The 72,089-nt window shown below is 34.9% G+C and overlaps 3 protein-coding genes across 3 annotated transcripts in view; all 3 read left to right on the plus strand.

Moving 5' to 3' along the window:
• The first annotated feature begins 10,564 nt into the window (after nucleotides 1–10,564).
• LOC123547765 (pancreatic triacylglycerol lipase-like) lies at nucleotides 10,565–22,039 on the plus strand. Its single transcript, XM_053539779.1, has 6 exons — nucleotides 10,565–10,673; nucleotides 16,484–16,758; nucleotides 18,093–18,324; nucleotides 18,713–18,820; nucleotides 20,403–20,531; nucleotides 20,995–22,039. Exons 1-6 carry the CDS (start codon nucleotides 10,565–10,567, stop codon nucleotides 21,228–21,230), a joined length of 1,089 nt encoding a protein of 362 aa, XP_053395754.1. The 3' UTR covers nucleotides 21,231–22,039.
• On the plus strand, nucleotides 21,977–57,409 carry LOC123545978 (pancreatic lipase-related protein 3-like). The gene is given in 7 exon segments (XM_053539780.1): nucleotides 21,977–22,055; nucleotides 37,024–37,184; nucleotides 40,253–40,420; nucleotides 40,422–40,488; nucleotides 50,842–50,949; nucleotides 52,163–52,282; nucleotides 56,676–57,409. Coding segments are annotated over 7 exon segments (924 nt in total). The 3' UTR covers nucleotides 56,897–57,409.
• Nucleotides 57,410–69,066: 11,657 nt separating this feature from the next.
• LOC123546524 (uncharacterized) overlaps nucleotides 69,067–72,089 on the plus strand; it is a 3,506-nt gene continuing 483 nt past the window's right edge. Inside the window, exons 1-2 of the mRNA XM_045332878.2 lie at nucleotides 69,067–69,526; nucleotides 70,903–72,089. The exon at nucleotides 70,903–72,089 is cut by the window's right edge and continues 483 nt beyond it. Coding sequence (XP_045188813.2) covers nucleotides 69,202–69,526; nucleotides 70,903–71,900 — 1,323 coding nt within the window. The 5' untranslated portion in view covers nucleotides 69,067–69,201 and the 3' untranslated portion in view covers nucleotides 71,901–72,089. The remainder of the gene's footprint in view (nucleotides 69,527–70,902) is intronic.

Genomic DNA, 72,089 nt, shown 5'->3' on the forward strand with positions numbered 1-72,089 from the left:
ATTTAAAAGTTACAATCTGAAAAGAATTTAGAAGGGTACCAGTGATATTGGTATCCAGCTACATAGAAATTTTAACAATTTAAAAGAAGGAACCAGAAATATCGGTTCCCTTTTAAGACAGAGGGCGCTTCAATGGGCTATTCCAGAAAATATCCGCACCCCTCTCCCACTATGGAAGGCATTTCAACCCCCAAATAACCCCGTGGACACACCGCTAAAACACCCCCTTGGACAAGCATAAGTAGGGGAATAACCCCCCTGGACAAAGTAATTTGACACAGTGTACTCCTGGACAACCTATGGAAGGCATTTTTCCAGAAAAATACACCCCTGGACAAGCTATCGTGAAAGACCTCTCTGGACAAACATCCCCTGGAAAACCTATGAAAGGCATTTTTCTGAAAAACACCCCCCTTCTAAAAAGATCCACCTGGACAACTTATGGAAGGCATTTTTCCGACAAAACACCCCCTGTACAAGCTGTCTCCAGAGAGAGACCTACCCCGCCCCCCCCCCCCCCCCTCCCCACCCCCTCTCCCCACTGGACAGACCCCCACCCCCATCCTTCGGACAACCTATCGAAGGCATTTTTTCTGGAAAATATCCCCCTGGACAAAGCCGTCTCAAAAGACCCCCCAGAGCAACTTACGGAAGGCATTTTTTTTCTTAGCTTATATTATAAAGTCCTACGTTTTCCATAAAAAGGAATAAGAAATTTGTACACGGAATACAGAAAGTTAAAACAATCACATACGAGTTATTTCAAAATAAGAAAGTAAGAATTTTAATGTCCAATTGTTATAATTTACGCAACAAGAGTGATTTTCATAAGAACAATTTACAAATGGGAACATATAGTTAAGAAATTGGGACATAGAATAATTAATGACGGACATTTTCAGTATACTTTACATAATAAGTGTGATTTTCCATACAAACAAATTAGAAAATGGGACAAAGAAATAAGAAGTTGGGGCAAAGAATATTAGAATATTAATTTACCATTGTATCAGTGTAATTTACATGCAAGAATAAGTCATTTACATGAATGGATTTTTTACTTAAATGCCCTTCCATAGACAAAGGCGACGCATACAAAGTTAAAGGCACCACATAAATAGTTCAAACGATCGCATACAAAGTTAAATATACCGCACAATCAGATAAAACCATTGCATATACATCTGAAAGGACCGCACATAAAGTTAAAAACACCGCACATACTGATGAAAGCACCCCATATACAGTGTTAAACGCATCATATACATGTATAAGCACTGCACATACAAGTAGAGGCACTTCATATACTGATTTATGTACAGCATAAAGTGCTATATCAACATCAGAAGACAGCTATGGCTTTCCATACAAACATGTTATTACTTTTTGTCTGGCTTTAACTACGCGATTCATTTGATTACTTGCTGTCAGAGAAGTTGTTTGAGAAAGTGTAAGGTAAAATTTTGATTTGATTTTATTATATATTATGTTTTCAGAATTTATATTTTACAATAATCTTATTTTATGGAATTTTACTTTAAGTGTTAGATATTCTACGCCGAATGAGAAAGGTTAACTATATTTATAATATTACTTTCAAATTCATTTCGGCAAAAAATGTTGCTTATTTTTTTAGTTTAACAGGGAAATATGTTAAACATTAAGAAAGTTTTTTTCTTTCTATCTCTATAAAGTTTATCGATAGTTAATCATTAGTTCTCTTTTTTTTTTTCTTTTTTTATATATCTTTTTATTTTTTATTTTTTTTTATTTTGGGCATAAAACTGACACGGCACGTGTACAACTTTAAAATAAATTATTTACATTTTGCAACAGAAATTGAACCTGCACACAGTTTTAGCATTATCTGAATAAATCTACTTATCACAAAGGTCGGTTTTATTAAAGAAAACGTGTTGTTGTTGTTGTTTTTTTAATCACAATTTAATTTGCAAATTTAGTACAAACGCATTGAAAACTGACAAAAGCTTTGCTAAAGATTCAATCCATACCGAGATTATACAATTGAGTTGAGACATGTGTAAGAATGCTTGTCGAAAAATGACTCGGAAATATTCAGACAGATGTTGCTTTGTTTTATAACTAGTCCAAGAGATAGGACAAGCAAGATTTGTATTTCATTTGATAGTCAATAATATGAAGTTTCAGGAAATCAATTTCTTAGTTGTCAAAGCGGGTGGAATTACCAAATTTTCAAGATGGCTACCAATATGGCCGCCATATTTTTTTCAAAGGAGGGGATATGATAAGGGCCATAAATGGCCCCCACTAAACATGAATGTAAAACAACACCATTCCATTGGGAATTAACTATATTTTTCAAAATCCACCAAGATATAATGACCAGACGTCGGTAATGAACCAAAAATAATTGATTAGTACATCTATCTATGACTTACGCTATTTACAAAAGGACGCCTTGCTTTATTAAAATTAATAAAATTTGTCATGAGAATGGTTTTATTGTATAAAAAACAACATTTTCTAAATATTTTTGCCCTTTGATTTCTATTGCATGTGTTTATTGTAAAAAGTAGGCGGGAATTTGACAGACAGAATGGTACCGAGTCCCGGGAAATAGACTTTGGCCGAATTTTAGATCCCGGGAGGGATGGAAATTTGACACCGCTGAAATGATAGGGGATACAACTTTTAACTGCGATCGCTGAAAGACGACAGCGATCCGATTCCGTTTGTTAAAGAAACAAGAGAAATGGCAGACGCGTGTAAGCATGAAGGTAGTAATTCGCCGGATATGCCTCCGTGATCCACTCAAATGTAGTACATATCAATATATAGTGCAATTTTCCCGCCTAGTGGTGGTCATTTTCATGCCAGATAAAACTTTTATTGATGCTTGATTGTGGAGATGGATGTCTGCGGATGATTTTAAGCTACGTATATGCTTAAAAAGTTGAGTCGAAACTGTTTTTTTTAAATGAAAGTGAAAGCAGGTATTTCCTGATGTCTCCATACGCAATATTGACGTTTTCATCACGTGTCTCTCAGACACGTGACCATGGTTTCACTACATTATAGTCAACCCCATACTTTTTGGTAATAGAAAGATCGAGAAAGGATAGTCTCGCAGGAAGTGAAAGGTTAGAAATGCTGTTTTGTTTTAAATTGTTTACATGGAAAATAGTAGCGGAGGCATTGGACACCTTCAAACCTAGATTATGTTCTGTGCCATTTTTCACTGTCAAAACACGAAGATAAGCCCAGAATTGGGCAAAATATTCAAAGGTATACACGGATGGTCTTTTATATTTTTAGGCCCGATACCAATTTATGTCTTATGGTTTTATATTTTGTCATGTATTTTCACTCTCTTTCGAGAAAAAAGTTACGAGTTCAGGCCCTATTTTATACATACTAACCTAGTGAACATGTCAAATGATGTTTTTTTCTTCGGATTAGAGTTCTTTTAAGGATTAGGCAAGACTAAATACATTATTAGATTTTCATTCCCTAAGAATCCCCCACCCCCTAAATTTGGTTTCCAGAAGGAAGTTGCTAGCCTAGGGGTCCGGTAACCGATCCTCTAGATCTGGAGTCTAGAGGTCCCAGGGCCTGGCCAAGGGGGCTTGTGTTCTCCTGCCCCCTCCCTCAGCTGGCTAAAAAGTGACCTATACTCATCAAAGATACACCCTACTACTTTGGCAAAGGAATATTATTTTCTCAAAATTAGACCCAGAAACGCACCAGAGCTTACCAAAACTTACTTGTACTTCAAAAATTTCCAGTTATGCACCTTGTGTCACATGATGTGGGTGATGAGGTGGAACATCTATTTTATAGTTTGAATCAAATCTATTTTGTAATAACTGAGATATAGTGAAAATACATCAAAATCAACCTTAAATTTAAAGTAAAAGGGGACATAATTCATAACAAGAAATATCTTTAAAAATGATAGTCGGCGAATTGTAATAAGGAAAGAAGTTTATGAATTTTTCATCTAACATTCATCTTTCATCTAACATTTTTCAAATTGCAAAACTAAACACCGCACTTTAACAATTTAAATGGTTCTCTTTAAATTTTTCGCAATGGTTTCGTAGGGTTGCAATTTTGTTTCGTTTATCCTTAGACGAATAATTACAGCAGTAGTTTGATGAAGATTCATGAAGCGGTTCGTGAGAAGAGGTCATTAAACATGTTTATATTTTTAGCTAAATTGGTCCCTATCCCCATTTGTAACAAAATAGCAGGAGACCTTACGATATTGTTACACATCGAGTTTGATAAAAATCCATTACATTTTAGTGGTTAATGCGAAGAAAGGCATATCTACTTTTAGCTATAGTGGTTCCTAATAGGGCCCAAGTTCCTATATAAATAAATTTGGAAGAGGACCTTATAATGATGCTCCAGACCAAGTATGACAAAGATCCACCAAGCTGTTCATGAGACGCTGTATAAATAAAATACATGAGAAAAAATCAATTAAAGGATTTGTTTATTTATTATTTTTATTTATTTCTAAAATAGGCCAACTGATCCCGCTTTAACAAATGCATATTCGCTATTCATGAATCTTTGGACAATGATGTCACACCTATAAAAAAGTGAAGGTCAAGCAAAACATACAATTGTAATTATTTCAATATTTCTGTTTCATAAGCAAAGTTTGACCGTAGTCATATCACATAGATAAACTGTATGCAGCGTACCTTCGTTTCAGTGTAATGAGATTCAGTCATTATATAGCATATATATAATGAAACAGATTTCAACTGAGTTCAATATTTGCATACCATACTAAAGAAAAATATTCATATATAATAAATCAGTTAAATAATTTATAACAAATATATCAAAGCAAACAAGTACTCATTTTAATATGCAATCTGAATAAGTCACAAAAGCAAGAAACCGTTTCATATACAGACGACAATTGTAACAAGGAAAATCTTTTAAAAAGCACTTCTCTACATAAAAGACTCTTATCACACCCCCATTCATGTGATACGCAGACCGTATTCAGCTCTTTCTTTAATTTGATATATGTTGGTATTTGAACAGGTTTTTATCATATTTATTAAACTTACTTATCATTTTGAGATATATTAATATTCTTGCTAAATATACTGATCCAAAGTTAGCTTTAAAACTGTGAACAGCGTCCTTTAGGATAAACGCTTTGTCTACATTTCACTCAGCGTAGCACAATCAACAGAGTGAAAGAAATTGACACTCTCGTCCAATCAGGCAGAGTGTTGCATAAATCTTCCATTTTGATTAATTATCTATAATGCGTTATCAAGCAGTTTGATTTGCAAACTGAAGTCACGTGGCATAGGTAACGAAAACGAATTTAGACGGCGTCGCCGAAAAAAATGATGTCAGAGTTAAGCACCTTATGTCACATGATGTGGGTGAGGAGGTGGAACAACTATTTTAAGTTTGAATCAAATCCATTTAGTAATAACTGAGATATAGTGGAAATACAACAAAATTAACCTTAAATTCTAAGTAAAAGGGGACATAATTCATGAAAACTTGGTGTTAGAGTTATGCACCTTGTGTCACATGATGTGGTGGAACATCTATTTTAAGTTTGAATCAAATCCATTTAGTAATAACTGAGATAATAGATCTCGCGACGCAACGCGACGCGACGGGACGCGACAAAACTGACTCCTATATAGCCCTCCCCATGTTTGGTGGGAGTATAATTATGAAATGTACAAAAATCGAACCATGGAGAGAGCTATTGTTATAAACAACGGCGGTTACCTAGTATTTACCGTTTTCCCATTTTATATCTCAAATACCCCACCCACTTCATTTATCATAAGCTCATCCGTAAAACTTGTTACTTTACCGCTTCCGACCCAGCACTTCAAGGAGAGAAGTCGCCAGAACAAGTGAAACAATTGTCATTACATGCCTTTTACCGTTTAAACGTTAACATCTTTTCCTTTTGAAAGTTAAACACATAAATATAATATTAAGAACTCGAGTGAAAAAAATAGTATAGGAGCCTGTGATGGACGAACAGACGCGATATAAACTCAAGCTCTTAAGCATGCATTTTCATTTGGTTGTAGAGCATCTTGTTTATAATTACACATACAGTTTCAACACAGTAACGTTTCTGGTGACGCGAACGTATAACGAATAAAACAGAAGCAATGTTTTTTACTTTACAACAAAATATCAACAAACCATTTTTGACATTTGATAACGTACCTGTTAGATTTGTTGAACGACATAAACACTTAGGTTTAACACTAAGTTCAAATGGAAAATGGCATGACCACATTGACCAAATAACTACATCAGCTTCAAAATTGTTAGGATTGATGAGAAAATTAAATTATACTCTTAATAGACAGACTCTTTATCAAATATATATATCTTTCTTAAGACCTGTTTTAGAATATGCTTCTGTAGTGTGGGACGTCTGTACTCAGTACGAAAAAGAAACACTAGAAAAAATTCAACATGAAGCAGCCCGTATTGTTACTGGACTTACCCGGTCTGTCTCAATTCAAAATTTATATCAGGAAATTAACTGGCTCTCACTATCTGACAGACGATTATATCAAAAACTTTTAATCACATTTAGAATTCGCAACGGTGATGCGCCCGAGTATTTGAATAATATTTTTCCAAACATTGTCAACAATTCTACACATTACAACTTAAGAAACGCTGAAAATTTTATAATCCTCAGTCGAAGAACTCAAATATTTTCTAATTCCTTTGTGCCTTCTGCTATTGATATTTGGAACAATTTGAGTCCTGAAATAAGAGCCACAAACACCTTATCAAATTTTAAAAGATTGTTAAAAAATACCGTTTTTCCAACTACAGAAACTCCGAAATGGTATCTTGTAGGAGAAAGAAAATTTTCTATAATTCATGCAAGGCTTAGAAACGCGTGCAGTAATTTGAATTTTCATTTATTTTGCAACCATCTGTCTCAGGACTCAATCTGTTCTTGTGGAGAAGATATTGAAGACGTTAAACATTTTCTTTTCACTTGTACGAAATATACAAATCAAAGGATTAAACTTTTCCACGATCTAAGGCAATTTCATCCTTTAAATACCCAACTTCTTTTAGTTGGTAATTCCGAATTGTCATATGAAGACAACTGCAAAATATTCTGCTCAGTCCAACATTACATAAAATCAACCAAACGCTTTTGAGACTCACCGTATTTAGCAGGCAATATTATTCAATTTATTCATATATAATTATATAAGTTTATTATTGACAAGACCCCAGTTGTTTCTTTTTTATGTTCTTTTTCCCCAAATGTAGTACATGTTAATGCAATTGAATTGCATCTTCTTTTTTTGTACTCTTACATCTTTTTGTACACTGACTAGTCACAAATATGTTTGTCTATATAAGTCACATGTACTCGTTTCTCCTTTTTAAAGTTTTTTTTCCCTAATGTAGTACATGGTAATGCAAATTAATTGCATCATTTTTACTCTTACATCTATCTATACATTGCCACTAGTCACAAATGTGATTGCTTTTATAAGTACACATGTACTTGTACCTCATACTTATTTCAACTCTTTTTTTTTTCTTTCCATTTTTTTTGTAGCTATTATATTGTAAATTTATTATTTACCACACATGTACCTGATTAGTTGTCATTGTTGTAAATTAAATATGTAAATATTTGCATTAGGGAAGACCCGTTACTAATGTTGCGAGAACTTGTGGGTCGACCCTTTTGCCTATTATATGTACAATTGACGTAGTTATCTGTTTATATATGTATATATTGGCAATAAAATATGTTTAAACTAAACTAACGTATAACGCCGATACGTAATTTTCTATAAGTACGCGGTCATGGAAGGCACGGGCAGTTTTCCCGCCAAAATACAAAGAAGAAACGTCTGCTTGCGTATCCATCAAGATGGCCCGATATTTAAGCATATCTAAGTCGGATTTTCATTCGTTTTATTATTCACGTTTCCATCGTTTACGTCTGTAGGTGCTTGTTCAACCAATTGCGAACAGTGTACGAAAATGTATATATCGATCAAGCACAGTTTCTACTGAAATATGGTTTCGGAAGAATCATGTTGAATCATTAAAGGATACATGTATCATGCCCTGACGCCGACAAGACTCGTGATTTCTTTGGACATGATTTATAGAAGTTTAGTCATCCGTTTTCAGAATACTGATTTCAAGCAGTACATGTTTTTGTAAACTTGTTTTAAAGACACTGACCTCCGGATCGTACGACAACAGAAAAGGAAAAACAAAATAGATATCAGAAAATTATTACTATATTTCTTAAGGTTTTAAAACTTACTGACAGATTATTTTATAGAAACATCTAAGAATTACTATAGTTGATTTTGCGATTTTTCCATTCCAAATATCGGGATAGTGTGTAAGTAAACTGCTTTAATCATAAAGCTTTTTATCATATTTTTTAACGGCCGTTACGCGCAGATTCCTCCGTGGCGTATTGGTCCAGACCGCAGATATTTTCTATTGCAGTTCCGGTTTGATTCCCGACTTGAGCTTTTTTTTTTTTTTTTTTTTTTTTTTTTATTATTATTATTATGGCATTTTAAGACAGATTAAAAACTCATGTTCTAATGTTCAAAACATGAAAAAATCTTCGACCTTTTTGTCCACATTCTTTTCAACGTAATGGAAATATTTTTAAGATGTAGAATATTTAGGAAAAGATATGAAATATTTCGCAAGTCACATTATTTACTTCAACGTAAAAAAGTTTTGAAAAAGTTTTCTTTTTACGATGCTGGCTTTGTCATTAGTACTTTAAGGACGTATGCTAGAATTTGGTGCGAAAATTTTCCCAATAACAGAATTTCTTCAAACTTTGGATATTGAAGGACAATCATCTAAGACACAAAAAATGCAATAAAAATCATAGGTCACTGGTATCGAAAAAGAGTTATCTGCCCTTGAAAACCGCATTTCTCCCAAAAAAGCTATATTGCACTCGCCCCGGGGTCGGCGTCGCAGTTGGTTAAAGTTTTTGATAAAGCCAAATATCTCTGTAATTGTCAAAGCTTTTGACTTGAAACTTAAAGAGAATTCCTATAGTTTTTTTTCCTTTCATAGATTTTTTTTTAATTCACATATATGATAGGAAAATTTGTGCTGAAAACAGTGAACAAATAAAAACAATAGGTCACCAGGCTTGTTTTTGTGAAAAATTGTTTTGAACACACCCACTGTTGCTGAAACTGCTAGCGATTTTTCAACATTTTCATAATTTTCTGCTTCTTTATAAATACAAACCAAAATATACATCAAGAGAGCACAATAAGTTTTTTTTCTTCTTACAGATTTTATCATGTACTTATTTTATATCATAGTCATATTTGTAATACTCTATCCTTACAATAATGGGTACAAATGAAAAAAAAAATTGTTTCATATTTAATTTTGTGAACTTTTTTCAGTGAAAAATACCCATAGTGAAGAATATTTTTTTTAATTTTGAAAAAAAACTCTTTCATAGAATTTTTTCCTGTTTTTCTTGTGTATAGATAATTGTATCGTGAGCATAAAAATGGCTAAAAAAGTATGGGTCACCAGGTTAAATTTTATGTTAAGACCGCTAGAATACAACACCTGTTCAGACGGAAAATGACGCAAACCTGGCCAAATTGATTACATGTATGTCTGCTAGAAGTTAAAAAAAGTTTTAAGAATTCTGAATTCTTTCTATAATTGAATACTAAATAATCTAAAAGGTGGTACTGTCTTATCAGTACTAAGTCAATTATCTTACATTATATGAACAACACTGTCTTTGTACTTAAATGATATGTGAAAACGCAACCACAAAAATAACAAGATACCTGTCAGGCATGATACTTGTCAATACAACATAAACCAGTATCAAGATTTGATTACTAATAAAACTTATCAAATATGTTATTTCATTCAAGATTCCTCATATTTAAGACTGTCTTTAACATGCTTCGACAAATGTTGACTTCAGTTCAGTTTTCCATAGAAAGTGTCGGCTGCGCAGAAAGATGCGCATAAAAAACTATCGGAATTCCCTTTAAAATAGCTATTTACTATTAAGGTCTACACCAGGAGAAACAACCCAATTACTCTGGTTTGAATTTTGACAGAGCTATGCCTCTTTTTAACAAAGAATTATTTAAGTTTCATAAAGTTTTTACTGGCAAAGCTTTAATTCAGAGTCAAGCACTGAGAAAATTTGAGCGCACTGCCTCACGGAGAGCTCTTGTTTACAGTTTAACTTTGCCTTGATGCATAAGCGATTTAACTGAACAATTCGACAGAAAAATAGATAAACCGCGTGTGCAAACAGTTTGAATAGTTCAAATACATGTTAGGCCACGTATTAGCAAAGAAAACATTTGCGTAATACTGCAGCAAATATGACTGTGTGCGACATTAGTGACTTCCAATAATTATAAACGAGAACGACTGTTCGGAATATTATGCTGTTGATTTTCTCAGCGACATACAAATTTTCTTGTAATCGGCTGGTGCTTTACAAATATATTGAAATATCTGAAGCAGATATGTCCTTAATATGGACGATGACGCTATGTTATCTACGTCGGCATTGGATAATGAAATCGGTACCATTGATTTATTAACATACGATTACATCATTTTGTGTGATATTGCACAGGAGTTCTGTATGCCTCTTTAAAGTATTTGTGCAGCAAGGATAAACTCGACTAATATTAGTGAAAAGAGATCTACATCCAAAGAACCTTTACTCAGTTTACACATGTTTTCGTTTCGGCCTGTCTCGATTTCAAACATTTCTTTATACACGTCACGTGCCAGATAGAATACACGAGCGCAAATAAAAGGAGGTAAAATCACTGGCACCAGATCAGAAAGAAAATGCCTCCGTACGTGTTATACCCTACCCCTAGGTATTCTATAAGAACCATGGTCTTGAACGGGAAAATATACTAACCCGTTTCAATCACGCTTTTCAAACCTAAAACACGCAGTTCGGTAAATGTGTACTATGGATATCAAACAAGTGGTAATTTATCTTCCATTGTGTACCGGTCACATTTCTCCAATGTATACATCTTATCTTAGAAAAACAACGCGTAGTTCATAGTATTTCAACGTTACACAAAAAACTTACTTGAACTTCCCTGGTGAAGTTCCGTTCTAGATTACAAAACTATTCTGATTGGCTGTTGTGAAAATGTATGTCAATCGACATTTTACTACACGTGTTCGCTAAAATGTGAAAATGCAACATAAATGTGCAAAATGAATAAAATAAACAGAACATATGCAGACCAATGTACAATTTCAAATTAAAGATCATATACAAGATGAATTTCATTAATCATTTCGAGTTTTAGTGTAAAATTGTGATTTTTTTAGATTCTGTTTTTGTTTGTTTACATTTCGCCAAACATGTGCACACTGCCGTGACCTCTAGACCGGATGTTCATTAGGGAAGGTCAAGCAAGTTTTTTCTGTAACGTTGACGAAAGCATAAAATATGTTGATAATCTCAGCAATATGAAATATTGAGACAATGTGACTGGTACACGATGGAAGATAAATTATCGCTTGTTCAATATACTAGGTACCCATTCACCGAACTGCGCGTTTAAGTTAAGAAATGTACGATTGAAACGGGTTAGTATATTTTCCCGTTCATCACCATGGTTCTTATAGAATACCTAGGGGTAGGGTATAACACGTACGGAGGCATTTTCTCTCTGATCTGGTGCCAGTGGGTAAAAGGAAGTATCAATAGGTCTTCATGGACTTTATTGACTTCTACACAAGTGCGAGATAGTACATAATCGGTGACACGATTCTATTACGTAAAGAAATGTCAATTGACATACTTAAGGGCGCTGACTGCAAATTCAACTGGAACGAGACAGAAAAATGAAATATTTAATAAACAGAAAAAAGTTATATTTCTTAGATCGGTGATGTCAAAATTGCGTTCGGTGTATCGCGGTCAGTAAAGTAACGACTTGTAGTTAAAAGAAAGGAAATTGTCAGTAACTACTTAAGAGAGGTGATCAAACACCAACGCACCCATCCACCTGTATTTTTATATTTTTACAATCAGTCCAACATCCATAAAGACAATTATTGTGAGGACAACCACCCATTATAATGATTTTCTGATGGACCCCACCACCCTTAATAATAATTTTCCGATGGACCTTCAAAATTTCGTTGCCGTCCGACCCCCACCCCACCCCGACCCCCATATAGTTAATTCTGGAATCGCCCAGATGTACTGTATTACCAGTATATAAGGTTATAGCTGGTAAAAGTTATGATTAGTTGTCATTGTGTTGCCGTTTTGAAGTGCTTTTTTTTGTAAATATTTTATTTAGATTCTATAATAACCTCTCACTGAGGTTTGAGGCATATTGAATATAAAATTTAAAGATCTGAATGATATTTGGACACAATAACCCTTGGGGAAAGGCCTTCACATGGATCTACTTAAACTTGACCCCTTTATGGGCAAACACTGTCGAGTGTTAGCATCTGCCCTCATTAGGCAATGCTCTTATTTATTATTAGGGCGATTCAAGAATTAACGATATGGGGGTCGGTGTATCAAGATTTGGATGGCAGAGGAGGCAGAGGCAATTTCAATTTCTATACAGGCAGAGTGAAATTTTTAATACACAAATGTAATGAAATTGAATTGAAACTGGCTGACTTATTGCCTGTTAATGATTGTATGTGAAAAGGCAATAACCTTATATAAGTTCATGGATATTAATTATAGTCAATCCCCACCCCCGTGGTCACTTGATATGTAAAACATCTCCAACAGTGGGGATTTTGACAAATTGCCGTTGCTCCAGGGTGGGGATTTAGACTCCGAAAAAGGAAAAATGTCAAATTCCCCTAGGTCAGCCCGCCGCCCCCTCCCTGGGGTAAAATATTGATAGGTGCATAACCAACAGGCCGAAAATCTGTTTAGTTCTATAACTTAACATTGCCGTTATTTAATACCAATTTTTATTTCTTACCTTCACCAGTTTATAATGATGTACAACGTCTTAAAATATCATTTAAGGTATTATATTCCTTATCTCCTGCCATTAAATATAAATAGGAGATTACCCCACCCACTTCTGTTAAATTCGAAGTTTTGTTTTAGCTTATTTCTTTTAATAAGCACTATAATATCGTAGGATAGTATGTTATATTAGCATGAATTATTACAATTAATAGAAACAAGGGGCAGTGAATATTTATTCATTTACTGCAAACTGACATGTTTGAATGCAGTGAAAGCGGTATATGTATTACCACTGTATTATGTAGATACAAACGACAAAAACTCAAGCGATATCATTATAAAATGACACTACTAATTTGTTATCTGTAGTTCCTACTTACTTTCATAGTTCTGTGTAAAATATTTTGAAATGTGACTTTCCTCCAGACTGGTATTTGATTGAAAAATAAAAAAAATAATAACAAATCCATCGCATGCAATAGCATTATTTCTTGTCATTGTTCTCGACTCTCTTTTAACTAATGTTATGCATTTACAGCCTTTGGTATAAAGTGTTTGTGAATTATGACCAAAAGGCTATTAAAATGAAACAAAATCCTAATTGTAATCATATGAAATCGCATATGTTATGTATCCAGTGCATACAGTACAACCTGTTATTGTGTATAGCAATATCACACGTAAACGTATTACAAGTCATCTGTTAGTGCCAGTGCTCATCTGACACATGGCCAGTCATTGTCCGATTTATGGTTCTGGCTTATGTACTCTCCTACTGTTGTAATGATGAACAAGCTGTACAAAGTTAACAGACTATAATTCTTTCATTTTTTATTTAAGAAACATTGACCTAATCAAAAGCCTTAAAAAACACCAAGTGACATAATTCTTCCTTGATTTGTTTCTTAAAAATCGGACTACCCACAGAGTATGAAACTTTTCTAAAACACTTCTTAAACTTGAAATTATTAAATAATGTTACAAGTACCAAAAACAATTTAGTGACATCTTCAGATGTGCTCATACGGCGTTGCACATGGAACCTTCGTTGATAAACTAAAGTGTAATTCCATGAAGTCCTCAGTTAATATACTGGTACTGATGATAAACCCGAACAGAAAATGAGGTTTTTTACCTGTAACTTTTTTATTTCTGCAATTTGTAATCAATTGTTGATATCAAAATAAAGCTAAACATTTGCTGAAAAAACTTTGCATAATTTAAATTTATATTTAGTTAGCAAACTCACACAAAGTGAGGCCCTGAAAGGGGTTAGTAAAATGGGGACTGAAAGCAGGTTGACTGATGATAAATTCGAACACTTTGTCGTTTACAAAATTTTCTTTGTAGTATTATATTGAAACTTTCCCCAAAAAGCTGCAACAGTCATTCCTGATCAAGTAATGAAAAGTTACCAAATGTCAGGCCTTCACGTGGCGACAGTGAGCATGCGCAAAAAACACCCTCTTCCCCAGTAATTCTGGATAAATATTTTTTATAAAGATAAATGTAAGTCATTTATTTATACAGAATATTTACCAATGTTGTTTTTATTTACACCAGTTGGTGTTGTAAATGGACACTATTAGATGGTGTGTTCAATTTTTTAAATAACCGATTGCAATAAAATATTTCCAAGGTGGTCGACTTTATCATCTGTCCGGGTTTATCATCAGTAACAGTAATGGACTTGCCTTAAAAGAGAAAACAATGGATAGTGCTAAACATGGGGGATCTTAGGTTACGAAGCCTGTTTATCTAAAACCTAATGCTGACTTTTTATATTTCTTGGCTGGATGTATTTGGTATGAATTTCTGGCTACGATGTTGCTTTTTCCTAATTGCCAATTGCTAATATATTCTTATTGCTACTTATCAATTATCAATGCAAATAACTATTTTTTTCTATTTGCTAATTGCCATCTGCCAATTTCTGTGTTAATATTGTATATTTTCACATACCTACTGCGCTCAGTAATGTTTTTTTGCTACTGACCATTAAAAGTCAGTGACCCATTGCGATCTTTGATTTGTTTCTTCTGTCCACGTTGATTGTCATTGTATCTTTCTGTACATATCGTTTTGGTTTGTATTTGTTGAAACAGAAGTCACCGTGCCCCAACACAAGTTTGGCAATATGGTGGTAAAATTCCAGCTTTTGACGATGGAGGAAGACCCCAGGTGTCCCTCCAGACATTATTTTAGGCATGAGTAGGGACGTGGGTAGAACCATCCACCTTTCGTATGCCAGGCCAGCTGGCTTTTTCTCATGAAAGAATTCTACATCCCAAGTGAGGTTTTTATCCTATAATGGTAAGGAGCAAATGATTCGAAGTCAGCAAACGTAACTGTTTGACTGCGGACTCTCTTTTCTGTACATGCCTGTCAAATACACTAAAATAGGGTTCGTTATGAGGTGTCTACGTTCATTTTATGTGTTATCTAATTTAAATCATGGTCATCGTAATCATCATCATTTATTTGTTTGTTCGTTCATTCATTTATTGATGATAGCAATTATTATTATTATTATTATTATTATTATTATTATTATTTTGTAATCTATGAGTGATATGTTATTTCTTAGGACACCGACATTTTAAAAGATCTACACGGAGGAAGAAATGAATTCAAGGCTTTTAAGGTTCACTGCTTTTTGTCTCGTCTTTTCATTCGCAGAGGGTAAGTTGTAAAATTTCTTATCTTTTAAGCGAAAGCATAAGTAGTGCAAATACAAACAGTTTTATCCAAGTATTTCGGTATTTTTTATATTGCAACGTCAATAAAACTTAGTTTATTCGCTGGAAATACCTACAGCCCGAAATGTGTTTCCTTAATCAAAACTATACACAGCTATTGCATTCAAATTGCAAAGAAATATATTGGTCTCAAAGTTTGAACATTCCAAAGGTCGCATCATTGACCATATTGTTTACATACGTCACGGCCTTTACTCACTTCGAACACGCCAAAGTAGTACACTAACAAACCGCGATTCATTGCTTAAGAGTTTGTTCGGTTGTCGAAGTTATAAAACGATTAAGAATAAATTGATTTATCTGATTTGACTTTGAAAACTATCTTTCATAACATAAAAACCGCCAAAACCTTTGTAAAATCACATAGAGTTCTAATTGCACCAGTTTCTGAGTAAATCAGCAAGCTTCAGAGCTACGGCCTTTGTACAGCACAGATCAGTTCTGTGGCGTGTTTTATTTATCTGTTACAACATCTTTTTGTTCTGGGCTTACTTTGTGATGCATGGCTCTATGGCTGTGTTTGGGGTGCTCTGTGCTTCCGGGAAATCTCCATTTACCTTTTATCTTCTATTAAGATTTTCCGTTTTTGTTGGGGGATAAAATATGGCAACATTTTTTTTTCATGACTGCCGATACCTAGCATAACAAGACACTTTATTTATAAATCTTGCGCTCTCCACAGTGTTTTTTAGTAATTTGTTTTCAGGCTTGTTCTATACATCGTCAGAAGTGTGTTATGGAGCACTAGGATGCTTCAGTAATAGTTACCCGTTTACAAACGCGCGGGGAAAGTTGCCAGAGTCACCTGGAGACATAGGTACTACGTTCTTCCTTTTCACTCGATATTCCTCAACGGAGTATGTGGAACTCGCGCCATCAACCCTTACCGAGCCCAAGCCAATTATACTGATAATTCACGGGTACGCTCAGTCTGCACAAAAGCAATGGGTTAAGGACATGGTCACCGAATTACTGGAAAATGTGAGTAAATTCCGGACACAATTTTGAAAAAAAAAGTTTATGACACGTTGTATATATTTCTAATATATTCTTAGGTATTAAATTTTCACATATGAATAAAATCTATTTAAAGGCCCTTTTGAAACGTACAAAGAACAAAATGGTAGACTCAGTTTGATTGTAAATAGACTGTGCAACCTCACTCGCGCCCCCTAGCACCGGCTTAAGCGGAACTCTATTATAAAAAATACTTTATAACATATTCGTTTGTTTTCTTCGTAAAGTTACAATGGTACTGGAAACGCCAATATTTTCCCATACACTGACGCCTGAATTTCATATCGGGTGCGTGACGTAATTAAATGTATGTTGTTGCATAAATTCTTTTATTAAGTTCAGTATTGTCAGTCTTTCATAATATTTACATTACATTTAACGTTTCAGTTTACATTTTTGTAGATACGTATGTAATAAAAAGGTTATTATTTTTGCATCGGGAAATATGCACTCGTTCTTAGCGGAAGAATATTGCGCTCTTAAAGTCGCGCAATATTTCCGCTGCAGAACTCGTGCATATTTCCCGATACAAAGTTAAGAACCTATAAGTACTGACTCCATGATCACACAGGGCCAGAAAACAGAACAACACTGAAGTTAGTTTTATTCTATTGGATTACAAAAATACCCTAAAACCTCGAAAATTAGCCGGACTCAGTGAAAATCTCAAAAATATGTATATGTCCAACACTTTTTTTACATTATTTCAGGCTTGAGTTATCAAAGTCTTTTCGCAATCCAGGTACTAGTTTCTGCAAATAAAAGGAAGGTTTTTGTAATTCAACGTTAGCGACCCTGTTTGACAACTGGGCTGGCATACATTTTCTACATTTCGTTGAAAAAGCAGCTTGCCTGTTTCAAAAAGACTTTCCTTGTGACAAATAAAAATGCTAATTTTTTCCATCTTTAGCCCAAAAATGATATGAACATCAAAAAGATCTTTAATTTTTTATTGTAATATTTTTAATATTCAAACAGTAGCCTAAAATTGTTTATGCTGACAGAAAACTATTTTCATATACTAGTATTCATAGGATATGTCTGCGACTGATTCAGAAAAATATGCCAATTTATGCTTTAACCATTTTGTCCCCTCAAATTCAGTATTACCTTTACACCTCATCAACTCTTTACACATTTTTGTAGGTACGGCAGTTGACGGCATTTAGTTTCGTCTGAACTGTATTCCTCTGCACCAAGCATCAATTAGGATCTTTATTTTTTCTATTGTCTCTATGTCAAAGACTTTCAAATGCAATAGTAATAAATACTAATATGCACTATCACAATAATTTCAGGGTGACTATTACGTCATTGCCGTTGATTGGAGTAGCGGCACAGAAGAGCCTTATTATCTGCAATCGGTTGCTAATACAAGAGTTGTAGGAGCGGAAGTCGCGCAGCTTCTTAAAAAATTGAGAGATGAAAACGGTTTCGACCCTGCTGACATGCACTTAATTGGATACAGCCTAGGTGCACATGTAGCTGGATACGCCGGCGAGAACTTTGAGAATATTGGCAGAATAACAGGTTCTGATTGATATTATTTACGAACATCTTGCTAAACGAATTGATTTTACCAGAGTCTTTGGAAATAAAATTAAATAAAACATGTACTGAAAAAGAACACTGCATATATTTAGAAACTATGAAAACTATGTAAACTGTATAGCTGTAGATTTACCTTAAGCCTAGCACATGGAACCGTGTACGAAGATTTACATTAAAGATTTTCGTTCATTGTACATTCTCTCAGCCTGCAGCGTGTGACAGTGCGAAGCTACCCAACAGATATTTAGTTCCGTTCATAGAACATGCTATTTTCGAAAGCAATTTAGAACACAGTAAAACAACTATCAAAAGTAATTAAAAAGTAACAATTTAGCCTGATAAAAGAAAAATATTCTCTTACTTCCAGGGCTAGACCCAGCTGGCCCAGCATTTCAATTTACTGAGCCGAGTGTTCGTTTGGACCCCACTGATGCAATTTTTGTAGACGTCATCCATACAAACGGTAAACTTCTAGGTAAGTGTTCCAAAAACAAACAAGCTGGCTACTTGACATAAAGGATAATTTATAATGTTATACCGTAATTTAAACGTTAGCCATATACACACCGTGTCCAACAAGCAGCGCCGATTTGTACATGTGTCCCTACAGTTCATAGCGATTTGTTTCTGCATGAAATTTCGACTTCGTATATTTCCCTTTTATCTGCAAAATTTGAACGTTTGTCCGTCTGTCAAAGGCCAAAAATGTAATGGACAGCTTTTGACTCTTAGAAGTGGAATCATCTATCTACACATCCATATATTGTACCGAACATGTAGGGACTTGAACATATACTACCATACATCAATGTATGACCTACCATAGCCTCAAGGGCTACTCCAGATTTCAAACTGTATTCAGGATATACTAGTATACCTTCATTTACATGTATAGTATGTTCAGGTGGTAGGGGCTCAAACTAGGTCGAAAACCTTCCAGATATGGTCAAAATAGTGAAATATTCTAAGTTTGAATATTTCCCGTTCACCTTCTATGACCTTTCTTCAAATTTTAGATCTGCCCAGGTACCCGATCTTGGTCAAACTCATAACTACACGTACATATAGGGTATGTCTATATTTCATTGCCATATGGGCTCAAACTAGGTCGAAAACCTTCCAGACTTAAACATAGTTTAAATAGTGATATTTTTTATGAGCAAACGCTGCACGGTCATCTTAATTATATGACCCTGTAGGGCTACCCGATGGATACACCGGATACCTAATCTTGGCCAGGACCTATACATCAACGTAAACTATTGCAGTTAGTAACTCGAAATTTCGAGATACGTAACTCGAAATTCCGACTTAGTAACTCGAATTTTCGACTTAGTGTATTAGATATTAACTCGACATTGTTAGTAACTCGAAATTTCGAGTTAATAAATAACATACACCTGCTCTTCCGTACTTTTTCGCAACATGAAAACATGCACAGAAGCAGTCTAAAACCAGATACCCCTTTAAACACTAATGAATTCGGCCACAACGGAAGCGCATTTTCCTCTAAGAAACACATTTGGCAGATTACATTATTTCAGGGTTGTGCTTACTATGACAGATATAAATGTCCATAAATTCTTTACAATAGTAACTAAAATACCGACATATGTAAAGTCAGAAATGAAACGATCTTCATTTTCAATAAAATCTTAATATATGTACTTGATTTACATTTTGTTACCATATTATTGTTCGTCAAACACCCTCAAATTAATTAATAATAGACTGTAATAAAACGCAAACACCCGTTGGACCGAAGCCTCGTTACCCTCAGATAGATTTCTTAAGAGAAGATATTTGCTTTTGTCTCCAGAACATTGTGTCAAAGCATTGCATTGATGTATTTGTATGTAACTATGGGGAATTAATTGTACTTTGGGGCCTGGTATCCAGCGCTTGGATATATTCTGCTTCCCTTAGCCGAAAACAATGTAGCTCCAAGCCAAAAAGAGATAGATATCGATTTGTTTCAAGATAATAGATTATAGAAAAGAGATTTGATATCAGAAGGATCAAAAATGATGAATTCATACTTCTTTATTTTGCAACAGCTGCTGGCATAAAACGGTTGGTTGGCACAGTGGATTTCTTTCCAAATGGAGGGAGAGATCAACCCGGATGTCCAGTGGTTTCTGTTAATTCTGATATAATTACTGCCTTGTTTAGAGGCGCGGATTTGCGTAAGTAATATGATTTTCCTTTTCATTTTTGTTAAACAAAGCCATTTTGTACTACTTGTTTCATAACTTAAGATATGTTTGACCGAAAGCGACGATGTATGAAACACAACTTTCAGCCACGTTGGCTAAAGGTTCGGGTTGTACAATAAGATAAAAGGACATAAAGACTGTACTTCATCAAACTCTTTTTGGAGTGAAAATGACCTATATATACTACATTACATTTATATCTAATCCGACAATCCTCAAACGATTATTATATTACTTGCACAGACATTGGCCACGTTTTAGCAGCGTGGAGGATGCATGGTTTCAGGACACAGTATGTATTGTTACACAGTTTGTTTAATATGTCTGGTCTTGCATACAAAGAAAAGTGCATTGGTGATGCATATGTTTTTGCGCATCAAAGAACCATCTAGTTTGGTTATAGAATTACACACATTTTTAAATGTGTTTTCAGAGAATCTGGCTAGTGACCCGTTTTGCAGCCATCGGCGTTCAGTGGAGTTTTTCATCGAATCAATCAACAGCATATGCCAATTTAAAGCATACCCATGCCCCGACTTGTCCTCGTCAAGTTCGTGCAATTCTTGTGCCACCGGATGTGGATTCATGGGATTTCATGCAAGCTCTTCAATGAATCCGGGACAATACTTCTTACAAACAAATTCAAACAAACCTTACTGTATAGTATAGGATGTACCAAAACGTTTTATTAGTGTCAAATTAGTTACTCATTTCCTATTCCTTATTTCCTGTTCGCGGTAAAATTACAACAATTAGGCCTACTCGTTACCTATATAAAAGTATTTTTCTATCAACAGTGCAATCTAAAACAAAATCCAGAGAATGAATATAATGAATGTCGAATAAGTAACAGTTTACATAATCCTCGATATTCGCTAGAAAATGTTCGATTGCCTCTACATTTTCTGTCGATAGGACCATGTGTAACTTGTTACAATACAATCTAACTAAGGTCTGTCTCACCTAATTCTGGACCTCCGATAATTTATTTATACTGCATGTAAAATTGTCAAAAATGGCATCGTTAATACCAGAAGGTTAATACCTCTAGCCACCTTCTCATTTTTTTTTTTTTTTTTTTTTTTTTTTTTTAAATGTAAAATGAAGTTTAAAATCAAGATTTTATGTTTTTCCCATAGACTTGCGTTGTAAAATGACGTGACGTCCATTCCAAGATGGTGGCGTCCATACAAGCGTTACAAGCGTCATTTGGGGGTTTGCTCACATTTGGCGACATCTGATCTACTTATTGTTGAATAACAGAAATGGAAAATTGAAACAAACTTTGTCCAGAACTTGTAGGATTTACTTGCACGGAAGGCCCAGAATTAACATTTCACTTCTAATTAAGCAGCTATTTCCGTTTCAGGTTTCAGCTTTTTTTCTGAAAATGTCTTTGTACTTATTCGTTAGCAATGACGTTAAATAAATACAACTTGAGTGAAGTGCGTATCATTGTTTCAGCCATAGATAAAAGAGATGGGGACAGCAGAGGTACACGCAACCCATTTAACTCATTTTCATTATGGGTTACTGTTATTTACAATCATATTAATGAAGGGTCGGATGATAACACTCTGTTTTTTTAGCATGAATACATGTTGGTGCTTTCTGTTACCTATGTGCTATATTTAGTGACCGTTCGTCCTAGGTAAAAATTCTACCTCAATGCAATTAATGATTAAAAAGGTACGGTCTCGATGTATTTTAATTTGAGACAACGGTTTATATAAGGGACTACGTTAAACAAATTAATGATTGCCTTTATTCTTTATAATAACACGATATCTGTTTCATCAATTCCACCCTCGCATCTTTATTTCTCATGTCGGTCGTTCAGTGCAGACTGGCGGTATGTTAAAGGGACTGGCCTCCAGACCGTTCGACAACAAAAAACTTAAAAAATTTAGATATCTGGAAATAAATGCTATATTTCTTAAGAATGCTTTAAAACTCAATTACTGACACTATATATGTTACGCAAACACATGAGAATTTGCTGTTTTTACTACTTTTTACGATGTAAATCGAAAAACGTTTGTAACGCTTTACTCCAGGTAAACTGTCTTGATTATAAATATCTATACTTCGAATCCTTAATTCACTAATTCTGCTATAACGCTATTGGTTACGACGACAGGAAAATGTCTTTATTGCCGCGGCGGTCCGGGTTCGTTTCCGACACGGCAACTTTTATTTTCTTGATTTGGCGTTTTAAAATATTTTAGAAACGAAACTCATATTCAAATCTTCATAATATGACCAAACTTCAATTTGAAAGAAAGATCATTTTGAGCCAAAATCTGGAGGTCAGTGCCTTTAAAACATTTTTGTGCAATTGATAGGCATGGCAGATCTATAGACGAAAAAAAATCATGACCTTTTTTTAAGGGGTATTTTGTTCTTCAGCTTAAGATAAAAGCAGCATGTTCAAGCGCGTCATTTACTTTCATTTTCGATGATATGAAACACATGTGTTTTCCCTCGCAAAAAAGTACTCATACGAAACATTTACTTCTGGATGGGTATGATGGTACACTGAAAATTCCGCCCAAAACGCAATGACAGCAAAAAACAATGTTTCCGTTTAAAGTGATTTGTGGCAATTCAAACCACATATATTCAGTCGAAAATTTCGCAATTTCAGCAAACTTTACCGTACTGTATATAACTACCCTATTAAATACATTTACCCATTTCATTAAAAAAAAAACTCTGGCAGAAAAGAAGGTAGTATCACTTGCCACAACTTGTAACTTATGCAAAATTTACACAGAATATCAGTGCGGTCATGTATACGCAGAGACATAGTCACATGCCCAATGGATTTTCATTGTATATATCATACAGAAGCTCATGAAGCTTCAGAACTTATGTTGACCAAATGCTTTTAACAGCGATACATTTGTTGGTTTTCGTGTTGTTGTTTTTTACGCTTGGTTTTACTTCACACGACACAATTTAGGTCATGATGGCGACTTTCCAGCAGGATGGCTTCCTAACATCAAAAAATTCTACACCCTAAGGGAGTTTTCAAACCTACAACCTACAACGTTTAGGGGCAAGTGATTCGAAGTAAGCGACATCAGCCACATGGCCGAGAAGTCCCCTTAAGTATCGAGTTAATACTTAGGAATTTATGTGCAGGCCACCTCAACGTCCAAAACAACCCAGAAAACACAGAGTAAAAAAAAACAACACATCAAACAAAATTGTGCGTGCGAACGTCTCGTTATTTTAATAACACATCGGCATTCTTCTTATATTATTTTTTCTGTCATTTAAAAAAAGTAACTTCACTTCAGTTGATGTAATCTAAATATTACCCCTCGCCGAGCCTGGACTAGAAGTGTTTTTACGAATTTAATGAATAAAAGCGGAAACTTAACTTCGCAACTACTTCCGTCAAGATATTCCCTTTCAATCACATCAAATTAATCTGAACGGACAGGGCAATAAATAATTTATTTATTTTTTCATTAAAATGATTACTACTAGAAATAGTTACCCCGGTGAGACTTATTAAATGTCAATACTTTAAAAGGCCCTCGTGACCGTTTACAAGTTGTTGATCTGCTAGAAATAGAAATATTGAGTTTTCCTATACAAACTTGTTAATATTTCAGTATTTTTAATGTACATTTAGGATCTGATAATAAAATATCAGTTTCAGAAAACGTTCCATTGAAATGCCCAATTTTTAAGGACCTGTCAAAGTGAGTTTTCACAAAACTTACAAAAGTTAACTTAAACATATTTTTTGTGAGATTGCAAATGTAAGCATGCAAATTCTGTAGTTATGCAAATGATATCATCGCAGAAGATAAAAAAAAATAGAATGGGCCATGGTCTCTTTTCCGAAGATATCAATTTAACGTATTATTATTATCAAAATAATATTAAATAGCAACATTTGTTAATCGTATCCGATTCGAATCATAACTTTCAGATTTAGAAGCGTCATTTCTGGATCTAAATTTAAGAATTGTGAATAATAATCTAGAAACGAAAATATATGATAAAAGGGACGATTTTTATTTTGAAATTGTCAACTTTCCCCATCTTGATGGAGATGTCCCTCGAGCCACATTATACGGTGTCTATATTTCACAGATTATTCGTTTTGCATGATAGATGATTTTAATGACAGAAATTTAGAGATATCACCAAGAAACAACAGGGTTACCGTTATCGTAAGCTACGGAAAATTTTTAGTAAATTTTACTACAGATCGTCTAAATTAAATACAACACGACCCTTAAAACACTTTTAAAACTTGGACTTACACACCCGGAATACTATGGAGATGTAGTTTATAAAATTCGGAAAATTAAATATACCCCTTATTTTAATCAAATTTTTGTAAAATTGGTTAAAAATTGTATCAAAGGAGGATACGATGCGAAAATCGTGAAGCACAGCGCATGTTTAGTGATTGACCCCTCTACAGTTAATTGCTACGCTTTCCTGTTTGATGGTGCGATGACTAATAAAGTGTAGGACTCCGTGATGCTTTTCTCCTTAATCCTACATACAACGGACGGAGGGAGTTGATTTTTGTCTTACAGTTTTCTTAGTCGTGCCTTTAAAAGTTAGGCTCTTGTTGCTCTGACTTCAGACAAGTTGTAGGGTATATTGGTGTAATTTGTATCTTAAATTTACCTTAATTTTATGTTTTGCTTTATTTATCTGTTACTTTTGCACTAATGTTAGAGCCTTTCTCAGCGGGGATTTTATTTACATTGTGTTGTTTAACTTGTTGAAAATAGGGTAAGTGCGAGATTGGCATGCCCTAAACGCGTTTAAACCCCCAGTTACCTTTATATAGGTTACTGACCGTTCCAAGGCGGTGCCCCTATTTCCAACTTGTTTTCCCTCCGTTTCGTTTTTTATGTGTTGCTTATGTTGTCATGTTTGATACTTGCATTTATTGTCTGTGTTGTAGTTTTGTGTTGCGTATGTAGTATTGTCTATTGTTGGCATTGTATTAGCATTGTCTTGTCTAACTTGTTGAAAATAGGGTAAGTGCGAGGTTGGCATGCCCTAAACGCATTTAAGCCCCCAGTTTCCTTTATTTAGGTTACTGACCGTTCCAAGGCGGTGCCCCTATTTTCAACAGGTTGTTTTGTCTGTCTTGTATTGTGTGTTGCGTATGTTTTCTTGTTTGTTGTAAGCGTTTTTCCTCCACCCCACTCCCCCTTTTGCCCTCTCCTTTCCCTTGCATTTACGCTACTTTTTGCATCCCTCCCCCTTTACTTTTGGTAAGTTTTCGTGGCTCCCCTTTGTTTTTGCAGCCGAATCCCAAGACGGTACTTGATTGTTTTTCCTGCTTGTGTGGGTGCGTTTGTATGCTTGTGAGTCTATAACGATGCCCTACTGTTTTCTTATGTGTTGCTTGTTCGTTTTTCTATGTTATTCACTTGATCGTCGTTGTGTGTTTATCTTTGGTACATGAGTGTCTGCACTATTGTGGTTTACGTTGTAGTGCGACTGTTTTTAATTTGTATATTTTGCCTTGTATATTCGTCTTTGTTCAACTTTCCCCTCCGGATTCCTCCCCCAACCCGCGACCCCATTTCGCCCCTTACCATTTCCTTCCCCTTTATTAATATTTAGCTGAAATTAATATGTACATGTTGGATGTTTGAAGCAACCCGTCTGAAATATGTTTTCATTACAGTTTCTTTTTGTTGTGGGCCTACTATGTAAATGCGTGGCTCTGGGTCGGCTGTGTTTTTGGTGCTCTGTGCTTCCGATAAATCTACCCTTACCTATTATCTTGTGTACATTTGCCATTAAAAACAGCGAAAGAGTACGAGGTGTACAGGGGTATATTGAGCATTGTTCAGTTGACAATTAATTTTTTGTCCGCCGGAAAAAGTGAAATGATCGTCATTATCAGTCTTTTTGTGATTCAACGTAACGTCCTTTTTGAAGTTGAACACATATTCAAAATATTAATATCTCTGACAGAAAAATATCATAAATTCAAGAAGTTGAACACATATTCAAAATATTAATATCTCTGAAAGAAAAATATCATAAATTCAAGCATTTCAGTGTTAGTCATGGTCGCACATACTGAACGAAATTCATTCACGCTCAGAAGCGCGCATTTTCATTTGGTTTACTTACAAAACATTTCAACATTCCGTCCTATAATAAAATCAGAAACGTTTTCTATTTGCATGAAATCATAACAGCAATATGTAATCTTATGTTAATGAACCGATGGAGCACCTTGGAAGACACGTGCAGTTTTCCCGCCAAAATAATATCCGAGTAGCATATGACTGCATGAGATTATTAGTTACACTGCTTGTTGGTGACAGGATACGGGATATACGCTGTCGAGGAAATCCATATCAGGCGAGAGCGAAGCTCGAGCCTGATATGGATTTTCGGGACAGCGTATATCCCGTATCCTGTCACCAACAAGCTGTGTCATAGGCGTAGGAGCAGGGGGGGCCAGCGGGGGCCAGACCCCCCCCCAAAGCTAGGAGAGGGGGGGGGGCAAACTATAGTTTGCCCCCCCCCCCCCCCCCCCAATATTTTGGAAATGAGATATAACTTGCAGTCTAATATAACATTTACATAGCATCATATAATTCTTTTCAACCTGATTTCTGGTTTGCATTTGGCCTTCCCTTGTATTCTGACTTGTCTCTTTCTGTAGTGTCAGTACTGAAATCCGTACGTGCCACGCCAAGGATCATGAAGGATTGTTTGATTACATTTTATAAAAATAATATATCATTGAGCGCAATCACTACAGTTCCGGTTTGAGCGTCTGGAAAATCTATGTAAGGCCTAACTATTAAGCCTGTTTACGCATGTAACCGTTATGTATTTTTTTCATTGTCCGTTCAAGGGAAATGATATTTCCACAACTTTATATCACAATTAGACAAATGCAGCATTAATTGGTTGCATGTCCAGGGCTTCAACAGAAGAATGTAAAAAATGGCACCCTTAATTAGAACAATACATAATATGACTGATTAAGATAGTTCAGTGCCTAGTCGTATGTGTATTGATCATCAGAATAACTCAATGATTGCTAAAACATAGAGGCTTGAGGGGGCCTATGGTCCATTTAGCCCTTGTATGCAAGGCTTTGAGGCTTTGTCATGAATGCACTGAGGATACCTTGCCGCGAAAACCCCTCCACCCCCCGCCAAACCGCCGGTCGAAAAGGTTTGGCCCCCCAAAGTTAAACTCGCTCCTACGCCCATGTGTGTAACGATTTTATCTTGCCGACTACCCTTTACTTACATGCTATAATCAGCACATTTTGTAAATTAACAAAGCTACTTACAGTGCAGACTGGAATCCTACAATCATTTGTTTGGTCATCATTTTTTGTTTATAGTTGATTTACACCAGCCATAAAATGCACAATGACCTGTGTTTTGGTTAAATCACAAAACACAAAAGCTCATTTACACAGGTTATGGACTGGTTTAGATCAGAAACACTAAAAAACTTCTTGTTCCATCCGTGTATCACATACAGAGTTATTCCGCTTTTACGGCTAACTTTTGTCAAACTTCATGAGCCTCAACTTAAGTAGAATGAAATCGGCAAGAAAACACTAAATTTACTCTCGGAAACGATGCTATCGCTGGAGCTAATAAATAATCTGACTTGATTCAATTACGCCAGCAGTGTGGCAGCCATTTTGTTTTAATCAAAATTCATATCTGAAATATACTAACAGGATATGGAATATATCCTGTCTCCATGTGACGTCTATTGACCAATAGAAATGCAAGAAACTTGTAGGAGGCAAGACAAATACATATTCACAGAGAGACGAATTCCTGCGGAATTGCACGACGAAGTTCCTGCACGAATATTTGACATACATTTTGCATGAGCAAGGAAGAATTGTCCATTTTTCGGTAAAAAAATACCCTTTTAATCATCTGCAGCCTAATTTTACAGTCTCCCAACGGACATGTGTTCGTTTCGGTTTTATTTCGGTTTAAAAAGTATGTTTCGGCGTATATCTGAAAACCTTCACCAGCTATAATGCATTCTATTTGTGAAATATGTGACACCTCGGTGTCTGATTTGTGCAACACATATCTCTCTCTCTCAAAGTACGTTATGCTAAAACTACGATGTTCCGTTTGGACAATCGTGACTTTTTATTTAAAAATAAACCGCGATGCACGATGGTACGATAACGAAAACGCGATGGCGCGATGACACGATGATGAAACAACGATGGTACGATGGTGAAAACGCGATGGCACGATGATTAAATCGCACCATCGTGCATCGCGGTTTAGTGTTTAAAAAAAAGTCACGATTGTCCAAACGGAACACCGTATAAAACAATATATAGACTTCCTACGTATCTTTAAATAATCTTTGGACTACTTGTATTTTAAAAGAAATATAAACTGAAGAAAATAAAAGTCATACAAGTGGAAGATAAGGAATCAGTATCATGCGCGTGTCTGGAATTCTTTCGTTAAAATGCATGGCCCGTTTCTATAGACATTTCCAAAAATGAAAGGCGAGCCTTATAAGTTCTAGGACACGACCATTCTAACCTAAATTTGTAAAATACTAATGGTTACACCTTGGTGTAGGAGCGATCTCAAAATGGGGATGGGGTTGCAGTGGGGGACCGACTCATTAAATTTGTCCTTTTGTCGCTGAAAATTAAAAAAAAAAAGCCATGTTCTTCCAGTTATTGACAATATCCTGTTTGGACCATGTCGTATGTCGCGCTTTGATGACGACGCACGACAATGCGACACGACATCTCGACAGTGCGACACGACATCGCGACAATGCAACACGACAATGCGACACGACAATAATATCGTATTGTCAGTGTCACATTGTCGCCTTTCAAAAGCGCGATTTTTCGCATTGTCGTGTGACTGATCGCATTGTTGCGATGTCATGTCGCGTTGTCGTGTCGCATTGTCGCGATGTCGTGTTGCATTGTCGTGCGTCGCGGTCTGACTTTTTTGCTGCTCGTGACTCGCGACAATGCGACACGACACGCGACAACGCGACGCGACGCTCTTGAAATGTCATGCGTCGTGACTGTGCCGTAATCGCGACACACGACAATTCCAAACGACACACGACAACGCGACGCAACACGTGACAACGCGAAGCGACGATCGACAATGCGAAGCAATATTTTAATAATGTCGTGTCGCATTGTCGTGCGTCGACCCCAAAGCGCGACGGACGACATACGACATTTTAGTGATAAATACAGAAGGAAGAACTTCTATAAAAAGTATTTTACATCAACTAAGGCTCTTAAGTAACACGCTTTGGTGTATATCAATTAACTCTATGGAAATAAATAGTTTTATGTAAGTTTTGTCCGTCTGTACGATCTGTAGACTTGCTATATGGACCGTTTAACGCAAATTTGGTCGCATTTTATCGAAAATTCATCAATTTCATTTTATTATAAAAAGCGTTAGGAGTAAGATATCAAACTGAAATTTATTTAAATAAGTAGTTGGAAATATTGTCTAAACGGATATGAAATAAAAATTTCGTCCCCTACGGACACGCCCACATTTGCTGAACTTTGTCATTTTTGGCGTAAAATATTAGCTGTAAAATAAGGAAAACTGCTTATGAAATATTTATTTTGGATAAATTTCTGCAAATAAAAACTTGTTTTGATAGAAAATAATAAAATCTGAAAGTCTGTGACTAAAAAAAACACAAACAAAAACAACAACAACTGTTCGTAATTTAGGATAAAAGCTGTATTTCCGTACGGAAAATTTCCGTGATTCTTATTTACAAAATGTTCCAAACACGGGATATTTTTATGAAATAACTTTTATAAATTAAATCTAAACATTATCTAAACAGATGCATCTATGTAATTTGTATATTTTTACCGCCAACCGTTTTGTAGGGGGACCGTCTCAAAATGTACTTCTTCATATATCAAATAGAGGGGTGCACCTTGTCAGAGAAGTCATATCTTTATAACCTGATGTCCGATTTTAATAAATGATACCTTGCTGCAAAAGACAAGCCAGTAGCTAGAGAAAACAGGCAAAGTCGACTTCGAACCGGTCAGATAGGGGTCAAGGTCATAGGTCAAATTCCGGTGATATTCTCAATATATACGCACTTTTTCCTTATTTTAAAGCTAATATTTTAAGCCAAAAATGGCAAAATTCAGCAAATGTTCCCGACGGACACGCCTTCGGGGACGAAAATTAAAAGAAATTTCAGTTTGATATCTTACTCCTAACGCTTTTTATAATAAAATGAAATTGATGAATTTTTCGAAACATTGCGACCAAAACTAGCGTTATACGGTCCCTATAGCAAGTCTACTGATCGTACAGACGGACAAAACTTACCTAAAACTATTTATTTTCATAGAAAAAAAAAGATATATACCAAAGCATATTACTTTAGAGCCTTAGTTGATGTAAAATATTTTTTAGAAAAGTTCTTCCTAAACTAAAATGTCGTATTTGTTCGTATTCGCTTTGAGGTCAACGCACGACAATGCGACAAGACATTATTAAAATGTCGCTTCGCATTGTCGAGCGTCGCGTCGCGTTGTCGCGTGTCGTGCCGCGCGTCGCGAGCAGCAAAAATGTCAGGCAACGACGCACGACAATGCGACATGACATCACGACAATGCGACACGACAATGCGACACGACATCGCGACAATGCGACACGAAACACGACAATGCGGCGCGACAATTGCCGTTTAAACATATAATACAATACGTTAATCAAGCATATGATCTTTGGAACCCCAAATTACGGAATCCTGTTTGGACCATGTCGTATGTCGCCCGTCGCGCTTTGAGGTCGATGCACGACAATGCGACACGACATCGCGACAATGCGACACGGCACACGACAATGCGACGCGACATCGCGACAATTGTCGCACCGCATTGTCGTGCATCGACCTCAAAGCGCGACGGCGACATACGACATGGTCCAAACAGGATTCCGTAATTTGGGGTTCCAAAGATCATGTGCTTGATTAACGTATTGTATTATATGTTTAAACGGCAGATTACTTCAAAATAAATATGTTCCTGAGTTTACTTTTGGAAAACATATCTCGGACAGCCAATATGATACGTTACATTAGTGATTAGTCTATAGAATAGTTAAATTATTGGTGAACAGATACTCATCATTATGCAAACGGACGTAACCAATTAAATATCTATTAACCCCGAGTCGATTTAATTTTTTTAAATTTAATTAAATAAACATATTGTACTAATTCTGCACGTTCTTGATGTCGATTTTTATGGTGTCGAATCTCAGTATGAGATAATTTGAGATCCTGCAAAGAAACCTCGCGTGATGATGAATATTATGATGGTTATTTTTTGCCGATTAAAACAATGAAAACATGACTTTCATGCACTTTCCTTGAATATTTTTGTTTTGAAATATATTACCACTACGGTGAAAGTTTACATTGGTCTAAAAACATGATAGGAAAAAACGTAGGTCAAAGAGTACTTAAAAATATTAACAACATTATCATAATGGTATTAAACCAAATCTGACCTAGCATGATAAACAATACACTGGTCTTCATTAAGCATATAACAAACCTAGGAAGCTTTACAAGAAGTGTAGGTGCTTGAATATATAGACCAAAAATGTTTACTACTTCTCTCTTTCCCATAATTCTTAGTCATGTATTTCAGTTGCCTTTGAAAGATTGTTGTATCATTTTAGATTTAAAATATCTTTTTTAAGAACATTTGTCAACTCATTATGAAAATGTATTTAACTGTGTTTTAATTACATATTGTACTATTGATTAGTTACACATGCAAGAGCGTATATATTAGAAATATGAATACTTTCGATTATTTTTGGATTGTGTATCGATACACCCTTTTTGAACTGATTATCCATTATGTTGGTGTCCATCTTTGCAACACCTGATGAGATCAAGTAAATACGTTTAGTTGAATCCATTCCGGATCATGTGTATAGGTTTAGCTGAATCCATTCCGTCTGCGAAAAGCGTATGTGACCAAAGGTGCGAGACACACTATCCTTGTTTTGCTTAAATGCCAAAACCGCCCTATTAAACTTCAATCGTTGTTTTTTTTTGTTGTTGTTTTTTCGTGACGCTTGATCTCTCTGCAGCATTTGACACAACTGACCACGGGAGACTGATTCATCGCCTAGAACGTCGCTTTGGGGGCCTCCGTGGCCGAGTGGTTAAGGTCGCTGACTTCAAATGACTTGCCCCTCATCGATGTTGGTTCGAGTGCTCACTCGGGGCGTTGAACATCTTCATGTGAGGAAGCCATCCACTGGCTTACGGAAGGTCGTGTTCTAACCAGGGTGCCGCACTGTGACTTATAAGACACGAGTGGCACCTGGGTCGTCTCACCATCAAAGCTGGAAAGACGCCTAATACCTATAAATTGTGTCGGTGCGACTTAACCCCAACAAAATAAATAAATAAGAACGTCGCTCGCTTTGGTGTTACAGGCAAGCCATTCGCATGGATGATGTCATACCTTAGTGGCAAGAAAAATGGCTCGAAAATAAGAATGTAGGACAAAAACCCACCTGGACAAAAACCCACCCAGTGTTTTTAACATAGGCGGACAAAAACCCACCCTAATTATTTTCCAGGTGGACAAAAACCCACCCTATATAATTTGTAGGCGGACGAAAACCCACCTGTGACAAAATATTTCAAGGTAGACGAAAACCCACCTAAGACGATAAAGTGATTGTTTTTGTTGGGATATTAATCACATTATTTTCTTTTAAATAAATTAATCAAATATACAGCTGAATTTGAATCTGAAGTTGAATTCTTTTATCAAATTCCTCATTCCTCTAATTATTTGAAATATCATCTTATGAAGTTCAAACTGATGTTATTTGGATGTGTAACCCTTCCATAATTGGTGCATCCCAGGTAATTTGCTATGTACTTTGTAAATGTGCTACTTCAAAAATTAATGTGCTACTTGTGTTTCGTAAATATTATTAATTCTCTATGTGGCTGGTATACATGCATTCTTCAGTTACATTTACTTTTTTATCAGGTTCAACTCTTATATTTCGTTTCGATAAGGGTTAACATTAGTTCCTTAATTTTAGCTTGAATCATTTTAAATCTATTTCTGATCATGTTCAACTATTTCATTTTGATAACAGTTAACATTGATAAAATTATTTCAACAAAATAGTTAATCACTCAAATTAATTGCTCGATAATTTTTTTTGGAGTAGATATTGAGTGAATATCCAGCTGTTTGTCTTGTAATTACATTCATTTATTATTTGTTAATAGTATAATGTTGTTAGCAGTTTGCATTCCATACCATTGAAAATATTAAATAATATCTTTTAATTGGATAATTTCATCCAATTTTATCATCATCAGCCTTTATTCTTTGTTATGATATGCAATTAGAAAAAAAAACTGTTGAATAAATTTTTTTATTCATTGGCTTTTATTTAGAATGAATGTTATCTATTTCTAGTACTGAAAACTGTTTCAAATGTGAACAAAATGTAAGTAATATTATATATTATATAATATTACTTTCACAATATATATAGTATTCTTAATGATTTTGTTCAATTTTGAAACAGTTTATAGATCTTAAAGAGTATCAACTATAGCAAAGGAAAATGATCAAGAAAACAATTATAAACTCTACCCTTCTGGTAATCATATAGGAATACTTATACAGCAAAAATAGCTGGCATGATACTCACTACTTTACTTCACAAATTGACAGCATAACCCTTATATATACATAGTAATATGAATCAGGTGGGTTTTTGTCCGCCTACAAAATATATAGGGTGGGTTTTTGTCCGTCTGGAAAATATTTAGGGTGGGTTTTTGTCCGCCTATGTAAAAAACACTGGGTGGGTTTTTGTCCGGTGGGTTTTTGTCCGTCTCCCGAAAATAATGGTAGTCGCATAATGACGGATTTAAATAGTCCTCAGTTCTTTTTTGCTCTGTAGAGCTATTTTCCTTATTTCTTTGCATTTTTGTTGTTGCTAAAATCACATGACAGATCTATGCTTGACATGTAGGCAGCATTTTCATAATGAAATAATAACACGACAGAATATGTAATGGAAATTTAGATCATACACCACCACTATAATTTCGGGTCTCATTTTTAGCTGATTTTGCAGTTTGTGTGTTTGACTAAAAATATTTTTTTGCATCAAACATATTTACACTTTTCCTTTCATTTTTATTCAGCACTGACCATATTCCTCAAGAAAATGTAAGTTACAGATATTTAAAATTGGTTCTGATATGTGCTGCGGCCATTGGAAATATGTCAATTTTATATAGAATGAAGAAGAACAGTTATTTAGTGTGTTGTAACCTAGTGACCGCTACCAGACCGTATGCATAGACGGTGAGCTTTGAGCTTTATTATTTTATTATTTTATTTCTTTGTAAAGAAAAAACACGAGAGCGCAGGCATGATGTTGTCCTTATAAGAATAATAAACCCGTGATAATCACGTAAACGGAATCTCAGGCGAAATAAAACTTTTTTAACTTCTACTTTCACTTCAAAATGTTGAAAGCAAGGCTCTGATTGGCTAGAGGGAAGGTCGTCTGAGCATGACCCTTTATCAGTATGTCTATCGTTAATAGATGAATTAAGTCAGATCAGTGCATTGAACACTACTTGCTCGCTGAAGTTTAATAACGCCAAAAGTTAAATTTTGATCTTATTTCTTATATAATGCTTCAAAAGAAATCTTGTTTAAGGAATTTCACTTAAGTGTCAGATATTCTGCGCAGGACGAAAAAAAGTAAGTTCTATTAATTTTGAAGTAAACTTAACTTAATATTCATTGCGGTAATATAGATTTTTAAATTATATCCTCTGTTATCATGTTTAAAGAGAGGAAAAGAATTTAAATATTATGCAAAGGCTTTTTCGTTTTTTATACATCTCTTATGTGTTTACCGATAGCTAGTTATTACTCCTTCTTTATAACTTTGCCTTTCTTTACAACATGTAAATAACCGTGTAAAACTTGTATTTTTTTAAACTTCGCTTTCCAGCTTTGACTGAACAAACATGTTGAATATCTGTTTAGAAAAGAAATGAGTAAATATATTTAACTAAACCTTGTTTTTAGTAAAATCTCAACTAAAAGAAAATACTCACGTAATATTGATATATACACTCGACAAACATATAATCTCTCTCTCCCTCTCTCTCCCCCTCTCTCTCTCTCTCTCTCTCTCAAAAGAGATCTTCGTGGGGTTTTTACGAGGAAAAGAAATAACTTATTTTAACCACTTGTAAATACATTCGTTCGTTCGTTTATTCATTCATTCATTCATTCATTCATTCATTCATTCATTCATTTATTTATTTATTTATTTATTTATTTATTTATTCATTCATTCATTCATTCATTCATTCATTCATTCATTTATTTATTTATTTATTTATTTATTTATTCATTTATTTATTTATTCATTTATTTATCTATATATTTTTTCATAATAATAACTGTCATTATTGTAATAATAAATATTATTATCATTACTATTGTAAGTATTTCATAATCTATGAGAAAGATGTTTTTTCTTAGGAAACCGACAGATTTAGAAATCCCGGCGGAGTTAACAATGGTCTTAAGGCTCACTACGTTTTGCCTCGTGTTTTCATTTGCAGAGGGTAAGTTGTAAAATTTCATCATTTTTAAGACAAAACATAAATAGTGCAAATTTCATTCGAACATTTCGGTATCGTCAATAAACTTGGAAATATTTACAGCCTTAATGCGCTTCCTTCGTCAAAACTATACACAGTATTCCCAAGGATTATATTGGCCTCAAAGTCGGAGCATTCCAGGGGTCAAAATGTACGTCACGGCATTCAAAGCTACGACTTTTGTACAGAAAAGATCAGTTTCAATTGATGAAGAAATCTCCTATTTCGCTACCGATAGGACTCGAGAACGACTATTAATAGCCTCTTCGACGGACCTTCGCTAGCCAACAGAGCTACTTGAAACATTTTTGCAAATCTACCTGTTAGCACTTGACTATTGATATTTTCTATTACTTAGAGTCTAATCTATTAGATGACTCGGCTAGCTCATTCGGTAAGGCCACTTCTTGTAAGCGAGGGATACCTGGTTCGAACCTAGAATGTGCTTTCTTACTCTTTGACATTCGAACAAGTCGTCTGATTGGATAAAATAAAAATAGCAATACTGGAAATCCAAAATATAAAGAAGACGAATGTGAATGGGTCGTTCTCAGATCTTCGTTTAGAATATCAAGTACTTTAGTCAGATTGAGATCAGTTTTATTTTGTTTTTCTATTTGTTGAGAAATGAAATATGGCTACACTTTTCTCTGACTACCGATATCTACACATACCAAGAAACTACTTAAAATTAAGTATTGCGCTCTTGTGCGTGTTTTTTCAGGCTTCTTGTTTCCAGAAGAAGTATGCTATGGAACACTGGGATGTTTCTCTAATAGTTTCCCGTTTATAAACGCGATGGGAAAGTTGCCAAACTCACCTGATCTCATTAATACCAAGTTCTTCCTTTTCACACTAGAGTCATCAACTGACTATGATGAACTCGTGCCTTCAAACCTCATTGGGCTAAAGCCGATTAAACTGATAATTCACGGATACACTGAGTCTGCAGAAAAGCAATGGGTCAAGGACATGGTCACTGAATTACTGGAATATGAGTTAATTCCGGACACAATTTTAAAAAGTTGATGACACTTTGTATATTTCTAATATATTTTTAAGGTTTTGAAATTTTCATATATAAATAAAATCTATATGAAGGCCACCGAACAAAATGGCAGACTCGGTTTGACTGAGTCTCTCCACGAGGTGCAATGGACTGTGCAGTTTCACTCACGCCCCCTTGTGCCGGCTTAACCGGAACTTTGTTATACAAATACTGAATGGAATTTTTTTATAGACGTATTTACAATGCGGCTGGTTGCCAAGTAGTTTCGACGGATGTTTTGATTTTCAAGCGCATGCACATTTTACGTGTGGCAAAAATACTGAAGCGATCCATTAGCTCATTTGCATGTGAAATTGGAGCATGGGTTTCGTGGTGTTTATTGAACTAACAACTCGCTTGCAGATCATGGTTTTCGTGGCGTTTATTGACAGTATTTATTGGGTCTTTTTGTTTGTTTGGGTTGTTAATTAATTAGTTAATAAAATGATATATATTTCCATACCTTTTGTATGGTCGTTAGCCCCAAAAATGACACGAACCTCGCAAGGGTTTTCACATGACTATTTAAATATTTTAGGATTACCTTTGCTTCTCATTAAACTCTATACATTTTTGTAGGTGCGGCAACTGACGGCATTTAGTTTTGTCCGACATGTATCACTCTGCACCAAGAATCAATAAGGATCTTTATTAGTCACCTACTGGTTGAAAAACAGTTTCGGGGACTATAGGAATGCGCTTTTCCGTCATTCTGTCCGTCCTTCGTCCGTCCGTCCGCAATTTCGTGTCCGGTCCATAACTCCATGAAGGGATTTTAATATTACTTGGCATAAATGTTCCCCATGATCAGTTGACGTGCCATGCGCAAAACCCGGACCCCTAACTTAAAGGTCAAGGTCACAATTGGAGGTCAAAGGTCAACATGGCTATTTTCCTGTCCGGTCCATAAATCTCCCATCCATGAAGAGATTTTAATATTACTTGGCACAAATGTACCACATAATAAGATGATGTGTCATGCACAACTTTCAGATCCCTAGCTCAAAGGTCAAGGTCACAGCAGTCAAATGTTAACATGGCATGAACAGGGTCTGTTTCGTGTCCGGTCCATAACTCTGTCATCCATGAAGGGATTTTAAAGTTACTTAGCATAAATGTTTCCCATGATGAGACGACCTGTAATGCGCAAAACCCGGACCCCTAGCTCAAAGGTCAATGTCACAATTGGAGGTCAAAGCTCAACACGGATTTCATCGTGTCCGGTCCATAACTCTCCCATCTATGAAGAGATTTTGATATTACTTGGCATATTTGTACCTCATAATAAAATGTGTCATGCCAACTTTCAGACCCCTAGCTCAAAGGTCAAGGTCACAGCAGTCAAATGTTAACATGGCATGAACAGGGTCTGTTTCGTGTCCGGTCCATAACTCTGTCATCCATGAAGGGATTTTAAAGTTACTTAGCATAAATGTTTCCCATGATGAGACGACCTGTAATGCGCAAAACCCGGACCCCTAGCTCAAAGGTCAATGTCACAATTGGAGGTCAAAGCTCAACACGGATTTCATCGTGTCCGGTCCATAACTCTCCCATCTATGAAGAGATTTTGATATTACTTGGCATAATTGTACCTCATAATAAAATGTGTCATGCCAACTTTCAGACCCCTAGCTCAAAGATCAAGGTCACACTTAGCAGTCAAATGTTAACATGACATGAACAGGTTCTGTTTCGTGTCCGGTCCATAACTCTGTCATTCAATAAGGGATTTTAATATCACTTGGCACAAATGTTCCCCATGATAAGTTGACGTGTCATGCGCAAAATCCGGACCCCTGACTCAAAGGTCAAGGTCACAGTTGGGAGTCAAAGGTCAACAGGGCTTTTTCCTGTCCGGTCCATACCATAACTCTGCCATCCATGAAGGGATTTTAATATTACTTGGCACAAATGTTCCCCATGATGAGACAACGTGTCATGCGCAAAACCCTGACCTCTAGCTTAAAGGTCAAGGTCACACTTTGAGATCAAAGGTCAATAGAATTTGTTTCCTGTCCGATCTATGACTTTGTCATCCATCAGGGGATTACAATATTACTTGGCATAAATGTTCCCCATGATGAGGCGACGTGTCATGCGCAACACTCAGACCCCTAGATTTAAGGTCAAGGTCAGATACAAAAATGACTTTGTCCGGAACATTTCTTCTTCGTGCATGGAGGGATTTTGATGTACCTTGGCACAAATGTTCACCACCATGAGACGGATTGTCATGCGCAAGAACCAGGTCCCAAGGTCTATGGTCAAGGCCATACTTAGAGGTCAAAGGTTAAATTTAAGGATAACTGTGTCCGGAGCATTTCTTCTTCATGCATGGAGGGATTTTGATGTAACTTGGCACAAATGTTCATCACCATGAGCCACCCTTGTTTTTAGAATTAGGTCCCATTGTTTTTACTATAAATAGATTATATTGTATCTTTTTTATTACTGGCCGTAGGGAAAAATCGAGACCACTTTTCTGTGGTACAACATGCATGTTACATTGATTTTTTAGGTGTATTTTTACCTATCTCTACCTGGTAAAGACTTTTGTGTGGACTTAAAATAGATTTTTTTAGGATTTATTTCCCTTTGTTGTTACTATAAATAACTTATATGATAACTTTTTTATAATGGCCAAAATATTCCATATGAAAGCAACTGTAGATTTTTATATATGCAAATTTTAATCCAAGTGTTTTGTTATAACATATTGTATATTTAGTACATATTGTTTATACATCATTGACAGATATCAGTTCATTATGTTATACTGCAGTAGAGAAAATTAGGGGACTTTGTATTGCATGGAAATACTTCATTCACTTGTTTTTTCTATTGTCTCTATGCAGAAGACTTTCAGAGGAAATGGTAATTTGTAATATAATAATAATTTCAGGGTGATTGTTACGTCATTGCCGTTGATTGGAGTAACGGCGCAGTAGCGCCTGATTATCTGCAAGTGGTTGCTAATACAAGAGTTGTAGGAGCGGTAGTGGAAGTTTTGAGGGATGAAAACGGCTTCGACCTTGCTGACATGCACATAATTGGACACAGCCTAGGTGCACATGTAGCCGGATACGCATGTAGCCGGATACGCCGGCAAGAACTTTGAGAATATTGGCAGAATAACAGGTTGGGATTGTTTATGACGTCTGACAAAATGAACTGATTTTATCAGACTAAGTTTACTGGATATCAAATGTAATAAAACATGTTCTTGCATACCAGACTGGAGTTTTCGGTGATTTTACCGGTGCTGGAAAACTCCATATACTCTGTATTTCCTGTGTATGTACGTTGGTTTCCCGACCTTTGTTTAGATACGCTACCGTAAGAAAAAAGGACTATAACGAAAGTCATTTGTTTGATTTTATTTTTCATTTTATTTGTTGAATATGGCATGCAAGAAAAAGATTCATTCTCTGGTTGTAGGTACGGATGGGAATATCCGGCTCGAGGGTAACTGTTTTAGCGGTAACTCAGAAGAGCCTCCTTACCCCTAAACAGTTACCCTCGAGTCGGATAGACCCATCCGCACTTAAAGCCAGTGAGATAATCTTATATTCTATAGAAGAAACGTTGTATAACTTTAGCACGGCCTGTAAACACTGGCTCGTCCTCTTTGAGGAGATAATTTGAAAAAAGAGCCAGTGATACTTCCGAGGCGGCGGTAATGACCGGAACTTTATGCAGAATGTAAACAAAGAAGAAGGGTGAGTTGATTGTTTTCCTTTCTCAGATAAATGTAAGGCCCTAGTTAAAAAAAATCGCCGATGTAGTTCCACTCAGAAATGATTATACTTTTTATATATGCAGGCCATTTTGCAAGGTAAGTGCATTCCTTGACGTGAGAACTTTTGAAAGTTGGAAAATAGAGCAAGTCCAAACCAAAAGTAGACATTTTCCCATATATTTCGCGCTAATTTACACATATTTAAGATTTTATAGTCATTGCATCAATCTTGCTGAAAAGCATATCTTACTACTGCATGACTTATGTGATTTACTAGCGTGTTTATCCCGTACATGTGCATTTATCACCATGTGGAGGAGCCACCTCCGCAGAGGAGGCGCTAAGAACCGGAGTGGGAGCCAATTTGAAAGCACTTTGAAATTGAGATATTTTTAATGTATCATAATTCCCTTAGATTGTGACAAACATCTGATGGATGATATTGTAACAACATGCTATCCATTTCCTTAGAATGTATTCTGAGATATTTGCACTTCTCTTTTTTTTTGCACTTGTCTAATGATGGGCTATCATGGCGTTAGAAGTTGTATGATTATGGTATTTTCTATGAAAGGGACATTTCCTAGTGCACAACGGTTTTCGTGTCCAACGCATTTTGGAATTTTTAATAGTTAGTGTTAACTTTGTGGTAGTCTTGAAATGCAATTGCAATAATTATGTGCTTCAATATGAACTTACAAGTGCTAAGTAAATGTTTTTTGTTTACTTGTAAATTGCCTAATTCGATTAAATATATATGAAAAAGCTAAAACTCAAAATACTTCTCCCAGATGTTCTAAGGATAATATCTGAAGAAGCTTTCGTGTGTACGGGCCCTCCGTAAGGATTTTAATTTACCCAACATACAAAACTTTTTCACCTATATTAGAATACAGTTCGGCAACAAATGGAGATTTTAAATGAGGTCGTAGAAATTTAGCGGTATGCCGTGACCATGGAAACGGCTACTGAAGCTGGTAATCGCGGAAACAAAAAATCTTTCTTTTGTTATATTTAAAAAAGTAATGGTGTTAGAAACTTGATTTTTTCAAATTTTTATTAAGTTATGAACACCTATTGTTTGCAATGATTATATTCTAAATATCTTATTAAATTTCTTAATTGTCGTCAGCACGTGCAATTTTAGTTATTAGCATGTGCATTCAGTTGCGAATCAACAAGGTATCTCTCTTAATCAAAAAATGTTTTCTGGACTTAATTACACATGACTAATTTTTGGCTTGAAAATTTTGTATAATTAAATTCTAAAAATGTTGATACGTCAGTTTAACACTATTTCATATATTAATGCAGCGGATTGCATGCCATGTACGTTATTCATTCGCTTCCTTTTTCAATACACAAGGACAATGTAGTTAGGGAATAACTCGTTGAATCTCGGCTTGGAATATTTAACATATATAATATGAAAAAAAAAATGTTTATCAAATTAATTGTTGGAAAACATGTGAATAAATTATGTTGTTTTTTTTTTTTTTTTTTTTTTTTTTTTTTTTTGTGACATTGTTACCTGTCAGTATTGTATAGATAAGCTTAACATATAACGCATGCATAAAATTGTCCTCATTTTCGTTGATATTTTTACTATTACTGTTACGAATTCTAGATTTCATACTTCTATCACTTTAATAATTAATCATATGACCGGACTTCTCTCCATAATTTAGCGGCACAATAATGGGAGTAAACTAGGCCTAGAGTAAAGACTTCCAGTGTGTGTAGAAACGGTTCTACCAAAGTGATGCTTATAAAATAAATGTACATGTTTATATGGAAACCTGGTGCGCCATGTTATTTGTCAATTGCTAAATATCAGATAACAATGCTAAATGCCGAACACCTTATGCAAAATGTTTTGAAAACGAAATGACATTTATTAAGTACTATGGAAGGCTATGGAAATCCGGTGTGCCATGCTAATTGCCAAATGCTAAATGACAAACAGTTATTGCAGAATGCTATTTGCTATATGCTTAATGTCCAATATTGCCTGTGAAATGGTACATTTGTAATTGTCAAAAAATCAATGATAATTGCTAATGGTAAATACGAAACAATAAATGCCAAATGCGTATTGCTAAGTACATATTCTGAGAAAGAGCTGAATATATCAGTGTAAAAATCCATCCAATAAATAGTCATTGGCCTTTGTAACATTACTTGGCCTCTCTCAAAAATATTTCTTAACATTTTAGAGTGAAAAAGTTCGATCATGTCATCTCATAACCCTCAGAACATGTTATTGCTTCAAATCAGGCTGATAGAACTTCATATGTTTTTACGTGATTAAAAGTAACAGTCATTAGTGTAAGGGATACAGATTATTAACTCTAAAGTTAAAGCATTTGACGAGTAGCATTTGTCATTTGGCAATAATTATTGGCATTTAGCACAAAGGATATCGCATAATATTATGGCATTTGATATGTATTGAAGGCCGGTGCGCCATGAATATAACCAAATGTTAAATGACAATTATTTAATGCAAAATGCAAATAACTTAATGCTAAACACCAAATACTTAATGTTAAATGCCAATCACTTAATGCAAAATGTCAAATACTTTATATAAAACGCAACATACCAAATGCGATATGCTTATGGAAGGTCAGTGCGCAATGGTAACTGCAAAAATGTTAAAGTAAAACGAAAAATGCTATTTACGAACTGCTTAACTTCAAATATTGGCTTTCGAACGGTAATTGTCAATGATAAATGCTTTTTTGTTAAAACAATAAATGTCAAAATGCTCATTGCTAAGTTTCCATTGAAATAAAGAGCTCAATATATCAGTTATATCATCATTGCCCTTCGTTACTTAACTTTTTCTCTGTTATATATCTTAGTCTATTATATGATAAACATTTTACAGCAAAATGTTTCGGTTCCATGTCCCTGTAACATCTGCAACGTTATTGCTTTAAATTAGACAGGCAGCACATTTATTTTTTTCCAAATGAATAAAAGTTACATTCATTCGTTGAAGAGATAAAGATCACAAAGATTGATAATTTGAAAATTACCATTTATCATTTGACAAAAAGAATTTGTTTTTATCTTCTTCTTCTCGTTTTCAAATACATTGTCAGACCAGTAGCCTTGATGAAACGTGTGGTTTGCCGCAGATCCTCAATGCCTCCATACAGTTTCTGGTGCATTGAGGTATCTATCGGCCAAGTCGCAACTCGCTCATGGTTATGCCTTTTTACATCTCCGAAGTAAATGCTCCGCAGTCTGATCTTCCTCACCACATGAACAAGATGGCGATGGTGCCAGTCTGTATTGTAACTTTTGTTGGTTGTTCTGACTGAGCTTCTAGCTTAGCCAGTTTGTCTGCCTCTTCATTGCCTGCAAGTCCACAATGGATGGAATCCACTGAAGTGCTACTTTGCAAGTTATTCTCGGGCTCTGCATTCTCCTGGCTAGTGCAGGGCTTTATTGTTGATCAGAACTTCCATAACAGACAGTGCATATGTGAGAAAGACGACTGAGGATCTTTCTTCTGCCGAGTCTTCAACTATTCAGACGGCCTTCATGAGTGCTTCAGTCTCTGCCTTGTAATTGCTGCAATGTTTTCCTGTGGCTGCATGTAGAGTTTTTATGACATTTAGCATTTTGTATACGGCATATAGTATTTGTATGTAGCATTTAGCATTAAGTATGTGACACTGACATTAAGCTATTGACATTTAGCATTAACAACTTCTTATTTAGCATTTGGCAGTTAGCATAGCGCATCGGTCCCCACTAACTGCGCAGGGACAATGAGCCCCGAAAAAGAGAAGTTCGCCAAGCATGTAAGATGATGTTAGATGATCTGTTTTTGCAATTCAAAATGTAGTTCCATGTTGCTGATGAGATCTTGTATATGAGTCAGATAAGGATGTGACAGTTATAGCTTTGGCTTAGCTGTATTGCTTATTGTATTGAGAAAAGATCTAGATCACTTTCACTGTGAATTTCCATGTCTACATGTATACGGGTTATCGCTAAATGACAAATTTCATGGGAGTATTTTCAGATGGTGGTGTTTTTCAGACAGATAATGTTTCTTTAATATATGTAACCTAACATCTCAATATGTATATTTTTTTTTCACTTTTGGTGAGAAGACATGTTATATTTTATGGCTATATATATGTGTTTTCATATCATTGAAATGCTGTAAAGCACTGAAAATGAGGTCTCAAGATTTAATTGTTCATATGAAACAAATGAAAAATGTAACCTTGTACCATTTCGGTATTTTCACTCAAAGCAAATTGATTCTAATATAGTGTGCATATTGATAAGTACCGGAACAGTCGAACAAAGTTGCAATAAAGAATAAATCCTAGTACTGAGACGTCTAGGATTTATTCAAGTTGCTCAATTTGAGTAAGTGGTAGAGCATGGGGGTGGGGGGAACCTGGGTTTGGCCATCCGCAGTTATTCATTAACACTTGAAATTCGTCCTTAAACACAGTCCTATACTTACGTTCTGTTTGCTTTTTAAAACGAGATTATGTATGTGTATGTTTTTCAATGTTATTTATCATAGTAAAACGATCATTTGGATTTCCTTTTTTTTCAATTTGTCAATAAACTGTAAAGTGTTTTGTACATAAAATAACTAGATATGTGCGACTTATTGAAGCAACGGAGCCGGAATGAAAATGTATAAAGATAACATTTGCTGACCATCCTTTTGCAAACTGTCACTTTAACATATATGTATTTTTTCTTCGTAACCGCATGCAGAGGATGTATATTGCTACTACTACAAGTGTGCATGAAAGAAAAACAGACATACTCTTTCAAAAACATCGTATTTTCCTTTTATTTTTCCATCTGGTCTATATACAAAATATATAGTACTTGATAACATACCAATGGTCATGATATCTCCGGAAAGTGTATTGCATAATACGAGATTTCAACAGAGTAACAATAAGTGACCCAACCCGAAAATAAGAAATACGCAAAATATTATTATTTCGCAAATTTCATCGTACATTCTTTCTACATGTACGTTAGCATCACTTTGGTAGAACCGCTCTACACACACTGGAAGCCTTTACTCTAGGCCTCGTTTACTCGCATAATGGTTCCGCTGATTTATGAAGAAAAGTCCGGTAATATGATTAATTATTAAAACAATAGAAGTATCAAATCTAAAATATTTGATTTCGTAACAATAATAGTAAAAATATCAACGAAAAAGGGAACAATTTTATGCATGCATTATAATATGTTAAGCGTACTATACTGACAGCTAACAAAAGGCAATGTTACAAAAACAATTTATCTACATGTTTTCAATTAGTTTTCAATTAAACAATTAATTAAGTAAACTTTGTTGTTTTTCATATAATATCTATTAAATATTCCAAGCCGATATTTAACACATTATTAATTATTATTATTATTATTATTATTATACCAGATTTATATAGCGCCCTTTTCATGATCAATTTCACGTTCAAAGGCGCTTTACATAGTTCAAATACAGCCACACATGCAGGGCGCATAATTCATCCTCTACTAGTACAGACACAGAGCGATCTGACCAGAGGGACAGAGTGAGACAAAGCCCCCACGACAGAGAGATCAGAAATCAGATACAGGCTTGTCCGGCTAACTTAGCCTAGCTCGTTGCGAATAGACAGCCTGGTTCTTTAACGTGCCCAGTGTATAGCACTGATACACGCAAGGATCGCCTGGGTTCCTGACCAGTACACCTCTAGTTGGGTGGGAAACACTGAAAAGCGTTTCTGAAAATTCCCGAGCAGCTGCCGGGGATCGAACCCCCGACCTCAGGATTGGAAGGCCAGTGTGCAAACCACTGAGCTATCCGTCCACCACAATTAACTTTATTGTCCGTATGTATTGAAAAAGGAAGCGAATTTATGGCATATAATCCGCTGCATTAATATATAAAATGGTGTTAAACTGACGTATCAAAATTTTTAGAATTTTAATTGCATACGTATTATACAACATTTTCAAGCCTTTAATCAACAATAGTTGTAATTAAGTGCAGAAAATATTTTCTGATTAAAAAAAAGGCACCTTGTTGGTTCACAACTGAATGCACGTGCTTATTACTAAAATTGCACGTGCTCACGACAATTAAGAAATTAAATCAGATATTTAGAATATAATTACTGTAAACAATAGGTATTCATAACTTAATGAAAACTTGAAAAAATCAAGTTTCTAATACTACTACCTTTTGAAATATGACACAAGAAAGTTTTTTGAGTTTCCGCGATTACCAGCTTCTGTAGCCGTTTCCATGGTTACGGCACACCGCTAGATTTCTACGACCGATCTTAAAAGTCAGTTCTTACTTTATTTAATTGTTTTATCATAGTAAAAATGTTTTGTATGATGGGTAAATTAAGTGTGGCATATATTTTTAAAGATTCCTCGTATATAACAATGAAACTGAAAACGTTAGATATTTATTCCCCGGTCGAACCGCATGTATTACGTACGTTGTCCATTTGTCAGTCGTTCTGCAGTCAAAGTCATATTAAGTTATTATTTAGTACAGGGAGTTTGTAAATAGGGTGCCATATGTTGAGGCAATATTTGCTGTCAGACTTTATTTTTAATTAATGCTACGTAGTAAGAATGGCTATTGACCGTTACTGAGCTTACACTTACAGAATTATAAATACAGTTTTCTAATTTTACTTAAATAACTTTTGTAAGTTGATACTTAATTTTCAGCTAGCGCGATTCATTGATTTGCCGATCCTATTCTGCGGAATACCGAAAAAAAAAACATTTCTTATATTTACAATATACTCGATTTTATTTATGCTTTCAAATAAACTCTTAACAATTTGTTTGTAAATTAATTAGAAAAGGCATAAATATACTAAAAAGATTTAAAAACATATCAGCAAAAATATCGAGGGAGTTTTATAAATAAAGTGTACATTCTAACATGACTAGCAATGCTCAAATCGTCAAAATGATATTATAAGATTCTTTCACTGGTTGTAGGTGCAGATGGGAATTTCCGGCCTCGAGGGTAACTGTTTAGGCGGTAACGAGGTTCCTACCGAGTTACCGCCTAAACAGTTACCCGAGAGCCGGATATTCCCATCTGAACCTATAACCAGTGACAGAATCTTTTTCTTGTATACCGATAAAAAGATATAATAATAAAAATAAAATCAGTCGAACGGCTTTCTTTTTAGAACTATTTCTTATAGCAGCGTATTTAAACAAAGCGCGGGAAATCAACGTCCGTAAACAGGAAAGACGTCATGACGTTTCAAAGACAAATAACAATGTTTAGTTCCGGTTTTCTTTTATCAGTTCCAGCGTAACGTTATGAATTTTTTATAAAACAACGTGCTTTGAATCGAGAAATATACTATCAGGAACAAAGAGGAACTGTCAAGGTATTGAATTTTTATTCCGTTTTTCGAAATAAAATATAAATAACTACATAAATGTTCTACATATATGTAGTTCGTATTACGTCATTTAAAGCACGAGAGTCATCTTACACCCCGGGGTGTAAGATGGATTTTTCCAGCACCGGTAAAAATACAGGAAATCCCCGTCTGGTATGCAAGAATATGTTTACGTCACGTGGACGTTGTATTTAGCGCCATGTATGCACCCAGAAATAGCGCTTCAAAGTTTAATCAAACATTTTACTTAGAAGCAAGTATAAGACCGAATGTCAAATTGCACAACTGTTTTGCTTAATTTACACACATACTAAGTTGATTAATGGCCTTGCAGAATAAATCGCCATCATTTCCGCAAGAAGTATTACCATTTTCGGTCCTAGTGTGTATTGTACAAGCGAACAATCGGTGATAATACTTTACATTTTTTGTGCAAAGGAGATCTGAATGTGTTCACTTTATTGCTGGTGACAGCCGTTCTCTTGCGCTTCTTTTAATTTGGGGTGCTCGTGGTTACATTTCTAAACTGTTCGTCTAAATTTGATGTATTTTGCTGTGTTTTATTTTCACTTCTTTTACATTTGTATGTTACGTCGTTCTTTTTCGTTGTCAATGATAACCCTTTCCTACGTTTGCCTTTAAAACAGACCCATCTGGAACGAACAAAAGTAATATTCAATATAGCGTCGCCGTTGGTTAATTTTTTTATAAAGTCAAATATCTCTGTTACTATCAAAATTATTGATTTGAAACTTAAAATAGTTATTTACTATCAAAATCTACACCAGGAGAATTAATCCCCATAACTCTGATCTGAATTCTGATGGAGTTATGCCCCTTTTTGACTTAGAAATTTTGGTTAAAGTTTTTTGATAAAATCAAGTATCTCTGTTACTACCAAAGCTATTGACTTGAAACTTAAAATAGTTATTTACTATCAAAGTCCACACCAGGAGGTACAATCCCCAGAACTCTGATTTGAATTTGACAGAGTTATGCCCCTTTTTAACTCAGAATTTTTGGTTAAACGTTTTGATAGCATCAGACATCTTCGTTACTATCAAAGCTATTGACTTGAAACTTAAAATAGTTATTTACTATCAAAGTCTACACCAGGAGAAACAAACCCCATAACTCTGATTTGAATTTTGACAGAGTTATGGCCCTCATTAACTTAGATGTTTTGGTTAAAGTTTGATAAAGTTTTTACTGGAAAAGCTCTAATTCAGAGTCAAGCACTGAGAAAAGTCGAGTGCGCTGTCATACGAACAGGTCTTGTTATTTTAGGTAGAGTATGTGCATTTGGGTAGTATAAAACAACTTCAAGCATCAAATTACAAACGTTAAAGCGAAATAGATATTACATTGCGAGAACGAAAACGCTTTATACGAGTGTTAATCACCCAGGAAAATAACTGGTCAGTGGCTCGGACTCTGGGCTTTTGCGCCTCCTCCAAGGCTTTGGCTCCTCCTCTTAGCCAAAATTGAGCATTGAGGGGTAAAACCCGCCGTTAAAACACATAAATAATTCAGATTTAACATACCATTATTGGAAAAATCGATACAATGTATGTTTACCCTTATTTGTGTAAATTAGGGCGAAATATAGGGGTAAATCTCCACTTTTGGTTCGAACTTGCCCCATTTTCCAACTTTCAAAAGTTCTCACGTCAAGGAATGAATTTACCTTGCAAAATTGCCTGCATATATAAAAAGTATAATCATTTCTGAGTGGAACTACATTGGCTATTTTTTTAAATAGGGCCTTACATTTATCTGAGAAAGGAAACAATCAACTCACCATTCTTCTTTGTTTACATTCTGCATAAAGTTCCGGTCATTAGCGCCGCCTCGGAAGTATCACTGGCTCTTTTTTCAATTCATCTCCTCAAAGAGGACGAGCCAGTGTTTACAGGCCGTGTTTAGACAAAGATGAAAACTATTGTGATCTGTATAACTGTAAAATTACCTTAAGTCTAGTTCAAGAAACCATGTGCGTAAATTTACAATAATGATTTTCGCTTATTGTACATTTTCATTCAACATTAAACTTTCCGTTCATAATTCTAGATTTTAGAAGAATCGTGAAAAAGAGGTATTCAGATCATTTTAACAGTTGGGTAACTGCTGGACAGTTTTCCCTACCTTTAGCGTGTAATAAATGTAAAAAGAAACTTAGTACAAAACATAAAGCATGCTATTTTAGACAGTAATTAAGAATTCTGTAAAAAACGATGAAATAATTAAAAAGTAACAATTTAGCCTGATAGCTGGACCATGCAGTTCTTCTTAAAAGATAAATGCTCTTATTTGCAGGGCTAGACCCAGCTGGACCAGCATTTGAGTACACTCTTCCGAATGTTCGCTTAGACCGAACTGATGCAACTTTTGTAGACGTCATTCATACAGACAGCATACTTACTGGTTATTAGCTTTGTATAAACTATTACGTGCCTTTAGGAGCGCAGTGTCATTCCAATAAAGAACGAGTGCATATTTCTCGATGCAAGGCTAATAATTTTTTATTACATACGTATCCACACCTTTTAATATTTTATAAATATTATGAATTTGTTAAGTAGCCTAAATATAACTGACAATACTGAGGTAAATAAAACAATTAATGCAACGGTCCACATTAAAGCAGCATGCCTCCAGATTTGGCTAAAAAATAATCTTTCGTTCAAGTTGAAGTTTGGTCATATTATGAACATTAGAATATGAATTTTTGTTTCTAACCTAGTTTAAAAGTTCCAAAATCAAGAAAAAAAGATGACCGCGTCGGGAATCGAACCCCGGACCGCCGCGGCAATAAAGACATTTTCCCGTGGTCGTAACCAATAGCGCTATTGCTGAAGTAGTGAATAATGACTTCAAAATATAGATATTTATAATGGAGACAGTTCACCTGGAGTAAAAGCGTGACAAACGCTTTTCGATTTTAATCGCAAAAGGTAGTAAAAACAGCAAATTCTCATGTGTTTCCGTAACATAAAGTTTGTCAGTAATTAAGTTTTAAAACCTTCTTAAGAAATATAGCATTTATTTCAAGATATCTCAAAAAAAAATTTTTTTTTTGTTGTCGAACGATCTGGAGGCATGCTGCTTTAAAATGAACTCACGCATCGATATGAAATGCAGACGTCAGTATGGAAAAAATGACACTTCCGGTTCGGAGAATTAAATCGAGTATGTAATAAAACAATTTATACCTGTTGCAAAAACTAACAGGTAATGTATGTCATACAGGAATGTTAAAGGTAGGCATATGCACAACGTATTCAACCGTGAGTAAACGCCAGTTTGCATCCTTGAATTGCAGAGGGATTTGTCTCTGTATGAAAAAAATGCAAACACAAAAGCTGTTGTTATTTAATGGAGGGAAACTCGGCAAGTTTACTTGGTCATAAATGGACTAAATGACCTCAAAATTTGAAAATTCCACAAATTTGCAGTGAGACCACTGCAGTAAAAAGTCATAAAAAATCTATTTTGACTACCTGTGCCACTTTATCGCGGATCAGTTATAGTCTGTGGATAAAAGGAAAAAAAAGATAAATATCAATTTGTTTCAAGATACTATATTATAGAATAGAAGTTTGATATCAGTAATTCATATGTCTATATTTTGCAACAGGTTATGGTATGATAAGGTCGGCTGGCACAGTGGATTTCTATCCAAATGGAGGGAAAGATCAACCCGGATGTCCCGGTGTCCTGCATGCGCTTATTGATCGGTTTAAGCAAGAGATTTTGAGTATGTCATATGATTTTACTTTCCATTTAAAAAAGCACGGGTATTAATTTTCCTGTTTTATAATTTAATATAAATCTTTGACCTAATGCGACGATGTACAGAACACAACTCTTAGCCATAAGACAGAAAGGCTGCATTTTATCTAACTCTTTTTGAGGTGAAAATGGCCTATATATTCTATATTACAATTATGTTTAATCCGACATTCCTTAAAGGATTATCATATAGAGAATAACAGGCTACTTTGTTTTGACATAAATGTTATCAGGTCGAGGCTGATATGGGCTGGAAATGGTGAGGTTTACGGAACTCTTTTCGCTCATATCTACAGAGCCAGATAACACTGATATCAAATGCCAGAAGTATGCTATTCTATTTATCATGCAACTCGTAAAACCTGCCTAGAACTGCATATTTCCTTATCTTAATTCATAAAATTTGATTTCTGAATCAAAAATAAATAAATTCAAATTTTACGGATTTAAAAATTCATCCCCTCTTGAAACAACTGAACGTACCAATACGACAGCCATGTTCAATTCAACTGAGACAATACTTTTTGATATTCACAGACAGCAACCTGTCCAAAGCGATGAAAATTTCTTTTCCACTCTTAATCAGTTGGACTTTAATCTCAAAATTTACACTGTTCCAAGAATTACAAGAAATTGTAATAGAGTAACCATCTTCCCCCACCCAGGGACATTCTTCACAAAACCTATTGCAAGACCCCCATACAGCACCTCCTTTTAGTAATACAATGTTTATAACTATACATCATATAATTCATGAAGAGGTATGTAGTTCGAAAACGTCTGGGAATATATAATTGACAAATGCTTTCAAATGCTGATATCTGTATTTTAAGAATTTGATGTGATTTTATTTTTAAACTGGTAAGAAAAAAAATATAATGAAATATTTTATCACATAAAATGGAGGTAAATAATTTACAAATGAGTGTGTGCGTGTGTGTGTGTGCGTGTGTGTGTTCGGGTTTAACGTCTTTTTCAACAACTTTTCAGTCATATAAACGACGGTGTCTACTTGTAGCATTGAGCAAAATGCCCAACTCTATAGTGCTGCCTCACTGGAATATCATATATGCATGGGATTGCTTTCTTGAAGTCTACAATAGCTTTTTAAATGTGTCGAATTGAATACCAATCATGTTACTTTTAACATATTTTCATTTTTAAGTTAGTGGGAAAACTGATGGAGAAAACACATGTATTGTACATTATCATATAAAAGGGAAGTAATTTCTTGTACCAACAACAGAAAAGATAAAGTCAACTTGGGTGCCTGTGACCTTGGCCTTTGCACATGGCAAACTGTCTTGTTATGGTGAATATTTATTCCAGGTTATTTAAACATGCGTCCATGCTTAAAGAGGTACAGGCCAGACAAAAAATTACAAAACTGTTTTATCTCCAAGTGTGACCCTGACCTTGAGCTAGAGATCTGAGTCTTAAATGCGACAAATTAATTTGTTATGGTGACAGTTTGTGCCAAGTAACTTGAATATTCATCCATGCAAAGTAAAGTAATTGATCGGACAAAAAAATGACCTTTTGTATTTGAAACAGGGGCCTGGATCTTGCACGTGACAAGTCGTCTCATTATTTGGAACATTTTTGCAAAGTGATTTTGAAATCTTTCGATGAATGAAAGAGTTATGGACCGGACATGAAACTAAACATGTGACCCCCAGGTGTGAACTTGACCTTGGAGCTAGGGGTCTAGGTCTTGCGCATGACACGTCTTCTCATTATGGGGAACATTTGTGCCAAGTTATTTCAAAATCACCGAAAACGAAACAGCCTTATTAACCTTTGACCTCAAATTTTGATGTTATGGGTTAGGGTTAGGGGTTAGGGCTAGGGTAAGGGTTTAGGGTTAGGTTAGGGTTTAGGGTTAGGGTTAGGGTTTAGGTGTTTGGGACTGGCGCATGACACGTCGTCTTATTATGGGGAATATTTATGCCAAGCAATTTCAAAATCCCTTGAGTTAGGCCAGACACGAAACAGACCCTTTGAAGTGTGAATTGACCATGGAGCAAGGGGTCTGGTCTTGCGCATGACACAGCGTCTCATTAAGGGGAACATTTAAGCCAAGCAATTTCAAACTCCCTTTATTGATGGCAGAGTTATGGACCGGACACGAAGTGTGACGGACGGACGGACGGATGGAAGGACGCAGCCAAAAAGGCGGAGGGAATAGTGAACATAAACACTTTTGAATCTATTCAATTTAAAACTAAATGCCTTTAACTATGCATAAAACAAGAATACACAATAAGTGTATTGTCTCAAGTGTATAAATATTTCATGTAAACATTGTAATAGATCTATCATGATGTAAGTTACACAATGACGTCATTAAGTACTATCGTATAATCGATAAAAATGGAGACAGGCAGAGTTAAGGAGGTAGGTTACCTTTATATTTGTATGTGCGCATGTCCAACCGGAAGCTAACTTGACGATTTACGACGACGTTTACGACAAACTAAATGTGTTTGTATATTCATTCTTCTGAAAACAAATCATAGACCTGTCTTCGATCTGACGCTCTATGGTTTAAAAATGCAGAAATAATGAATAAATTGCCGCAGAAACGCTTCAAAACAATGTTGCCTTAAAATGACGTCATTGACGTCATGACGTTACGTGTCAGTTACCGCGCAAAATTAATAGCTTTTATCTTGAAAGTACGTAATTCTGTGCATTTTCTTTATTCAAACTATTTTCAAATAACCATTATTTGCTGAGATATTTTTTTATGCGTCTTTTGCTCTGAATAATAATCAATATTTTGCTTCTTTTATGTAGTTATATTGAAATGTTATGCGGAATGTAAGAAAATGGATGATGGTAACCAATGTTATTTGGAATATAGTTGGGTGAGAGGTTACTTGTTACGGTCATTTTCAAATAAAAAATCTAGCAGTTTGATTTGTAATACCTATTTTTCAGGTTCCGTTGATAATTTGTTACTTATATACTAAAACTAAGATCTAAAATTGTTCAAATTTCAGTAGAAAATTGTGGTTTCTTGAACTGAATTTATGTTACCATGGAAACGAAGCCCGTGACCTATGTATCTAAATGTAAATTTCAAAAGCGTTGACACTAGTCTATTTAAGAAACACAGCTTCGGCTTTTTATTGTCATTTCAACAATATCCATGAGAATAATAGTAGCATGCTGAACGAGTTTTCCATGAAAAATGCCAGACGAGGGGTACTGCTGTAAGTATTCTAAGCTTAGAAATTTGTTTGAATAAATGCAGATAACACGAAAATATAACTTACGTTAGAAATAACATGTTTTAAAGCTACATCAACTAGAAAGATAATCTTATTCAATATCATTTTATAAGAAATTACAACAAAAAGCAAGATATAAGCCATTTTAAACATCTCTGTTGCCATGCTTACTTTAAACTTTAAGAAAAACAGGTACCATGTATAGTGCTTGGTATTTTGCTAATAATATTACCCAAATATTCCATGTTAGTCATTAACAAAATGGCACTGAAGCCGTCGAAAACCCCTATTTTTATACATAGTTGTTTAAAAATGAGAGAAAATGCGTTACCATGGAAACATGAGGCCCGCGACATATACATTTTAAGCTTATATTAGAAAGCTAATGTGCATACTAGTTAAATTATATATTATGCTGACTTCTACGGATATCAATGAAACTAAAATACACTGAAAAGTGTTAAATATCCGTATTTTCCTTCTTCTTTCAATATGAAATACCTTTGGAGGGTCATGTTCTTCAAACCTGGATAAAAATTGAACTTGAAGGGACAGAGACAAACGAAACTGAGATTTTATCAGTTAAAACTTCATATTACACGAAATACAAAACGTTGCTGCGGTTCAACTAATTTGAATTTACCCTTATAACAAGGTAACCTACCTCCTTAAGTGAATTTCTAGTTGACATTGTAGAATCTCATACAACATTAAAACTGGACTCTATAATAAAATTGATTTTTGAAGGGTACTGATGTAAAAACTAGATCTAGTAGATCTAGATCTACATCAGTATGGGCGGGGTCAATATTTGTTATCAGCTTATTGACGTGATAGAGTAGCCTATTCTAACAAAAAAATCAGACAAGTGTAAAAATATATCGTGTTTTCATAGTAGTTGCATGGTAAATTACAAACAACGATTTAACAGCATGGAGGGTGCATGTATCAAGGTCATGGTCGTTTTCAAGAGGTCAGTGAGCAAATGGTCAGTAAGTCATGTACAAATGTATTGTTATACAGTTTGTTTACTGTGTCTGGTCTTGAAGACAAAGCAAAGTGCATGCTGAGGCATATGTTAAAAAAATGGAAATTAGACAATGTTTTAAAATGTATTTTCAGACCTACGCGTTAATGGCCATTATTGCAGCCATCAGCGTTCAGTGAAGTTTTTCATCGAATCAATCAACAGCGAGTGCCAATTTAAAGCATACACATGCCTCTTCTTGTCAATTCTGTGCACTCCTGGTGGATTCATGGGATTTCATGCAAGCTCTTCTATGACTCCGGGACGATACTACTTACTACAAACAAATCCAGACGAACCTTATTGTATTGATTAAGATGTACCTAAACGTTTAAGTAGCCTCAAGTTAGTTACTTATTCCCTATACCTTATTTCCTATTCGCAGTAAAATTAATTTGGCAGTGTGCAAAACTTAGGTTTACTCGTAACTTATTAAAACACACTTTTCAATCAATAGAACCCAGTTACAGTTCAGTCTAAATCGAGATCGTGCGAATGAATATAATGAATGTCGAATAAGTAATTGTTTACATAATCCTCGATATCCGCTAGAAAATTTTCGATGGCCTCTCCTTACATATGTACACATACTTTTCCGTCGATAGGACCATATGTAACTTGTTATGTACAGCACAATCCAACTAAAACATTCCGCGATTGAAAAAAAAAACCTCCTGAATGTGGAATAAATAACTGATTCGTTAGAAACTGTCTGATGGACTGCCGACATAGGAAACTTAGAATTCATCTTACAATTTAAGATACATTTCCTTGGTAATTACAGTTGTAGACCACTAAATTAAGCGAAAAGATAAGATGTCAATAAAAAATGAACTGAGTTCGATTGAGTTGCAGTTCAAGTTATGACATAAATCTATTTACCTTGTGACTAAATTATGCAATTAAATTATGCAAATAAACAACGGGTTTTCGTTTCTTATCTTTTATCAAATGTATCTTTTCGCTCTATTTGATGTTACACCACCATGTAATACATAAGTTTTAGAATAAAAAAAAGGAAGGGACAACACAAAACTCCAACACGACTAGAAATTCAAACAAATGACCACTTCCCGAAGTTGATCTACGACAAAACATTCTGACATAGTGAAATCACATAATTATCCCGATCTGTCAGTACCAGCTGACTGATCTTAAATGGAATACATGTAATCCTTATTAATTAATGTATAATTCGCTGCCATTCTTAAAAATCTTTGAGAAAAAACCGGATTCGATACGCTTGGAATCTGTATCGAATTTAAGGCCACAAGTTTGCCTATTAAAAACTTTTCATGGTGATATATGGTTTCCAACAACCATCGTTTTAATTATCTGTATTTTTATGCATTTCATAAAACTGGGACATTGATCGGGATATTGAAAGTAAGGTACAACAACAACAACAACAATAAATTTTACTTAAAACATTGCCATGACGTCACTCCTTTGTACTTTTAATATTGAACTGCATTCAATGTGGCTCAGTACTGTATTTTCTATGTATACGTTGAGTCCAATATTTGTTTAATATTGGACAGTTTATTTGATACTGAACTGCACGAGGAAAACGATTAATATACACATTCAATTTACTCGTGTAGTCCAGTATTTTTTAATACAATGTAGTTGGATTCCATACAAATACACTACTGTAACCCATTGAAAGCAGTCCAATATTATAACACAGTACTGAAAGTAAAAATAAAAATTAATCTAATAAATATGGAAGTAATCGCAAAATGTTAAAGATAACATTGTGCAATTTTTTGCATGCGTCAACGTAGTCTTACTCTCTTAGCAACACCTTCCTAGAGTAACAACTTCCCTTGAAAGATATTGTTTAGGTTTTCAGTTCTCTGCATAAAAAAAGTTTTATAAAGACCAATGATGATAGTGCTGAGAGACTGTACTGTAGTAGATTCCTGGATTACTCGACGAAGGAAGGCCTACTAGTCATACACTTCCCCAAGTTCCATGTATTGAACGAAGCGGTTATCTACAGCTTGCATTAAGTAAAAGATTAACTACGGTACTACCGACTACCTGACTACTTCGGTCATAAAAATAATAGTAATAATTGACGAAAGTTGAGTGGATAATTGCATCCTCTTTGTTATGTCAGAGTCCACATTTCCGAATTTATCCGTACATGGTAGAAAAACTAAACTAATGCTTTCATGGCATTCTTGCACGTTTCTGAATGTTCATGTAAACGCCTGCAAATTGTATTTTTGTTTTGAGTGATGCGAGGAATTTTTAGCATTAACCATAAGATTTATATACTGCTATGTTCAGATTTGGTGTTTATTTGAGTATAACATTCTAGTATGTACTTTCAAACAAAATAATGTGGAAATGGTGAAACTCATAGGTGATGTCATGCAAATTTCTAACTACGCCATTCAAAGCGATAAATCTATGATACTCTAAATGACTATTCTAGGTTCTCCTAACAAATTTTATCCACACAAGTTGTTGTTATGCCCTAAATTTCCCGTCAAAAACCTTGGAAATATCCGTATTGAAAAAAGAAAAAACACGCTTTTCTTTTGTAAGCGCATTTAAGTTGATATTGGGCCTGCATGCCCTAGCAAACACATTTTAAGCCTTTAGTGCCTGAAACAGGTTACATTCTGTAAAATGGGAACTTCAGTGTTCCTTTCAAAATATAAACGTTTATAGCACCCTACATAAAACAAACTGCTTTCATTTCTTGTGTCTGAAGCATTTGGTCACATTTGCTCAGATTGCCTTTTTAAAAAGAATAAAAAACATCTGCAAATAAGTTGCCCCATTTTTAAACACATGCACTTACATGAACCTTAGTTTTGTCACAATGTTTTGGAATTTTGTCCTTGTATACTCTAATTCAATCTATGCTTTGGATTGAAATAGACATATTTGATAAATTCAAAGTGAAAAATGTCAAATATATATTTACAGTACTCCAGTTGGGACTACCTTAATAGTATTTAGATACATTTCCCCTTACGGTGCCTCAGACACTGTCACCCATTGCGATAATAACTTCGATAAGAGTAGTTTCGGGTGTACTGTACAAATCAAATTCATATTGAAAAATCAAGTTTTTTTAGTTTTAAGCTTCCGTCTCTCTGTTCATTTCTATATCATTTAGTATGGTTTGGATGTACAAGTAACATATCCGATAACACACTGAAAGGATCAGCCCTGGTCGCAAAGGGAAAATCACTTGCCGCTGGCAGGCTAAAGGTAAATAATGATTTCACGTTGTTGTTTGTTTGTTGTTTTTTTTTTTTTCAACACAAGCTAAATAGTCTTTCGAAAAATGTCCTTCAAATGAGAGACAGTGTTTCGATCAATGGGAATGCAGTGGAAGTATCCGACCTGTTCAATGAAATATTATCCGCGTCCGCTATGGCTATGCCCTTGCTGATTGGAACAAGAAAGTGTTTCCTTGTACACGCTTTAATAAAAAGGAACAAAAACACTTTACCCTTACCATCAATTAAAATAAATCCAGTATTTGTTACTGAAATGTCACAAAATTTCTTTCTTAGCTCCGCCACTCGTAAGAATACTACTTTTGAAGCTCACTCGATGAAGTAAAATTGCTTATTCTGTACATGAGTTAACACAATGAGTAGCAACACGAGAATCCCGGGCTAACGAAAGTCCAATATTACGAAGGCAAGAAACACGAGAAAAGCACAATCGTTCATTACGAGAAAAGCGTGCGTAAAATGGTAATGAGGATCTACAGAGTATTCAACGGTTATTAAACATGGATAAGTAAATAAAAACCGAATTAATTTATGAATATTTTACGTCAATGATTTATACGTACTGCTTTATTGGTTATTTCATAAAAAAACAATGTTTTAAGTAAGATATATGCCTCAAACGATCCAATATGTAAAATACTGGACGGTCCTCAGCGCTAACGCGCTTCGGAGAGTACAGTTTTTCACATGTTGGATCATTTTCGTCTTCTATCCTATACATATAAAACTCAGTTTACAATTCATATTAATAACATTCTAAACTCCGAGGGTGGCAACAGGAATGTTTTAAAATTTCAAAATAGCTTGATTAGTTTTGAAATTATTGCCAAAGAAACGATTTTAATGTGGTGTAAATTTCAGCCAAGTTTGACACCTTTCTGTCCTTAAAAATTATATTAAAATAACCCTTGACATTAAATTTGACATTTTGTTTGGTTAATAGGAAAATTTACATTTTTGGCAATAAAATTGACATTATTAAACCATAAGATCTGTAAAAAGATCCTTTGGAAGTATAGAACAGAACGCAACCAATCAAAATAACAACAGACTCGGTTTGATTGAGTCTGTTCATGACAGGTAATGAAATGTGCATCACCCCTCACACCCCAAGCACCGGCTTAAGAGTACCTCCTTTTTTGAAGAGTATTCAATTCCTACCATAAACCTACTTTGACTGAAATTTTCAAATGGGCGTAGGTTCAAGCCCCACTGGGACCAAAATTTTTCCCCCTTATTTTCCTTTTTTTCTAGTAAGGTTTTACTTCTTTCAAGGCTTATTATTGGTTTATTGTACAAAAGTGGAAATATTTTATTTGATTGCGATTTCTTGCTGTTCAAAGTGAATTTACCTCTGAATCACAAGCGGGCAGATTTAGACATCTTTAAAAATACTGAGTTACATCCGGTAAAAGTTCTCTATTTTGCCTTTACTTTTTAGATTAAATATTGTGGAAGAAATGTAGGTAGGTTTTACTTCTGTCCCAATGTTATTTTTGAATGAAGTGAGTAAAATTCAAAACAGACCCGCAGGACTCGACCTTAATTTTTCAATGGTGGAGTTAGAATTCTGTCTCATTAAATCTGTTAACTTGAGGCACCCTAGAAAAAATTATATTGACAGTTTTATTTTGTGTTTTATAATTGTTTACCAAAAGTTTGATGTTTCTTTTATCAAAATAAATGGTATAATGAATTATCTGCAAACGTTTTGTATAGTGGCCATCACCTTGAGGAAATACCATAAATTATACAAAATTTATAATAAAAAAACCGACACGGTAAAAGTTGCTTAAAAATTGCAACACAGTGCGAAACACGGTCAACTTTAAGAATGTACCAAGCAAATACCATTTTTAAAACATTACTATTAGGGGTCCAATACCTTAAGCGGAGATCTACTATATATAGTAAAACTTGAGTGTACTCCACGACCCCAAAGCACCGGCTTATGCGAAATTCTATTACATGTGTAGTAAAATTGAGCGTACTCAACGATCCCAAAAGACCAGAAAAAACAACAACATTGACTCCAAATATAGGGATACTTCTTACAGCCGCCGCACGACACTTTAAGACTACTGATGTGATAAATAATAAAGATATGAGCCGCGCCATGAAAAAAACCAACATAGTGGCTTTGCGACCAGCATGGATCCAGACCAGCCTGCGCATCCGCGCAGTCTGGTCAGGATCCATGCTGTTCGCTTTCAAAGCTTATTGCAATTAGAGAAACCATTAGCGAACAGCATGGATCCTGACCAGACTGCGCGGATGCGCAGGCTGGTCTGGATCCATGGCCAACATTCCAATACACTGACCAGTAGTTTCGGCAAAAGTAGTCTCCCTTGAATATACACGGATCGCGGACCCGATAACGTTTATCGATAAACAGTTTTACTATAGATTTGTATAGGAAAATATAATTCAAACATTAAAAACGTAATTTTATCGTTATTTAACAAAATTTTATAACCTCGTGAAGTAATCTTCATGTTTTGCCCTTTATTTCAATATATTTTTTATCGATGTGATACAAAAACTTATTGCTTCCATTTTTGTTTGAAGTTGATGACTATGGTTTCTATGTATTTCTATATAGAAATTTTGAAAAGGTCGGTTATGTCAGGTTTTAAAAGGCTATAAAAACATTTTCTTATCAAAATGACATTATTTTATAACCTCGTGAAGTATTCTCCATTGTCTGAACATTGTCTGGGTAATTTTTATTTCAAAATTGAATTATGACAAATTGCTTCCATTTTAATTTGAAAATGAAGTAATCGCAATCTTGAGCACGCTTTTCACAAATATTTACTTGACGGTACGACGGCACAAGGCAATGCTTATCAATGCGTTGCATATCTGTTCGAGCATTTTATTTATTTATTTATTTATTTATTTATATTTATGATTAAAAGTAAAACTTTTTTGAATTGGCAAACTTTAAGTCACATCTTTAATTGGAAATAAATTGGTCTTAAAAAGTCCGCATTAAATTAAAAAGACAATTAGAATTAATTCTATGTAATTGCTTTACAAGCTGTGTGCCGGTATAATTTTTGACGATATTACAATAAACTGTTCAATAATTGAAACATTTCGCGAAAATTTTGTTATGTTTGTTTATTTAGTTTATTTAAGTCTCATTCATGTATAAAACAAACATTGACATTTACAATATAAAAAACATTAAGACAACATATACATGACCAATCTATAAAGATTTACAGGAGACTAGAACATACACATTTTATGAATTGCATGTGGTTTCGAAACAATATACCAATTAAAACAGGCAACCTAGAACTTTGCTGTCTCATTTATTTATAAAACCAACATTGACCATTACAATAAACAGCTCGTTCGACTTTTCAGTGCTTGACTATGAATTAGAGCTACGCGAGTATATATATATATATATATATATAAAAAAAAAAAAAAAAAAAAAAAAAAAAAAAAAAAAAAAAAAACACCACAAAAGGGGCCTAACTCTGTCAAAATTCAGATAAGAGCTATGGGGATTATTTCTCCTTGTGTATACTTGGATAGTTATTAATTATTCTAAGTTTTGATGGTAACTAAAATAATTTGACTATATCAAAAACATTAACCAAAATTCCTAAGTTATAATGGGGGATAATTCTCTTATATTCAAATCAGAGTTATGAGGCGTAGACTTCGATAGTTGACAGTTAGTAAATATATTATTATTTTAACACCGAAGCTGGGACGAGTGCAATAGCTCTACCGTTTCTTTGAAAAGTCGAGCTAAAAACCTTAAGACTATATATATATGGCCAACCTAAAAAGATTTTATAGAAGACTAAAAACATGTACATTTAAGACCAGACATGTAATTTTGCAAAGTTTCTACCTATATAAACTGTATAAAGGAAATCGATCCTTTAACATTTAATATTGTACTATTAATATCACAGAATTTCAGAAATATGGTATTTACCAACACATTACAATCACCTAGCCTGTTGAAAACGTTAAGGGTCAGCTAAAAGTTCTGTTAACATGTTTCAGACGTATTCAAAGCAAATAGTCAGTAAATGGAGATGTCTTAGAATACAATGTCATATTATCTTTGCATGTTCTAACACATGATATTTGCAAAATCACATATTTGCCTAATCACTGAAAAAGTACCCAGTCATGCGATAAGTGGCATGACGGAGCCTATCACATAATAATACTATGTCGTCAAATAGTGAACATTAATGTCATCTATGTCGTTTAAAAAAGAGTAAAATTTATATAGTACAATTTACAATAAAATTCTAGTTACAGGGCCTTAAACATCTTACACTATAGATAAACCTGGCATTTGACCTTCCTACCTCAAACATCTGCTGACTGCAGCCAAAACTTACAAATAAGGAACTAGAGAGGCAAAAGGAGAAACAGTTTTCTCAACTTTTCCCCCCAGAATCAATTTCAGGAAGCAACACACTTTCTCAGTCAGTGTCTATTTCAGATACCAAGGTCAAGAACCAAACTATTTACAAGCAAATAATTGTCGACGTTGTAGTATAAGATGGCAGCTTTTGGCACAGCAACGAATAATATCTGAATTTGTGAACAAAAAGATGAATTTATCTGTATCGTTCATTTTATAGAAATCTGGGTCTATTGATACAGCTTTTTCAAATAAACTCGCTCTAATTTCAGTATACAAATGGCAGTGCAAAAGAACATGAAACTCATCTTCAACACAATCCTTACACCATAAGCATGTTCTATTCTGAATAGGCAATCCCTCGTATCGACCCGTTTCTACACGGATAGGTGCAACTCCAAATCTGAACTTAGCAAAAGAAGACCGATGCATTCTGGGTATTACCAGTTTACAATAATTCTCACAAAAGATGTCCTGTTTTAACAACTTATAACAACTTATAATAACTTATAATTTCGGAGTTTATTTCCACCAGTACCTCTAATACTATTAGTTTTATTAACAACAGAGAGCCATGATATCTGAAACATTGATCTCATCTTTTCTAATACAGATTTTTTCAAAGCAGCCTTGGGAATAGGATAGCTTATATCATAAAACTGAGAACAGTCAATTTTACTTAGGTGACTTTTGACTCTGTACATAAAGTTCCTACAGTTACCCCTAGCATTGTTCATACCATATATAAACACTGTCTTGTTTAATCTATCATCATCCATCTTACTAAACCTTGACCACAGATTGCATATGGATTGCCATTGTCTTTCAAAAGGAGCTACCCAACCCAAATCTCCATTTACAGCTGCATTCGGTGTATACCTTCCCACTCCTAAATAGAACCTCATAGCTCGGTGTTGAACAGCATCTATACAGGAGAATGATCTCGTACCCCAAATGGCAGCGCCATATGCAATCACCGGCCAAACAATTGAATCATATAACTTAGTATAAACATCTAATGGAAGCCCTCCAGCATTATTAAACTTGGCAATAATCACACCAAGAGCTCTTCCGGCAGCTTGTGAGACAATCTTTGCTGTAATGTTATAATCAAGAAATTCAGTCAACACCAAACCAAGATAAACATATCTATCAACTATGGCTATCTCATCAGTCCCACACCTAAATTTGAAGTTTGTTCTATCTATACAGTCTGGTCTATAGTGAACAACCTGACTCTTTGTCGGACTTATAGACATACAGTTGATAGTACACCAGTCATGCAAGATATCCAACATACTTTGAAGATCAGATTCACAACCTGCCAGAAGAACTATATCATCCGCATAGAGCAGAATACAGCATTTATCATTAGTACCAATGTCAACACCGTAACCACATGATTTAACTATAGATACAAAATCGTTAATATAAAAGTTGAAAAGTACTGGTGATAAACTACATCCTTGTCGTAAACCCATGTGTACATCAAACCAGTCTGTGGTAAAAGAATTTAGACGAACACATGATTTCACAGAAGAGTATAGGGATTTCAGCGCTGCATACATCTTACAATTAGCATGTATTCCTAATTCAGGAAGTTTCTTCCACAGAATATTCCTATTAATGCAATCATATGCTTTTTTAAAATCGATGTATGCACAGTATGTAGATAATTTTTTCTTTATTCTAGTTTCTATAATAGTTGTGAGGGTATTCAGGTGATCAACAGTACTTCGATTTTTCCTGAACCCATTCTGTTCCTCAGAAATTATACCATTATCTTCAGACCATTTAGTTAATCTATTATTTAAAATGGAACAATATAACTTGTACATACTGGATGCAAGGGTCAAACCTCTATATGACAAAGGATCCCGGGGATCTGTCGTACTAGACTTCGGTATAGGACTTATAATACCATATCCCCATGCAGTCGGTATTATACCAGTGTTAAAACAGACGTTAAAGAGCATATGAAGTATAGAGACAGATGTGTCATTCTTAAGTACATCTACTGGAATGGCATCGAAACCACAGGCTTTGTTACACTTAGCATCTAAGACTGCTTTTCTAACTTCTAACACAGAAATTGCATTATCAAAAACAGGTTCATGTATAATATTACTGTCAGACATATAATTGTCGTTATCACATATTGTACTAGTATTTTCTACAGTGCTATTTTTATATAGATTCTTAAAACTATTTTTCCATTTATCCAACACTGTTGGTACGTCATTTGACACCATACCATTATCTAAAACAACCTCCATAGGGATGCTTTTATTACAAGCAATACCAATTTTTCCAATTCTCTTCCAAAAGTCACTTTGACTGTAATTAAAATCATTTAAAAAATCAGCTTGAACTTTATACCAATAGCCACGTTTAGCCTTCAGGACCATTTTATCAAAATGTTTTCTATGCTGAGAAAAAGTATGCTTTAAAAATCTCTTTTGTACACCATTATTACTTTTAATCCAATTATGTATGTGCCTAAAATATTACATACAACCATGGCTTCTTTACGTTCACTGATCACTGCGTGAACGTAAAAGTATAAATTACAAATTAATGAATGATGGTCATATTAACTGTGGTGATAATTTGATTTATTTACCCGTGCGTGCATTTCAGTAGAAGATGAAAAAAGGTACACTTTACGAAACTTATTATTCAAATTGAAAAAAACGAAAAAAAAACAAGTATATATCAAAGAGCTATAAAAATAAATGTATTTTATACTTCTTTGTATATATTTATCAAATACAATAATCACTTTCACCGGTATATGACATTTTTCATTATCATGATATTGGCAGAAATCTTTTATGAAAACAAAGACATTTTTATAACTATATTATTATTCTACATTCCATAAAGGAAAATTAATTCCTACTCTACAAATCTTCATGGTCCACGGGGACCCCTGTTGTGCAAAATTGCCCATCAATTAGCGACTATTACATAATCGCTGATAAGCAGCAGATAAGACGGCGGTTTTAGGTTGGTTTATTGTGTAGGACACCTCTTCACAAATGTTTTATGGTCTTACTGCGAATATTGTGAAACAGTGAAGTTTTATTGTAATACAATACTTTTTAATAGCAAATAGATACTTTAGGTTAATTCTTAAATGTAAGATAGTATGTGTTTTAGACAATTATAAAATGTGTGTGTGTGGTTTTTTTTTTAACAAATGTATGTATAATATAAATGTGCACAAAGATGACTCAAATGAAATGTTGAACTTATATAGTAGTAGATCTAGGCATTCAAAAACACACATGAGACTAGAAATTGCCAAAATTTATATCTTCTGTGTTTAATTCAGTTTAGGTTGTATTGTCCAGCTGTTCGAAACTATTCTGGAACAAACTGCTTAACCGTCACCTAAATTTCTTTTATAATTTTCTACACCCATCTAAAATTTTATGCAAAAAAGTATGATAAGTAAAAAAAAGTACATCTATGATCAATTTGCCGATAAATAATTTAATAAATAAATATCTGTTTTATCGTTTAAGCTATAAGAAGATATATATGGTAGAACATCTCTACTTTATGTCTCAGTTGATGATTATTTTGGAGGTAATTAGCATAGCCTCGGGTGTTTATCTTGTCTCCATCCGGTGTATTCGCAAAGGTTCATAAAACATCACGCGTAAAACACTTACAGTCAATATGCAGTAATTGTCAAAATCGGGGCGATAAATTAAAAAAAAATAACTCGAGAACATAATTTTACAACATTACGTTTCACAGCAAAAAGGGGAAAGGCTTTCAAAAGGGATTTGAAAGAAAAGGAATCGTTTTGTGTGATGTTTTATGTATATCCTTTACCACTGAAAAGTGGCATTTTTTATTTTTATATTTTCTGTCCATGCATTCAACGAAACTTATAACTTCACTCAGCATATACAGGACAGAAAATCAACATTACATACGCATGATAAACAAATATTTTTACTGTAAAATCGTACATTTTACTTATTGTTTAATATAATATAATTATTTATAACTCCTGGAACAATGTCGGTATCTAGCAAAGTCCATAAAATCAAAGAGTTATAAAAATAAATGTTAAAATACAATTAATTACAGTAGCTTTAAAGATGTGTTATATTCTGCTTTAATTTGCATACTTCAATAATTCTGTCTAACCAAGATGCGTTGCTCAAAAATGTAGAGCCGAGTTTACCTATAAATGCCAAACAGCAGGTTTATCGATAATTTAGTGTAAAGGGAAACAACTACAACGGCGCACAAGGCAAAAAATCAATACCGACAAGAGTTGCGGTTCTCGTATATTTCACGCTCAAAGTTGGGGATGCATGTTGGTCGAAAAGCCACTATGTTGGTTTTCTCATGGCGCGGCTCATATCTTAAAATATTAAAAAGATATTATTACCACACTCGAAACCCTTTAGAATAGTGTACAATATTTCTAGATCTCTTACAAAATAAATCCGTAATTCACGAAAAAAAAACCTCTTTCTGATTTGGGGGATCAAACAATAACAATAATTTTATCTAGCCTTTGCGTTAACTTTTAGTTGTAAAATGACTTCTTTGATTGGTAACCGTATGGTTAAATGTATAAATTTGTAATGAAATTACTGTGTTACGTAAATTCCATTATAATTCTACTAATAATTAGATAAATTAGTGAAAAAAAAAAACAAATAAAAAGTTTCGCCCAGTGAGTCAAATAAGGCGGATACTATTCGTGATATTGAATAAATATTTGATATGTTCCAAAACCGGTTTGCAACTGTTCTAAAAATAAAGCCGTTAAAAGCAACAGAGCATAAACCAAGTCCAATATGTAAAGAGCATAGTGACATTCCAACTGAATGAATGGGATATTGTATACCATGTGTACATACAGAAGAGGCTTAACGTAAATTCATACCTGATATATTGAAATACGAAAAACACAACATGGCCGAAAGCGGCAGTGCTGAAGCAGACGATACGGGTTCAGGAGTGACGGAAATTAAATGGAGTGAGGACTTTACTGACTTAAACTCATTTGAGAACGGCTCAGGCTTACCGAAGGTTGTTAAATATGAAGAAATATCACGAGGGGCAGGTGTGGGTGTGGGGACGTCCTTACCTCTAGGACTGAAGATCTATGCTGAACAACCGGTATTGTTTTATAGCCGCACGTGCAAACGGCACGTGAAGGCACGCACGATATATCATGACCGGGAGGGACCGTATTATGAGGTGGGACAGACGTTAGACATTCCTGATGATTTTGATGGTAAGTTTTGTTTTTCTTTTTAGTTTAGAATCTGATCTGTGTCTGATCTTTATAACTGTTCGACAATTAGCCAGCGGGACTTATGTGTACTACAGATAGCATACAATAAAGACTGTCACATAGATATTACATTGAATGTCTATTAATATTGAATTTATAAAACGAGTTGAATAAAATTATAAAATGCGAGGACCAGCCGAGCATTTTATAAATTTCATTTAACGAGTTTAATAAACTCGGTGTGGAAAGACACAAAACGTACTGTTCTTTTTATCACATGTTAGCTCTTCATATTGAAGCATCACAATTTCTTCTTTCTTTACCTGCTATAGACCTAGTCAGTTCAACAAACGTCTCCTGTACTTAAAACAACGACCTCAACGTGAGTAGACTGTAGTGTAATACCAAAGTTACGTAATGGCTTTACTTCACTCCAACGAATTCAAACATTTGATAAATATATTTAGTTCGTTTCATCATATTCAAGTCTGTTAAGGTTTGCTATATGAATTAACGTTTTTAGAGACGTGCTATACACATAATTGTCCTAGGTAGTGATTAGGGATCTTTTAAAAAATCTATTGTACTTTTAAAAAGTTTAACTGCTTAAGTCTAAGGATTGTTTAAATACAAAATCGATTCAACCGATTCTTTTTATTGATTTGAGTGTAAGCAACGGAAAAGAATCAATTCAATCACCTTTGTGTTGTGTTTATTCATGCGCGCACATTTAATAAAATTGATGCTTAAAATATTCGTCTTTCCTACATAAACTATCAGGTGTACATCATAATAAAAACATCTAAATGAAAGGAGAAAAAGCAGAAATTATATTTAACATGCTATTACTTTCTCATTAGCTCATTTGTTTGTTTGTTTGTTTTGCTGGGTTTTACATCGCACCGACACAGTAATATGTCATGTGACGACTTTCCAGCTATGATGATGGAGGAAGACCCCAGGTTCCCCTTCGTGTATTATTTCATCACGGGCAGGCACCGGGGTAGAACCACCGACCTTCCGTTAGCCAGCAAGATAACTTACTCACATGAAGAATCCAACCCCCGACTAAGGCTCGAACCCACATGAATGAGGGACAAGTGATTTGAAGTCAGCGACCTTAACCACTCAGCCGTGGAGGCCCTGAATAGCTCATTTGTACAAGTCTACTTTTAGCGCAGGAGTTCGGGGTTTAAATCTCTAAAGGCATCATACAAAAGACGTGAACATTACCACTGGGTGAATGATTCGATTGACTTTCAATATTTTTATAAAAGGGTTGTACCAGGATAATTACGTAATCCCAGGTTATTATATAATAATTGATGATAGTATGCTACGTTAAATAAAGTTTTTTTTTTGTTTTATATGTTTAGGCTGGTTTGAGATTGTACCGCCAGACTTTGGCCGGGGACCATTTTTCCGTACTATCGGTCAGCTGGCAGAAGCGGGGTCACGGAAATTCTTCACTCGCACTCACATCCGTGCAATACGTATTGAGGAAGACGCTGATCAGAATACAGACGAAAATGGTGAAACTAAAGGCGAAGGTGGAGGTCAAAGCTTCAAGGAGAGAAAGATACCAGCCGGTTCCGTTTTGACGGTTAGCGGAACTTTTGCCGCGAAATGGCAGACGACAGCTCAGACTGGTTTACTGAAAAGAAAAAGTAAAGAATGGACAACTGTTGAAATTAATTATTTAAAATGCTTAGACATAGATGATAAGGAGGTGCTTGTTCCTATGTCAACACGCGGGAAATTTAATATTATTTACGAGAAAGGGGTAAAAGATGGCCGCGCTATCTATAGGATGAAAGACATTTTGACGGACCTTCATCTTCCGTTAAAAGTCAGAATGATTTACGGAAAAGCTCCTGTTGTGCCCTGCATCTTCACGGGAATGTTAATTCTGAAGGAACAAAGAAAAGAAGATACAATTATAGCAAGTACTATTTTAAATCAAAGAAATGTATTACTAGAACTTCCGGTTAGTACTAAGTGCAATGTGAAAACATCCACAGATGAAGATGACTACGAAAATCTGCGGACTTACATAGACGCGAAAAAGTTGTGCACAAAGTTTGCCAATTCTTACGGAAGCTTGATTAAATTGACACCGGAAGTGGACACAAATCAGCAAATGATTCAGCACATTCCAACGGAAAAGAGAAAAACGCGCGATGAAAGCCTGAAAACGCTTGATTTGATAACAAACATCAGTCTCACTGATGATGAGCCAAGGGACTACTTTATGGAGTCGTCTGATTCAGACTCTATACAAAGTGGCGAGGCCACGCCCCTAGGTCTCGGACAGATGATGGAATTAAGGGAAATAGTTCTGCCAAGGAACAGCCAGTCTATAAGTAGTGCCTGAGAACAAATCAATCTAATATCAAATTTATTATTTACTATTTCGTCAATATAACAGCCCCATTTGATCAAAAAAATACCATTCATACAGCCTCATAAATATTGGAGCAAGGTTAAATTTGATGACATTTCCACCTATATCTGTATGTGGGCATCTGTTACCTTAGACTAGCCACTAGACTGATAATAAAGA

This window comes from Mercenaria mercenaria, chromosome 3 (assembly GCF_021730395.1).
Source record: "Mercenaria mercenaria strain notata chromosome 3, MADL_Memer_1, whole genome shotgun sequence".
Classification (NCBI taxonomy): domain Eukaryota; kingdom Metazoa; phylum Mollusca; class Bivalvia; order Venerida; family Veneridae; genus Mercenaria; species Mercenaria mercenaria.

Bases quoted from the DNA above. Each gene is read 5' to 3' on its own strand.
- LOC123547765 (XM_053539779.1), top strand. From the start codon at position 10,565: ATGGACGATGACGCTATGTTATCTACGTCGGCATTGGATAATGAAATC. The intron at 18,325-18,712 runs GTTCTGATTGAT...TCTTACTTCCAG, and splicing joins GAATATTGGCAGAATAACAG to GGCTAGACCCAGCTGGCCCA. The intron at 20,532-20,994 runs GTAAGTAATATG...ATGTGTTTTCAG, and splicing joins GTTTAGAGGCGCGGATTTGC to AGAATCTGGCTAGTGACCCG.